At 35.5% G+C, this 72,089-nt stretch overlaps 4 protein-coding genes and 1 pseudogene across 7 annotated transcripts; all 5 read right to left on the bottom strand.

The window, feature by feature from the left end:
• Positions 1-2,407: 2,407 nt before the first annotated feature.
• LOC109003375 (probable E3 ubiquitin-protein ligase RHG1A) lies at positions 2,408-9,074 on the bottom strand. 3 transcript variants are annotated; one of them, XM_035685844.1, is made up of 7 exons: positions 8,793-9,074; positions 5,278-7,054; positions 4,450-4,500; positions 4,163-4,261; positions 3,931-4,071; positions 3,694-3,828; positions 2,408-2,938 (listed from the first exon to the last, which is right to left on the bottom strand). In XM_035685844.1, exons 2-6 carry the CDS (start codon positions 6,763-6,765, stop codon positions 3,697-3,699), a joined length of 1,911 nt encoding a protein of 636 aa, XP_035541737.1. In that variant the 5' UTR covers positions 6,766-7,054; positions 8,793-9,074; the 3' UTR covers positions 2,408-2,938; positions 3,694-3,696. The 3 variants fall into 3 exon arrangements, with proteins under 3 accessions (XP_035541737.1, XP_035541736.1, XP_035541735.1); XM_035685843.1 differs by lacking the exon at positions 2,408-2,938 and adding an exon at positions 3,397-3,611; XM_035685842.1 differs by lacking the exon at positions 2,408-2,938 and having other exon boundaries at positions 3,397-3,828; positions 4,450-4,503.
• Positions 9,075-12,966: 3,892 nt separating this feature from the next.
• Positions 12,967-17,043, bottom strand: LOC108990382 (protein CUP-SHAPED COTYLEDON 3-like). Of its 2 annotated transcripts, XM_018964324.2 has the most exons (4): positions 16,474-17,040; positions 14,963-15,190; positions 13,660-13,981; positions 12,967-13,397 (listed from the first exon to the last, which is right to left on the bottom strand). In XM_018964324.2, exons 1-3 carry the CDS (start codon positions 16,948-16,950, stop codon positions 13,865-13,867), a joined length of 822 nt encoding a protein of 273 aa, XP_018819869.1. In that variant the 5' UTR covers positions 16,951-17,040; the 3' UTR covers positions 12,967-13,397; positions 13,660-13,864. The 2 variants fall into 2 exon arrangements, with proteins under 2 accessions (XP_018819869.1, XP_018819868.1); XM_018964323.2 differs by lacking the exons at positions 12,967-13,397; positions 13,660-13,981 and adding an exon at positions 14,262-14,839 and having other exon boundaries at positions 16,474-17,043.
• A 10,115-nt stretch (positions 17,044-27,158) lies between these two features.
• LOC108990381 (uncharacterized acetyltransferase At3g50280-like) lies at positions 27,159-28,710 on the bottom strand. Its single transcript, XM_018964322.2, has one exon. The coding sequence runs from the start codon at positions 28,656-28,658 to the stop codon at positions 27,288-27,290; it is 1,371 nt and encodes a 456-aa protein (XP_018819867.1). The 5' UTR covers positions 28,659-28,710; the 3' UTR covers positions 27,159-27,287.
• Positions 28,711-44,075: 15,365 nt separating this feature from the next.
• On the bottom strand, positions 44,076-45,669 carry LOC108990380 (annotated as a pseudogene).
• Positions 45,670-52,767: 7,098 nt separating this feature from the next.
• LOC108990379 (polyadenylate-binding protein 2-like) lies at positions 52,768-64,255 on the bottom strand. Its single transcript, XM_018964320.2, has 9 exons — positions 63,611-64,255; positions 62,623-62,741; positions 61,271-61,927; positions 61,099-61,176; positions 60,941-61,030; positions 56,041-56,178; positions 53,703-53,879; positions 53,414-53,617; positions 52,768-53,283 (listed from the first exon to the last, which is right to left on the bottom strand). Exons 1-9 carry the CDS (start codon positions 63,858-63,860, stop codon positions 53,041-53,043), a joined length of 1,956 nt encoding a protein of 651 aa, XP_018819865.1. The 5' UTR covers positions 63,861-64,255; the 3' UTR covers positions 52,768-53,040.
• Positions 64,256-72,089: the final 7,834 nt, after the last annotated feature.

The following is a 72,089-nucleotide window of genomic DNA, read 5'->3' as shown; positions in this document are numbered from 1 at the left end:
AACTGCTTGATTTTTTGCCACTTAAAGTTATTTTTAAGCCCTTTGATAGAGGAAGGGAAATAACTCCCGTGGAAATGAATTGTGATGGCCAGGACGCTATTAAGATTCTGATAAACTCCTCATATGAGGTGCAAGTGGCATCACCTTGTGATTATTTAGCATTCACTCCTCTACTACCCAATATTACACATAGTACAAAGTGTCATTTTGCTATTGTTGGTGGTGGCCCAACTAGCCTGGAGTTTTCTACAAATCTTCATGCAGAGTTTGTTTCAGTTCACATTAAAAATATGAGCATTGATGAGCATTCACTCAAAGCTTTCACATTCTTTGAAAAGGGGGATAACGAAACTTCCAAAGGCAGTATAGGGGCTTGCAAACTTGATGGGTTGCTTAATTATCGAGCATTTGTTATTGCTTGGGCAACTTACCAAGATGTCTCACTTGTCAGGTTAGATCAATATCTACTAGGGTATGTAGCAACACCCATTGACGGAGTTATTATTGTGAAACGTGAAGTGGCTGTTGGTATAAAGAAATTTTTTGTTTTTGACTCAGGTGGTGGGACAATCGTGACCGCACCTTGTGGACAAGCTGTTTCTATGGGGATCGGTTTGTCACAATCCAGGAACAGTATACATGGGCCATGGGCCCTATTACTTTACTTGTTGTTTTTCTTTATGTTATGTAAGGAAGTGGGTCATAGAGTAGCTGGGCCGTTAGCTTGTTATTACTTTTTATCCAGTCTGTTAGTTATTAGTTTTGGGTCATGTTTTATCAAGGCTGGGGCCTTTTCCAGATATTGGGCAAGATTCTAGCATATATGTTCACTGCAGCTACCAAATGACCTATCCAGAAAAGTTAATGCAAATGTTACTTCTCCTTCTCTTATCATCTTCTTCATTTCTTTAATGGAGATACTCTCCTCAAAGTGAGTAATTTTTTTATATTTTCTCGTATATTTTCTAGTCATCCAAACACCTACTATCAGGTGTGTTACACTGAGCAGAGGCTTCAACCATCAGGGCCTCCAACACCCTATTCAAGAAAAACCAAGAATTAAACCTAGACTCAAAAACAGAAAATCATAGAACAATCCCGACCAAAAATTGACTAGAACAAATTAACACATAAAAAAGGGAAAAAAAAACCAAGTCAAAGCTAGGCTTCTCTTGCCATGGACGGTGGAGAGAGAGAGAGAGAGAGAGATAACTACCGAAAGCACCGTTTCTAAGGCGTGGTGGAGGAGATCGAGAAGAGAAACGGCAGGTTTGGCTAGAAATCGCAAAGGTTGAGGTCAAGATGATGGAAACAGAGGGAGAGAGAGGCATTGGGGCTAGGTCTCACAGCTTCGGTAGTTTGGGTTTTAGCAAGATGAAGAGAAATCAAGGATCGCGAGGTAGAGAGAGGGAAAAGAGAGTGGGTCTGAGTTGAGAGAGAAAACTCGAGAGGGAGACGAAGCTGAGAATCAGAGATGGATTTGTGTGGTCTAAAATGCTTCTGGGGAAAATATCACTGACATAACGTCACACCACATGATGTAAAGATTAAAATACTCTCACAGGACAAAAAATGTGAAAACATAAGGATAAAAAAGATAAAATACACAAAAAAAGCTGGAAGAAGTGGGAGAAGCAATTAATGTTCTGAGGTTAAAAATGTAAAAAATGAATAAAGCAAAATCATGTGGGACCAAAAAAAACAACGTTGGGAGAGAAGCAAAATCGGAAATTAAAAGAACAGAGGGATACGAGAGGAAAACACCCAAATCAAAGGACAAAGCTGGAATAAAAATATTGTTGAAATTTCATTGTAAATTCTTGGATAGCCTCTTTTATTCATAGAATAGTCTATATATCTATTTGCCAATCAACTTCAGTCGAAATCTTCTGGATAGGTATATCCGAACTGAATTCTTTATGGATAAACAATATCTTTCTAGTTGCTCTAAAACAATTAAGAGATTTTTTTTAGAAGAAATAGGAGTTATGCTTGGGGCGGCAACATCCTATGGTGTAGTAGTCCCGCTTATGGGGTCAAATCAATACGTTTTAAAAAGAAATATTTGAATATAAATCTCATCGACCTCATAAGTATCATATAAAATCATATTAATCGAATCACTATTCAAGACCCGAGATTCTATTTTATTATCAATCTAATCAGCATTCACATTTTTTTTTCCTTATCAACGAATAAATTAGATGTCAAGTATTTCTGGAAAAAGTTTATTGTGTGGATTTCCTTTTGAAAAAACCCACAATTAATTCCCCCTTCGTTCTACTGAATCTCTGATGCAATCTACACACCAACGTTTTAGTGCCCAACCCAAAACTTCTGATTCTTGGATAGCAAAAAGGATAATTACTAAAACCAAAGAGTTGGGTAAAAAGGGTTCCCACTTCCATGTACGAAATGGTAATTTCAATGACATTTGAGAAGACCATTAGGCCCCCAAAATTGATGGATTTGTTCGATTGGCACAAGGATTGAACTGGATTTTTTCTCTAGACAATTTTCTCAAGAGAATACTAGAGCCGTAGTAGTTGGGGTCGAATCATCAACTGTTGACCCCAAGCATGGTACCTAAGGATCAGGAGTAGTGTCATTCGGCCCGAGGGCCCATTGGCTAAGTGACAACTATGATAGCATGAATATTGCCACATTTCGAAACCAGATTGGCAAATAGCAAAGGAAATCACAACTCCAAAATAGACTTATGTTATTTCTCTGGAAATTAAATTGCTTGGGACATGATGTTACCGACTTGAGCTGCCCTTGTTCATAGCTCCCAATATTGACTCACACTTTCCAACCCACTGTGTGAATCCTTTGTTGAAACAGAAGGAGAGCACTTTTGGAATACCCTTTTTCATGAGTGGCGTGTAGACTTTCTGCTTGACTCATTGATACTTGTTTTTTTGCTCAACTTCCCTTCCTATAATGGATTCAGACAGTTCACAATAAGGAGAAAAGGCATCATGGCAGCGAGGAACATTCTGAACTAGATTTCTAGAGCATAAACAGGCTTGTGAGGATTGAATCAATGATAGTTGAGAATAAATCCAATCATGGCCTAAGCTCTTAGCATCCTAAGTACCAAGTCACGATGGAAATTTTAACATGTTAATCATTTCCATAGCAGATGAGATTGCTAATCCATATCCCTACTAACTAGGGGTTATTTTTAATTTTCCATTCTAATTGGATTTGTTTGACAGCTTAAACATTCTCTTTCAGAAAACTCGCTGGTTTTAGACCCATTCCAGCTCTGTATATCCATCCCTGAGGATATCAAGAAATTTGACTGCAAGAACATTGCTATCTACTTTTTATATTGATCTGTACTAGAAAATAAAAAATAAAAACAAAAACAACATATCTGACATGATCATCTCCAATCTGTAATGCCAAAAGGCTGAATTTTTAATAAATATTGCAAGGTAATCATTTGTTGATAAATGGAAATTTCAAAACTAGTTATATTTTTTCTAATCGCACATCTGCCGCCTCTACTAGGACATGGCTGACTAGAATACAATCTCCAAAAATAGAAAATTTTACTCTGGCTCTTGGGTGAGTGGTGTCATGGTGAAGCAGACAATATGCATCTGTGTTTCAAATGGGCGACACAGTTTCACGGTTAGCCCTCTTTCCAATATGAGAACAAATATCCAGAAAGTGAATGTTCACCTCTCATTTCGTCAGGGCTGTTGTTTTACAAACGGGGCACAAATTCTTCTGCATCAGCCATTGTTTTATACAGTCAGCATGAAAATTATGGCCGCATTCCAGAGTTCCAAGATCATCTCCCTCATTGTATTCCTCCTACATATGAATAAACAATAATTCAGAAAGAGAGGAAAACTGGTCATTTGGGCAAAGAGAAGAAAACAAGCAGCGCAAACCCGAATCAGATACGTCATTTACCTGACAGATACAGCATGGTTCTGCATCAAGCTGAGACCCCACTGCAATTGAACATTTCCGTTGTCTCAATCGATTTAAAATTGTTTCTTCACTCAATCCCGTGCTAACATTACCAATGCGCTCTTCCAGAGCCAATAACTCCTATAATTCAAAATAAATGTTGTAGTACTTAAACAATGACTAACATAAACAGGTAAATAAAAAGTATAGTTCAATTTATTGTATACTTTACCTCATAAGACATGTTGTCAACATCTAGTCGCATATCCCTATACCGATCATGAATATCAGCCACCCCCAAAAACACAGACTGATCAAGGATCATAACATCCTGATAAAAAGGCGGAGTCACATGTCAGAAAAGCATCCATTTGCCACCATCAGTGGATCACAAATGAAATAAGAGTATATTCATGCAAGGCTGTTTAAGTCAGCAAAAATGTCTTTCTCCTAGGCTTTTCTAGCATTCTCTTGATAAGTGTGGTTGGTGAGTAGACACCGTTAAGGTAGAAACCCAACCTCAAGTCGCAAGCTCTCGCCCCTACGCATGAGACCCAAGACATTGCGAATCTGCTTCAAAAAATAACAAAGTTTCAGATGAACACTTGCTTGCCAAGATGACTTGAAAATTGAAATCAAAGAGTACTAATTTACATAAAACCAGTGTAACCGCTACAAATGTTGTAAAAAATAAAAGCTGAAATGGGAAAAAAATACTCCATTAGATTTTTCACTTCTACTTTTCAGCTTGAACAAACATCCAACCAACAAACTTAACTGAAGTAACTGCATGTGAGAACATTCAGAAAGCCAGACTGTTACTATTCACCAGAACAGTATGTCATAAAGTAGCAGTCAAGCTCAGGATTTTTTTTACTAGAAAAGTCTCCGTGTTTCTAGGATGAATATTGTCAAAGATCTGCTTGCTTGAATGCAACAGGAATTATTTATGAAATGCACTTTTGGAAATCAAAATAATGTAGCTATAGGAAAATTGAAATCACAATTTTTGCTAGAGATGAAGTTATTCAATGGTTGAGTTTATTGATGTAAAGCATAGATTCACCAGCCATCTAAACAACTCTCACAGTTATTAAAAGCATGCAAGACCCATATGACCGTAATTGATGAAACACAAATCCACATATTTGATGACTTTTGCTATAGTCACTTATCACGAGATGATGTGCCATCTCAACCATTTAATATAAAACAAACTTTTCTCTTATTACTTATCAAAACATAAAAAATAAAACTGGGTTTGACACTAGATGCTTCACATGAAAGAGTCCAAATATTTAAATTTAAACAGCAAACGTCATATGTAAAATGAGTTCTCAAACATACCTCAGATACAAGTCTGCTACTTCCTTCACTGGCTGCAGCAGATGTTCGCAATAAATAGGGGATTCCAAGACCACCATCACCTTGTCTCTCTACCCACAATGCTGACCTTGGGTGTGACTGAGCATGGCCTGGGTTACCAGGTCCAGATGAAAAACCAATTTCTTGTGACGGAACAGGACCCGAACCCAGTGGGGAATAATTACTCCTCTGGCCTCCAGATTCAGAGCCAGCAGAAGACATCAATGACCGGCGAACATATTCAGAAAATCTTCGTTGGAATTGTGGGGGACTATGTTGAGGAGCTAAAGTAGGAGCATATGATGGATGGACACCTGAACTGGGAACAGGTCGAGATGTAGAGGCAACATTTCCAGGAATACTCACATTTCCACTAGTTGAACCCCTATTTGCTGGGTTTCGAACCAAGTTTCTCAGTTCGATAGCAGGCATAAACACAGGATGTTCCGAAAGGTTTCTTGTCATGCTTCTTGAGCCCATTTCTTCATGTGGCACATAATCTCTATCTCCAGAAACCATAGAGCTTGTGATATTGCCAGCTCCCAAGCTAGGTCCTCCATTCCACCTGTAACCTTGCACGTTTCGTGGCAATGTAGGAACATGGACCAAAACCGGTTGACTTTGAGGAGTCATACGATCAGAAGCATGTGTTGACCGCAAGTCCAAAGAATAACCAACTGGAAGAAGTCTTGGTGACAGCAGGGAAGATGAAATACTAGAATGCCTAACAGCATTGTCTGTAGAGATTAAAGTAGGGGCAATAGACTCTTGTTGATTTGAAGGATTTATCCTTAAACGGGTATTTCTATGGAAGCTTCCTGCCGAACTTAGATCAGGAATGAAATCAGAAGCTACTTCCATTGTGCCTAGCCCGAATCTTGGGTTCACCTGTTCGGGTGTAGCAGATACACCTAAACTGCTGCTCAAATTAAAGCGAGCAGGCACAGCAGACCATGCACTATTTTCAGAAGGGTGAAAGTAGCTAGAACTTCCAGAAACAGAAGACTGTCCAGCATTTGCTTCAAGAGCTTTTCTTTTACAGGGGACACGGCGACCCTCCATTGAACAGCCTGGTCCACCATCATTCTCGGTCACTAAAACTCCACTGGGTCTGGAAGGAAGTACATGATGATCAGAACTACTTGCAGGTGGAATGCACCGATTTTCAGATCTGATAGACTTGTGTATGTTAGGGCATCCCATGGCTTGACTATTATCACCACCATGACCAATTGGATCTGTGTTTAAGTTGAGATTCTGAGTATGCACATTAGAATTGGAACTTTGTGCAAACAGAGGGTTTCCATTTGTATTAGATGGTTCACAGTTCCATTCTTCCAACCTCGGACCAGCTGCAGGACAAGCACTTCCTGAAGATGACCATCCAAATTCTGCTTTCCGCTCATCACACCTGACCTCATTCTGGGAATTGCTAGAACTAGGCTCACCCAAGCTCCATTCATTCGACATCTGCTGCTGACAGTTAGCAGAATTTAGGTATGCAACCTTAGTAAACCCAGGTGATGGTATATGGTCTGGTATTCAGTTTCCAGCAGGATCTCGCATATTATTCCAGCATATATGCTGATCTTTGGAAGCATTACTAGGAGTAGATCCACAATCAAATTTCCAAGGTTTTAGGAAAACCACCAAGTTTACCCCTCTGCCCTTGCATTAGGCTAATAACAACTTTGTTACAAGTAAAAATCTTGAAGAAATCTCCAACAGAGATGGTAAGCCAAGTACACTTTTGGTACACCTGATACAATACAGCAACAATTATCATTAGATTCGGAAGTCAGTAAACTCTAAACCAACTTATCAATAAAACACTAGGCAGTGGTGAAGGGAGTAGAAAATTATTATATGAATGTATTCCATTGGAAAGTGCAGCCAACTTGACCTAAAGGCAAAGTGCAGGTTAAGCTTAGATTCATGATCTTGCCATGAACAAGTCATATCTTGTTCCATTTCATTAAATTCTGGCAGGTTAAAGTGGAATGTGGGTAGAGTGATCATAGGGTTATGAAAATGCCCTTCATTCGGTCTTCATAAAAGTCTCATGCACTGGAGTCTTATGCATGGAGTAGTCAATTGGTCGGCATTGCCATTCAACAGAATCTTGGAACTCAATTCCTAGAATTTCTTTTGCACTAGTTATTTGTTGCTCCACTGCCCAGTGTATGTTGTAAATTAGAACCATTTAAAATCTGTAGAAGCACGATATTCTGAACTTGCAGTTGTTTTCACCCATTGTAGGCCCATCAGATGTAGTAACAGATTTTGAAGTATATAAAGTACTTCTAAGCCACCTATGAAAGGCTATGATTCTTTCGAGAATGTGAAAACTTTGTCTGCATTGGAAGACTTTCTTAAAACTGGAGTATACGAGAAGATCCCTATCTCTATTTAATACTAAACGAATAGAAATCCAGGACCCAGCTCTACATTCACCATGATGCTAGATTTAAAGGTGTCGTGAAGTTTCTCAGATACTTAGAAACTTCATGAATGAAGCAAGCCTTGTGCCACAGAAAATAGCCAAAATACACAAACATAAAGAAAGATTGAGAATTGACACTTTGTATTACTTGACTCATGAAGGGTGTTCGATCATCCAAACATCAGCTGCTATTCCATTGATCAACATAATATTATCAAAGCAACAGTAGTTGCATAGCAACAAGAAACAAAGTAACAGTTTGCAGAAGCAGAACGCAATGGCCAATGAAGCCACCAGTGGCGGAATAAAATAGCCCGCTTAATCTTTTACAATATTGCAGCCACGAATAAGCATTAAACTCAATGGGCAAAAAGAAGTTAGATCAACCAGGCATCATTAGCTTCAGGACTCGTAAGATATACATGCAGTTCCGAAAATCACAATCCCAACTACCCCAAAGCCTCTACTTGTAGGGTAAATAATCATGAAACAGCCAAACTGGACAACATTTCAACAAATAAATTCATTAGTCACGTATAACCCTGCACCCACCAGGGCAAAGATCTAGTCCAGCAAAGCAATCATGCGAAAGTTGGACGATTTTAAACAGGCAGCAACAACAAAACAAGCACCAAAAAAAAAAAAACTATTCTTAATATGCTTAAGTTTCTACCTTTTTCCGTGGAACTTACCACGGAATCAATATCCTGCAAAGAAAATCAATACAGAGGGGGAGGGAGTTATAAAAAAAAGACAGTCAAATTGGGATTGAGAGGCTATGAGCGCTAATATCTTCGCTAATAGCTCTATCAAAATGATTTTTAAAAAATCAAAAACAGATATATACAAAACCCAGCTCCGTATGGAGTTCAAATAGCAGAAAACAAACTAACCCACAATTTCCAAAAGAATTTAGCTTCACGAATAAAACTCAAAAGAAAAGGAAAGAGATACGACGGAAATTTCTAACAGAATAATCAAAATCCGATCTTATCGCCAACCGATCAATCAAAAAAGGTCAACTAAAAAAGAAGATAAATCCAGAGAAACTTACCGAGAAGATGGATCTATACGAGAAACCTGAGCCAGGAAACAAAGAACTAGCCCAGACAAGGTGATCAAAGAAAGCTGTATTTATGTTCACGTTTTCAGGAGAGAAAATAAAGAAACCAAGAAAGAAAGAGAAGAGGCGAGGCGAGAAAACCAAACCCAAGATGATGCAGAAATGGGAGGAAGAGAGAGAGCCTTTGGTGAAGGATTTGAGAGGAAGAAATAAAAATGAATGGAAACAGAAAGAGAGAGAGAGAGATTAAAGACGACAATAATCTTCAATGTACGAAACAACACAAGAAAGAGAAAGAAGAGTAGTAGTAATATTGGTCCTAAATAGAGCAATTTCCCATTCTAGAATTGCATAAAATATCAAAAATAAAAATTTTAAAAAATAAAATAAAAGCAAATGAACAATTGGCAGAAGTAAAAAAAAATTAATATTTTCACCACTGTTTGGCTGTTTCAACAATAATTTGCTCTTAAACAAGAAACTACTTGAACTAATTTATGATAAATTCAATCCGAATCCTTTCTAATTTCTTGACAAAATGAGATGGTTTCGGACAAGAAAGAGAAATTAATATAGCATTAAATATTAATATTCATGTAAAATTCATTGTCCTAAAATCCTTTACAGCACGTTATAAGGTTATATATACTATAATTCTATCATACAATTAAAAAGGATCTCAATTCCATCAAACTAGATTTTAGAGTTCCTTTGGTATATAATATTTGTCCGTCCAGTTATTTTATTCTTAAACTGATGTAGAGTATACTACACACATAACTTAAATAGTAAAATTTAATTTGTAAAATTTAAATTTCAAATTTTTTTAATTATTATTCATTATTTTACAGAATATCTGAGATCACCTTATTATCTTAACGCAACCTAAGTATGATATCCACACCCGCTTATAAATAGAATATATCTTGTATGCATCATAGACAAAAATAAAAGAAAATAAAAGAACTGCCTCCCAATGCCAGCCCCCACCTTGTCTTTAACTCAACGTGTTAGATGTTGCTATTTGTTGTTGTCAAGTGTTCATTTTTTGTTTCCATCTTCTTCACGCCAAGCATCTGTCCCTCCCTCCTCCTCTTCCCTGCCTTCCAACCTCCTCAGTCCCCATCACATGCCTCCCCTCTTTCCTCTCCCTTGCCTTCCTCCTTCGCTCAACTGACTTTGAGCTGTGACCAAAACCAAACGCATCACACAGATAATATATAGATCGGACCTCCTAATTGTTCTTCACCCAAATCAGGAAAATTTTCAGATTTTTGAAGTGTGAACTCAAAATGGTGCATGGTGTAGTTTTTGATTGACCACACATTAGAGAAGGCTTTGGTTGCAATCAGTGGTTGGAAAAATTAAAACCTTTTGACTATTATGTAGGGTATGGTTTTCAGGGGTTGGATTATCAAAAGTTTTGGGTAAGGTTGGTGACTTGGTGCTCATGTTTTTTATGCTTGCAGTCTGGCACAAAAAGCTGCTGACATTGTCTAACTTTGCTTAAGACAGGTGTGAATACATAGACCTAGTGAGTATTTGTTAAGGTTTTGCCCCCCCTAACTTTATTTTGTCATATTTGTCTCTTTCTTTTTTCCATTTTTTCATGGAAAAAGAAAAAGTAAAATAAAAATATAAAAAACACCTCCTCATCCTCCCAATGTGGGTTTGGTTAGATAAACCATTTCCTAAATGCTTATTTTAAGCTAATAAAAGTAGCATAAGATAAGGGTTGATTAGTGGTGATTATTCCCCACCAATAGAGAATATGAGCTCCATGCTTTTGACAAAATGAAGAAGGAATACCAAACAACATAAAAAAAAAAAGGTTTTATTAGCCCATAAAATAATAACATTTTAGGAGCTAATCATGTACAAAGTTGAAAACAAATTGCCCATTTGTAGTACGAGAAAAAAAAAAGTGCTACAATTATAAAGAGATTGTATAAAAGTAAACTCACAAACTAACTTGATTTCATATGATACGTTAAATTACTTTACAATAAAATTAATTTAATTTTTTAATATATCATATCAAATTACGTTAATTTGTAAATTTATTTTTATAGAACTACTTTATATTTAAAATATTTTTTGAAAAAAAAATATATACCGTGCTAGCCACGAGTAAACATTACAACTTGACAAATAGTAAAGGCTCAAAAACAATTGTGGGGTGGCTGCCAATTATGGTACCCAACATCTTTAAAATCCTCTCTTTTTTTTTCAAAAGTTGGGTGGCGTAGCTAGTGAGTGAATGAATGAATGAATGAATTTATTCCAAAGAAGCAAAAGTCATGACCCCTGACCTGGACTGCATGGAATGGAATGACCCACTACAAATGGGGAAAGAGGGTGGAGGTTTTGTATATCTATGATAATAATCATTCACATGACAAGTGGCCTTTTTTATTGGAAAAATTAAATTAATAAAATTAAAGTATAAAAACAAGACATGGGAAATTGGGATAAATTACAAAATAAACATTAAAGCGCAGAAAATAAAAACAAAACAAGAAATTGCTTTTTAGTTATTTTTACAGATAAGATGATATAAGATAAGATAAATTTAAATAAAAGTTAAAAATTTAAATAAAATATTATTAAAATATTTTTTTTAATATTATTTTTATTTTGACATTTGAAAAAATTAAATTTTTTATTTTATTTTATACAGAAATTTAAAAAAATTGTAATTATTAAATGAGAATGACTGTAAAAAAAAACGTAGCCGAAATCTAACATTCCAGAAATTAGAGATGGAAATGATAAAAACTTTGGAGGGGTCAAAAAGAGTGCCTTCTACCCACCACCACCAGTGGGTATCACAACCTTGTTTCACTCAAGATTCTGTCTTGACTTCAAATAGCAAAATAATGATTTAACAAAAGCAGTCTTGATCTCTCAAATGAGCATAATGTGGGGAAATAGGCTCCCTAGGCTTTAAATAAGATGAGTTCAAGAGGGATGAGAAAGTCATGACCCACAACCCAACCTAGATCTGAGCCACTCAACTTAAAAAATAAATCTAGACACTAAGTAACAATCTAGATCGTTCAAGTAAATTAAACCCTATAATATTTATTATTTATTTATTACTATCCAAAATATTTATACAGACAATAATAAATACTATAAGATTCACTTCATGTGTCTCTCCCACTTGAAACCCTCAAGTTCAAACAAGAATTTTATCCCTAAGTTGAGATCTTTTCTCGCCCCAGTATAGAATGTCTCTGATTTTCAGCTGGGACATATCGAGCATCGAAAAGATAAGACCAATTGCTCCTTGGTTCTCAAAGGATGATGAACTCTTGGAGAGTAGACCAATTGCCCAAAACTAGATGATTTGTTGGCTTCCAAAATGTTTGATATTTGATGACATTTCAAGTGTGATATAACATATAGAAATGGTTAATCCCATTTTTTCCCAAATGGTACTCCAATTTTCAGCAAAATAATAAAAAAATGGCAATCCCACTTTTCCCAAATAATCCAAAATCAACAATTTAATACTTCAAACTACTAATTTCTTTCAATTTACACCCTCCATCCATTTGACCCATAATTTTTTTTTTAATTTAAGCAAGGAAATTTTAGACAATTCACTAAGATTCCATCATGCTTGATGGGTCAATCGAAATGGGTGTAAATTGAAAAAAAAAAAAAACATTGATAGTTGTATATCAAATTGTTGAACTAGATCATCTAACCTGCAATTTGAAAGAATGGAACAAACTTAGGACATAGAATGGAATTTCTGCAATAAAGAATGTCCTCGGAGTTCCAAAATGACCACAACAAGTGATGCCTGGAAATGACACACCAAACTACGACTTCAACCATACGAGAAGCCTAATCTTAATGAACATGCTTCTTACGTGTAAATAGGTTAATGAGGCTTTTGAACTCCACCCAAAGAAACTCCAAAATATGCTATCAAAAACGAAAATACCAACCTCAGTGAAGAGGTTTAGAAATTCCTTTCATATAAAATACCAACCTCAGTAAAGTTCTATCAACAGCACTAAGAGACAAAACCAACATAATATTCAAACCAAGGCAATGCATCAAAAAGATTATATTATACCCAACTGCACTCTCCTACTAAAGATAGTGCCACTCAACCATCACATAATTCTACCATTTAACTCTTGTCAGCTTAGAAACAATAAGCCAGATCATAAAAGCTGGTGTTATTCCAAGCTATATATATTCAGTTATGCAATCAGGAATGAGATAATTACACATTTATCATGTCCACATGATTATATATCACTGGCACCATATCAACATATATAAGAAAATCAGCATATATGATAGCTCCATCTCTTTAACAATTTTTGTTTCATTACAGAAAGAAGGTGGCTAAAGGAAAAGAGGTCTTTCTAAGGAAGCTTCTGATCAAGAGGTGGTGGAAAATAGATGTAAATGAGGAAGAAGAACCTCTACCATCAATGCATCAACTGCAGCTTTATCAAGTCAGGTGAAGCAGCTGACACTCATATAACTTAATTTACCATTGTCAATCATAATAATCTCTCTCAGCGTGCCGTTGGGATAAATTGCCTTCTATCAGGCATGAGAACAAATCTGCAAGCCCAGACCAAAAGAAAATTGCTAAATATATACTTAAAGAGAAATGATATTTGCAATCCTAGGGAATGCAAGCCATGCGCACTCATTTTGAAAAAAATTGGGTAAATCTAGGATCCACATGAAAAAATTATTTTTTTAATGGATCCCAATTTTTTTCAAAGAAAGTATGCGGAACTTGCACACCTAGGACTGTATATAGCATTACTCATACTTCAATGGGATTGAAACAGAATAACAAATAATAACATATAACTACCTTATAAGGCCAAGTCATCCTTCCATAACATATCTCAATATTGTTTAAAAATTTCACAAAAGGTTGTTTAAGATTTATCCCTTCGCATCTGTTGTTGAGTATCTAAATCAAATCCTGAAACAGTAATTTCCAGTAACAGCCAGAGCATTCCAATGAGTATTCATATATCTTTATAATCAACTGCTTCAAAGTCTCTGATGAATAGTTACTGCACAAGATCGTCCAACTCAATGTAATCTTCCTCTAAAATGGAAAGTGCTTGCTGGTCAGTCAGACCTTCAAAAATCTTTGCACTACTTCCTGGAAGCACAGACAAGCTCTTCTGCACACCGGCAACAGCACAAACAGGAATGTAACTAACTTAAAAAGAAACACACTTGTAGTTATACCTGAATGCGGACAACACATGCCAAAAAACAAAACTGAATAGATATCATATATACTTACAGTAGGGCTCGTTTGGATTGTGAGATGAAATGAGATGAGTTTAGATGAGTTGAATAAAATATTGTTAGAATATTATTTTCTAATATTATTATTATTTTTTAATTTGAAAAAATTGAATTATTTATTATATTTTGTATAGAAATTTAAGAAAGTTGTAATAATGAGATGAGATGGGTTGAGAGTATTTATGTATCCAAACGGGACTATTCTTCATTACTTAATAGACATCTCAGATAACCATTGAAGTATCTGTTTTGCTCACTCTAGACAGTAAGATTCAATAGAAAATCTTGACGGTAAAATGTGCAAAGGAAACAAAGGCAGACTGAGGAAAAAGATTAAACTTTCCAAAAGCAAATAAAGTTCGAATGCCGCATCAAAATTAGAAAAAGTAAAAAAACTACAGTTGACTAAACTTTGATTTTCTCCTGTAAGCATCCCCCACATCAGCAGAGTACATGGTGGTACAGAAAGTTAGGCCTATCATCATGTTAAAAGTAGCTAATAATAGTATTACGGGTTTTTAGGCAAAACTTTAAGCAACTTAAAACTGCATGTTACTTCTATTTCTGAACAAACTTGCAGATTGTTGCTGATGCGGTAACTTGTAATGGTGTGAGGAAAAAGTAGAGGTTGTAAAAGAATATTTCGACACCATGCAAGAAACATGGCTGATCATAAATAACATAATGTTAGAGCGTGAGGTCAATGTGTTGCAGATGAACATATAACCCTGCATCACATACCAAACCCACGTGAAAATATGTACATAAAAATATAATATAATGACACAAATTGAAGATGTGTTCTGGCAGTAAAAATTATATAGAGTATTGAGGACGTTTTGAAATGTTACCGGCTCCCGAGGCTGCATGCCTAACTGATGCAGAATGCTGGCACCAGAAACAGAATTGTCCTCGTGCATTTTAACTTCAAGAATATCAGGTGTAAGGCATCCATTGTGCTGAATGCCAATGTGACGCACTGCAGAAACAGCTTCCTCAGCACAAGAACTTAAGCCATTATCCAATATGCTATTTCCACTACAAGATTTGAAGAACACTCGACAAAGGACAAAAGAAGCCTGCAGATGGATAAATAGTTAAGGTGTTTTCATAGAAACATAAGATAAAACCCAATAACACTGACCAAGCCTCTGCCTCCCTTAACTTTTCAAAACCTGGCCTAAAAAAGGCAAAAAGCACCATCATCTGAACCACTAAAATTTATCATGAGAATGAATGCTAATCGAATCACTTTATAGCAAACATGAAAGAAACTGTCTCGTCAATTGGCATAAAGCATGGGTGAGTTGATTGGCAAAAGATGCAATACTTCATGACATCTTGTTAGAAACCATATGTTGATCAAGACGTATCCAGATGGGCCAATCAATAAATTAGAAATGCTGCTTCTTGGTCCGTCCATGAAAAACATCTCTTGTGTTCAGATTTTGTACTTGCTAGCTTTAGGGACTTCTATGCATGACTTGGCTCAGCAGATTTCATATTCGAAGTGAGCAGAGAGAGAGAGAGAGAGAGAGAACCAAAAAAGGGAAAAGGACGCAATCCATTGATCGCCAACCACTTCTCTCCCATTGATGTCTAATTAATTGTCCAAACTATCCACAGGGTAACCATCTAACAGGAACGCTACTTTTTATGAATAATTCGGAAGCAAATAGCCTGTAAATAAATCAACTAACGGTATGTATCTGGTACTATACAAGTACAGCTTTCTTTGATTAATAACGAAAAATTGATATTTATTTAACGCAGACCAATAACTATTTTTGCATCTTTTTTGTCTGGCCCAATACACAAAGAATGTCACAACGTGCAAACAACCACGTGGGCTTTCGACAAGGCACTTCTATTGAGCTGAAACTGATGGAATAAACATCTGATATTTCACACAAGATTACTAGAAATGGAAACAAGCACTCAATCATCGTACACTGAGAATCATACACCAGAAGCAAACTGCAGAAAAAATTAGTTCAACGCTTGTGACCTTTCCAGAATCGACCAGTATGAGATACACATTCGATTATAAACTTGAGTCACGCATATTCATCATGCCAGACCAGAATCATAGAAGGAAACGTAAATTTATCCATCCTTGATCTTTTCGAATCAAAAAGTACCGACTATTAATGAACAAGCAATAACCAAATTCCATTTTTTCAGAAGAATTTTGTTATTCCCAACACAAGCCTAAAAGTTCAAAACTCAAATGCATACTTAGCCAAGAAGAAAGATAAACAAAAACTATTCGCGCATTTGTACCGAATTCCTCCCCCCAAAGCACGGAAAATAAAAATGAATTTAATACCCAGAAAGAAATGAGTAATGTTTCTCAAAGTACCTTGAGATGATCAGGCAGCGCATACTCATGCATAACCCAATCAGTAATCCTGGCCGCGGTCCTGGACGAATTCTTCTGATAAAACACGAAGCTTGACCTTGTCCCCAACAACACCTTCCCTCCTCCTCTAGGGTCCATAACGTCCCTCACCTTTCCCCACTTCCTCCTCCAGTACCCAGTCTTAGTCCTCCTCCTTCCCGCCTCGCTCTCCTTTGCATTTCGAGCCGCGTAACAGTACCAGTGCCTCTTACCGGCGCCATAACCGTATGAAAAGCATGCCCCGTCCGGTAACTCGAAGGGGTCATAGTGGTAGAGGTCCAACTCTCCAATCAAATCGCAACCATCGGAACCCTCACCGTCGACGTTGTTCTTCTTAGTCAAGTAGTACGAGAGGAGCTGTTGCTGGGAAGGGTGGAAACCGCAACCCGGGGGGGTCGAAAACGACTTCGCTCCGGGGTCGTCGTGAGCATCTCCCATTGGATACAAGGGTCCCAAACCAGAGCAGGGTTACAATGGGGGTGGGGGGAGTGGATTTGTAATGCAAGGAAGCGTGCATATGAAGCTACCCAGAGTGTATGCGTTCACCTTAACACAATGGTATGGCACGTGGTAAAATGTCGGAGGGACAGCGCAGGAAAGATGTCATGTTTTTATTGGCAGGTGACAGGAAGTGAGTGACGGCGTCAGATGCTTCGGAACGGGGAGGATGTTTGGCCAATAATTATGTCATGTTTTTAAAGCCCTTCAGCGTTTCTACCTGAACACTTGGACTTTGACCGTTAATGATTTGTAAACCATAATAAATGTACAATAAATTTATAAATTGATACGTAATTTATTAATTTATAAAATTATTTTTAATATAAATTAAATATATTATATAAAATTATGTTAATTTATAAATTTATTTTTATGAAATTTTTTTATAACTGTAACAATTATTTTTTTTTATAAAAATAAAAAATATATATTTCAAATTAAACAAGACTTTGCACAAATATTTTTTTTAATTAGATTCTATTACAAAAGATATATAATTTTTTAATGATAAGACTTATACACTTCAAATTTATTTATAGTATTATTAAAATTATAATATTATTTATTTATAAAATGCCTAGCTCAATATTTTTATAATAACTTTTATAATGACAATTTCACGGATTTGTAATGATTTGTTAATAATGGGATTAATTTAATCAAAGTTAAAAGCTTGGTAACTATATAAAGATAAAAATTAAAGTTTATTGTATTTAAAGAGCAAATTAGTGGGATTGAAATGGTATTTAACCTTTTCATTTTAATATCTTTTCTCACAATTCGCGACACGTGGGGTAGAAAAGATTTTGCCATACTAATCAATAATTAGTAAGGAAGAAGACGGTGGAGTTTACATCTGGTCTTACTTCTAATAGTAAGGAATAAGAGTCTCCTAGTTTGCGTATATAAGTAGAGTGAGAAGGATGAAAGGAGAATCTTCAGATTACTGTGAATCACAATCAGATTGGCAGGTCATATGAAATCTAAGGGTTCTTGGATCTATCAACATTTTATAAGAAAGACAGCTCATAAAATTCTCCCATCTAGAAGTAATTTATTTCAGGCTGCGTTTGGTTTTTAAATTCAGTCGAATTTAGGCTTCGTTTGGAACCTAAACTCATTTTAACTTATCTCAACTCATTATTATAATTTTTTCAAATCTCAACACAAAATCTAATAAATAATTCAACTTTTTCAAATCCCAAAATAATAATAATAATAATAATAAACAATAATATTCTAACAATATTTTATCATTTCAACTCAATTTAAGTCAACTCAGTTCAACATCTAAACGCATTCATCTAACTTTAAACTAAGTTTAATATCTAAACGCTCAACTCTCAAATTACTAAACTCATCCTAACTTAAAACTTTTTTACACGTGAGACTCACAATTTTTTTCAACTTAAAACATATTTATCTGTGAGATCCATAATAGTTTTCAATTTTTCATAAAAAGTACTAAACTCATCTTAATATTCAAACACACTTTAAACTCAGTTTAGATGGGTCCTACATAACTCTCTCTACTACTCAACTCACTATTATTCATAAAGAACTCAACTCAACTAAGCTCAACTCAACATCCAAACACAACCTTAGAAAAGGATTATAGGCACAAGCTTATGCCCCATCTATAAAAGAGAAGAAAAAACCATAGTCCATGCACTTTGGAGTTGTTCTGTTGCAATTTCTTGTTTGGATTGAAGCAATAGACTACAAGAAATCATAGTTTTTCCGGCCCTTAAAATCGTCGCAAAAACTCTATATAATTACTACATTTGTATATTTTCAAAGATTTTTATTTCGCTACATTTTTTACTAAATTAGTTCTTTACTTTTGAGTTAATCTAGCAATAGGCAAAAATCGTCACAAATTTCTGACTTGTCTATCAAGTTCTGAAATTATCAAGTGTTGAGATAAACTTTATGGATCAGTGGAAAAAGTTAATTGAAAGCTAAAACCTGAAGATCTTGAACTGGTGGCCTGTATCTAGAAGAGGTTATGGCTAAGAAGAAATCTCTACTTTATGAGAATAAATTTGAGAGTCCTAGACAGCTGTATAGATCTGCAAAACAAAGCTTTACTAGACTACCAATCAGCTCATGAGTGTCAGTGCAAGATGATCATCAACAAAAGGCTATAGTGAGATAATAGGTTAGATGGTTGAAACCAAGAGGCATATATGCAAAAGCTAACTTTGATGCTGCGGTTGACAGTAAAGAAAAAAAGCTTGGAATTGGGATTATCATCATAGATCATGCAGTGGAGATATTTTGGTAACTTTATGTTCACCTATAAACTACTGCATGAGGGTACGTAGCAACTGCAGAAGCCTTGGCTTTGAGAAGAACAATGATATTATGCATTGAGGTGGGGCTGTCACGTACATGTGATCCTGGAAGGAGATGCCTAGTTAATTATTAAAGCTACGACCCGTTATGATGACATCTGTACTGACTATGGTGTATTGATTGAAGATATGAGAAGGACGTTGGGTGAAAGACAAAGCTGAAAACTCCAATTCACATATAGAGAGATAAATTCTATAGTTCATAATCTTTCTAAGTTAGCTATAAATATTGTTAGAATAAACCGGTTATCAAAGGTTTAATTTGAAGTATCGCAGTAGAAATAAACAAAAGAAAAATAACAACAATCACACACAGAGCACCAAATTTTAAGTGATTCGATTCAATGTGAGTCTACGTCCATTGACGGGATCGGTCTTAATGAATTTACTATCAACAAAAATGCAGTACAGGAGATTTAATCACAAAAATTATTTACAAAGAATTTCTCTCTCTCTCAAATGTTGCTGCCTAAAAAATGAAGTAAATTCTAAAAAATTAAACGTCGTTTTCTATTTATACTGAAACGATTGACACTAACTTTCGAGCATTCGCTTGAGCGAGTATCGAGCAAATGTTAGGGTTGGCATTCTACTTGAGCAGACTCTCGAGCGAATGTCGAGTGAACTCACGGGTTGGCCTCCTACTCAAGCAGACTATTGAGCGAGTGTCCAATGAACTCTTTGTCTGAAGCTTCACTTGAGTGGACTGTCGAGCAAAGTGTTGAGCTAAGGTTGCTTGAGTCAGGGTCGAGTCACGATTGAGCCAAGGTCAAGCAACAGTCAAGTCAAGCCTCAAGAATAGCATTTACAGTAGGAAATCAAGCCAAACTCAACAAATACGTTGGAAGAAAGAGTTTGGATTGAGGATTTTCCTAGATAAATCCTAAGCTCGGTGATGAAAGAGAAACATTGTAATGAACATTACATTGAATCAGTTGAATAAAGCTATAAGCAATGTTCTGATTTAAAAAAATTTATATTCTCAGTATGGAATGGTTATCATATTGTAAAACCTAATAAATGTATTATTAAATAATTTAGTGAAAACGCATTTAAAATTATCACTTCTTTTCTCATAGGGTGTACTTCTAAGAAATTTAACTACTATCATCATTAATCGTCAACCATCAATGTTAAATCAAATTGAGAAAATTATTAATTTTATATTTATTTTTAACTTAATTTGAATTTTCTATTGCCGATGATTAAAACCTAGATGTAGAAGAAGAATTGTGTTAAATGTGTTTACAATTTTACGTACAAGATTCATTTTATTATTATTATTTTTTTAAATTTCAATTTTAAGTTTCAAATTTTATAGTTTTTAGTATATCAATAGCTGATGTGGCGCCCTCGACCCTCACGTGTTATTTTAGTGAAGTTCTTGACACCGGAATGATGACCACACGGATCACGCACCCCATCGACTAGTGCTCAGAGTATGTACAACATGCAATAAGTATACAAAATAATATTCGCAGTGGAGAAATAAAAAGTCTTTCTTTATTAAGTACCAGAATTTGTTCAAAAAACAGTAAAATAACTTTACAAGAATTATACAGTCATCCGACAGATAAATTAAAGACATGAAATATCATAAGGAAAATAAATCCCAAAATGCTGAACAACAAATCAGTAACTTATACATCTGGCAAAGTCGGCCCCTCAGGTTCAAACTCGGGCTCTGCGTCAGACTCTACGGTACCATAAAACGGAACCGTAGGGTAAAACACCACAATGAGATTATGACATCTCAGGAAGTAATTAACCAAAATAACATCCAAGATATATATATAAAAATCACGCGTCCCCATACAGACATAATCTATATAAAACAACAGCACATGTTCTTTTTTCCAAAATATCATTTTTAAACCACTCATGCCAAAATCCCATTTTAGTCCAATCATAACCATTATTTTATTAAGCATGCGCCACAGTCTTCCCTATGGACCGTCCGCACGACCTGGCTCTCTTCGTCACATCATGGGTAACGTCCGTGCATGAGACTTCGTAATGAGCGATGCCCAGTTCCGCGCTCAGCGCGTATATGGCCAAGCATCCTCTAACCTCGACAGTCAAAGGTCACGGAATCGGTACGAGAGCGTTACCGTCTTGTCCGTTCCCGTCGTCGCCCTGCGATAACTCAGGGGACGTCACGTCAGTTTGTTACGCTCCCGAGTGACCAGAGGAGCTCCACCAAGATAATGTCTCATCTCGGCTTGGGGTCATGAAACACACGCACCCACGCAACAGTATCAATTTCTAACAAACAACATGACATCACTGCACAATTTAATAAAATGATAAATATTCAATTCACCAATTAATTGGAATAATTAATTAAATCCAATAAATACAGAAGCACAGTTGTATATTTACATGCGTAACCCGTCCTCCAATCCGGCCCAAGGCCCAACATCAAATCCGACCATAAACACAATCCAACATTATAATGGCCCAAGGTCCAATTTCCAACACACCAACAGTTACAACCCAACACTTCAACGGCCCATGGCCCAAATCCAACAGATTAATACAATCAACAGTTCAACAGAAACCACAGTTTATAAAAATACAATTACAACAATTTTATTAATAAAACTGAGAAATTACATACACACGATGAAATGGGAAATAATCTGAAAGATCGCTCGAAAACTCGTTGGTCAAGGTGGCGGCACACAACAAAACAGTCCCCAAAATCTTGGGGTTCAACACACGGCAACAACCACAACCCGAGTGAAATTTTCCACAATTTTAGAACAAACACTACGCACGGCAACAACTCTTAACTCTCGGATCTAGCACTCAAAAACGCACAATTTACAATCCAAAACTTTACCATGAATCTGAGCAAAAATCCAAGATTTTTGAAACAACAATAAGCTCGGCAAAAACCACAACCACTCACGGTTTTACAAATCAAAAATACAGAAATTAAACAACCCCAAAGCTCAAGAGAAGGATGATCTCGGATCCCTTAATAATGGAGATGCCGTGGCCTATTTATAGGCCAAAGTGGCGGTGGAAGGCGTTGTGCGTGGCATACGGGTAGACGAAGAGAAGACGGCAGCACAAGCCGTGGATGAGAGGAAGTATTTCGCGTGGACACGTGGTGCGGCGACAAGGACAACACCACCCGAAAATCACCATTGACGTACACGGAGCTGCTTCACGATGGGTGGAGGTGGCCGCGTGGGGTAGGAGTTGGACAGCCAGCACTCGGGGTACATGCCGAACGACACGAGACTAAGAGGAAAGGTGGAGGTGGAAGAATGAGGTGGAATAAGGGGAGGGGACAGTTGCTGCGTGCTGCACAAAGGGAGAAGCAAAAAGAAGAAAGAAGAAGAAGAAGAAGGAAGAAGAAGAAGATGGGGTGTGCAGCGCATGAAGGGAAACACATGAAACCCTAAGGGTTTCTTTTCCAAACGGAGTCATTCGACTTAAGGGGAGGGCTGGGCTTCACGGCACGGGATGGGCTTCACTTGGCGCACGGGATGGGCTGGGGCTTCGGGCTGGGCCGGGTCGCACGGTTGGGTTCACTCACAACACACAAACGGGCTAGGTCATTTTAAACACACACACACGGCCCAAACACAACAATTTAAAACAACAAAAATAATAAGCTCATAACAAAAACACAAGTCCAAATAAAATAACACTTTAAAATAAAATTAACATAAATAAAATAACATGGAATTAGAAACACAATTAAATTAATAATAAGGAAATAGAAACCCAACATAATAACATACCAAAATAAATAATAAAATAACACTTAAAAATAAAATATCAAGAGTATAAACAACATAATTAAAATAACACAAATAAAATAACACTATTTAAGTAAAAATAAGGATTTAAAACATAAGTAAAAATTGAGATCTCACAGCTGACACAGAATTTTTATAAAAATTTTTAAATACAGTTAATATTTTTCTTTAGAAGAAGGAGATGGATCGCCCATTACACTCTTGAATGGGGGGAGCTTCATAATTTATTATCAAGCTATACTCAAATGGGCTTAATAGATCTTAATGGATTGTCCAATAATAGATCAATGAACTTCTTTCATTTCTTCAGAAATGGTAAGTGGGCCAAGAACTCACTAAAGGTGGGCCCGGAAAAAAGTTCTCTTTTCTTGTCCGTTAGGTTAGATTTCTATAAATAAATAATTAATTTTTCTCATTAATTACTATTCAATACCCTACACCTTGTATCTTATAAAAAATATTTTCATACTATAAAAAAAACTGTAAATATAGAATATAAGAATAAATAGGGCTGAAGTATAGCGTTCTTCTAAAAAAAAAAAACAAAGGAGTTGCTAACTTCCTATCTATACATAACTATCACTTTCTCTCTTATAATAAACTCGTTTGTTCACATTATTAAAAATATATATATTTAATAATAAAATAAAATAAAATTTTGAAAATTATAACCATATTGAGCTAAATAAGTTGAGCGAAAATCAAGTTGGTTTTTAGCTCTAAAGTCTTTGGTGGAGCATATATAAATAAAGTCTCGAATACTCTGATTCGAATATAGTATATTATGCAATTAAAATTAATACTTACTTAAACACTTTTAGTGACATGACATTTTAAATAAAATGAAAGTATTAAAAAATACATACTTAAAGAATATCTAATGATTTTCCATCAATTACCATGAGAAAAATGAAACTACATAAATCATGGGGTATCTTATCAAATAGTCAAATGAATAGAACACATCTGAAGAATGAAAACTACAAACAATACTTAAGAAAAATTTATAAAAAATTTATTTATCCACATATCAATTATTGATATACTAAAAATCATGAAATTTAAAATTTAAATTTAAAGAAAAATAATAAAATAAAACTTACACGTAAAATTATAAATATATATAACACTACTGCTGAAAAATTTAAAAGTATCGTTGACGACACAAGTGCTTGAATGGCTATAGGACAAAGGTTGTGTATAGTTGCAACTCTCTTTTTTTTTTCCCCTGAAGACTAATCAATTCTCATTTATAGGTTGAAAAAGAGGGCAAAATGAAGACAAAATGCATGTCTTCGTTATGTCCATCTCAGTAATGGACACCCATCTTTCTTTAAAGTTAGTAATAGTATACCTTCTATCTGTATACATCTCTGCTACGCCCTTTAGCAACATCTTTTGCAGAGAAAGCTTCTATCATATTAGAGCATTAGTAGTGGTCTAATCATTCTTTAGCCAAAATTTAATTAAAAAATTCATTTTTTATAATTTAACTAACCACTTTTCAACAACGTCAAATAATAAATTCTCTAAATCTATCACTATTCTATTAAAATATTAATTTTAATTTTTTAATTTATTTTAATTCTAATGATAATTAGAATATTTATTCGTTATTAAAAATTACACATTAATTATCTAACGTTCATATTATTCTAACGGATATAATTTTTAACGGTCTCTTTTTCACAACAGTCATATTTTTTCTACGGATATATTCTTTTAACGGTTATATTTTTCCAACGATTATATTCTTCTACTATAAAATATAATATTTTTTTAATAATTTTATTCACTTCAACTCAACTTGTTTAAGAACTCAAATGAATTCAATCCAACAAAGATTTAGAGAAAATAAAAGAGCAGGAAAAAAAGAAAAAACCCTCAATTAAATGACACGATTTCAAATGCAACGGCCTCCCGAGCTTTATGATTCTTCGTTGCCGCAAACCACATACAGAGATGCAATAGCACTATGGCCTCAATAAAGTTAAATTTTAGTCAAAGAATAGTTAAAATGCAAATTAAAATGTAATAATGGGGTCAATAAATGAACAGTCGTTTTAACTTTAAATTATATCATTTGCTAAATTTGTTAAGTTAAAGGAGTTGGTCAAATATTATTTTTAGACTAAAATATTATGTTTCTGCTGCTTACTTCTCTCCCGTGCAAGTAAAAATGTATTATTTTCTGCTGCTTGCTTCTCTCCCAGGCTACCGTGATGACTTTTTGAATATAAACTTTCAAGATAATTTATCTCTCTATATATATATTAAAATTTTAACCACGATTCCTAGTTTAAATTTATAAGTAAAATAAATAAAGAATATTTACTAGAATTAAAATAAAAAAATTTACAAGAATAAATTAAAATAAATAAATAGTTAAAAATTAATATTTTAATAGAATAGTAAAATATTTGTTGAGCTTGTTATTTAATATTTTTAAAAATTGGTTAGCTACATTTATAAAAATAATTTTCTTAGACAAATTTTGACCAAAGTTTATTAAGCCAACTACTAGTGTTCAGCATTAGTAGTGGGCTAGCTAAAATCAAATTTTAGCCAAAGAAAAGTGTAAAATAAATTGTAGTAATGAGCTAGCTAAATGCACAGTAATTTTAGCTTTGGATAAATGGGCTGACTAAATTTATTGAGCCAAATGAGGCTAGTCAAATATTATTTTTAATTAAAATATTCATTCCCGCTGCTTATCTCTCCCGTGCAGTAGAAGAAAAAGAGAAAAGAATTTCGGACAACTCTCTTCCAAAAACGTAGCTTGAAGAAAACCCAAGATTGCATAAAAAAAAAAAAAAAGGCTTGACACAGTAGCAAGACGTCTTCAATCTTCAACCCAACCTAATCTTCAACCCAGGTAAGCAAGGAAAAAGTTGTTTTTGGAAAAATAATCTATTGCCTTTAATCTTCAACCCAATCTTCAACGTTTCTAAACTTTATTTCAGTTTTTTTATTTCAGTATTCATCGAAGATTATTTTTTTCCATAGCCAAGATGCAGTACTGCATTTTTTACTCATCCAAGAATTTTTTATTTCTGTTCTTTCGCATGTGCCTTCTATGTGTTTGTGAAAATGCTCCATAGTTTCAAATATGTGGGAAACTTCTTCTAGAGTAGACTTCTTCTAGAGTAGACTTTGATATACCCTATTATTCTATTTATTGATAGATATACCCTGTTCTTCTATTTATTGATAAACTTTTCATCAATAAATGTTACGGGTCATTAAAATCAGAATTTAGTTTCACGGGCCCTAAGAATCTCTCCAAATAACAATGGAAAAAACAAAAACAATGACAAAGAGACTATATAGTTAGTTTACTTTAGATTTTTGTTTTCCTTTTGGGCTTCTAGCCCCTTCGTCGTCCCTTCCTTATATTGGTAGTTTTTCTTATCTAGATATATTCTATCATTTAGAGAGAGTTAGCCGCAATATGAGGACACTTTCTTTTATTTTTATAGCATTCTTCCCACTTCATCAAGTCTTGTTATGAGTCGGCTGGCAGCATTTTTCAGCATTTTCATTTTATAAGACATTTTCATTGTAAATTTTATCAATAGCCGTTAAAAAATTTAAACGTTGGAGAAATTCAAATTACAATTAGAATTAAAATAAATGAAAAGTTCAAAATCAATATTTTAATAAAATAGTGAAAGATTTGTTGAGCCTGTTATTTGATGTTGTTGAAAAGTGACTAGCTAAATTTGTAAAAGTAGATTTCTTAGTCAAATTTTGACTAAAGTTTGTTGAGTCCACTACTAGTGCTCAAGAGGTGGACTGGCTGCTAAATGAAAGTTAAAATTACTGTAGATATATTGAGTTTGATGATGATACATTTTCAGCAAGCTAGCCAAATCTTGGCTAAATTTTAACTATGCCTAATTCACTACTAATGCTCACAGTTCAGACTTCTTGTTTTGTACTAATGACAAGTAAATTGAGGGTCTAGGTTTTATAAGAGTGGATCATTAATCTTCAGTATGGTAGATCAGCGTGCTATATATTGTTCACTCAAAACACATGAAATTATTATTTATTGTCCTTTGAACCATCGTTCTTCATCATTACCACTTGACGCGACTTCAGATGATAAATATTAGTGCAGGGAAAAGCTTTGCAAATATTAGTGCAGCCGATTGGAAAGAGTGACAGCATCCATGAATTCCTCATCAGATTCCAGAGCTCTCATTGAATCTGGTGGAAGGCAAAACTCCAAATCTACGCTTCCTCCTCCCTCATATCCCGGGTATGCTGAAACTTTCCCATCAAACTTGTTTGCATATCCACTGCGAAGTGCCACTGCTTTCCCCATTCCAAATTCATTCCCGTACATGTTGAATCTGGGTGAACTCCCCATCATCACGCTGTAACGGTCAAATAGCCGATTAAGTTGATAAACAGTCGGAGACTGCAGCCAGGCGTCGAGCCATCCACGCACAATCTTGTCAGAGTGGTTAACCACGGCCTGGTTCAACTGCCATGCCGCCCACCCAAGACTCTGCTCAAGCAATTCCCCGGCTGTGGCTACTCCAGCCACCACATGAATCGAGTTCCCAAAGTAGTCAGGAGAAAAGGGTGGATCGATTCTTGTTCTGTTATTGGTGGCCATCCTGCAATGGGTTGTCTGGTGGTGTGGAAGACGGCGTGCACGAGTTATGCACCTCCAGACAAGTGCCGACAAGGATTGGAAGGATGAGATTTTGTTTGTGTTGCTCTCTCCATTGGCCTTGGCTTTGAGTTTGGCTATGGATTCTGATGAGAAATGGAACATTCTCTCTCTGAGTTCGGGTGCTTCATACCTGCTTGTGAACTCATCTGGGTGTGTGTAAGGGAGGTTCATGATTGGACCATATCCATCAGGAAACCATCGTTTATGGATAGGTGGACGCGAAAGGGAAACATTATTTCCATCTGCCTGAAAGATCTCAGACCAGGAGTTAAAGAAATGCCAATAAGATGTTCCATCTGCAATTGAATGGTTGATGGAACAGCCTATAAAAATGCCATCTTTGAGCTCCGTCATTTGAATGGAAAGCAGAGCCATTGTATGCCCATCATGATTGATCGCTCTGTCATGATCAAATAACGATTGAGCAACAGATGGGACATCAATCGGTGAAAGGATGTCTGCTATTTTTATGTCTAGCGCTGTGTGTATAAATTTAGCTCCAGGACTGTTATTGCAGTCAACGAAAACCAAGCAGGAAGGTGGGTTTTCATTTTTTTGCGTCACAAGGCGGCCGGAAAGTGGATAGAAATGGACAAGGGCGAGGGCGAGGGAGCTCTTCAACCGGTCCAAGAGAGTCTTGACGAAGGCTTGATCTTGGTCATCTGATGCGGGAGGCTTGTTGTAAAAAAGGCCCTTTTGGATGTAGTTCACAGAGAGCATGGCAAGATCCCATGGCGTCAGGTATAAGGGTTGCTTCGACTCTTCCGATGCATATTCTGGTTTGATAAAGCATTCTGAGATGTGTCGAACTCGAGGATTCGACATGAGAATTGTAAGGGGAAGATGCGGGTTTTTGTAGGAAAGTGAGAGTCTTCAACCTCCCCAAGTACCTTTTGGTTGAATACCCTTCTCTGGCCTGGCTTTATATAGCTAAATATAAAGTAAAACATGTTGACTGCAGCTGTTCCATATTCTTCAGAGCACCCATCAGTTACATACGCCACAATAAAGCAAAGGTGCCCACTGGTGCAAGAGATTATCACAGCACCCTACCCTGACGTGCTCGTAAGGGACAATTTGTCAAACATGTGGGGTCTGAATTTGATTGGTTTGAAGGAATGAGCATTCGAAATGAAAAATCTTACCACTTGTTTACCTCCGCGAGGGCATCCTCGAAGTCATGCGACATAAAACCACGGGAAAATTTGGGTATGGGTGGCACTACAGCCACCGCTCCCAGCGGCAGCTACGTGAGGCATAATTTATCTTTTTTATTTTATTTTATATCTTTTTTTTTAATATTTTTTAATATTTTTTAAAAAAATAAAAATTTATAATATTATTAATAAAATACTTTCCTAATTATTAAGTGAAAAAAATTAAAAAATTCCAACAATAATACCTAGTAGTAAAAATCAATGGTGATAGTATTATTTTCCTTAAAAGATTACAGGGAAATAAGGCACTACAGCCACTGCTGATAGCTTCCTGGGAGCTGCCGTTAGTTATTTTGGTTTTTTTTTTTTTATATGTAATTTTTTAATATTTTTTTTAAAAAATTATAATATTATTAAAAATTATTTCTTTAATCGTGAAGTAAAAAAAAAAAAAAAAGAGGAACGGTGGGGGCGGATTGACCCCAGCGGGGCCCCGCCCCCGCCCTCCTCCTATTTTTAATGTAAAAATTTATAATTTATAATATTTATATAAATAATTTATATAAATATATTGTATATAAATATATACAATTTGTTAAAAATTTGAATTTAACTTCAAGTTAATGGATTATCTTGGTACATTAAGTCCCATATTGCTTAACTATTACTATTGTATTGCATTGGTCTCCTATATAATGGTCGGCCTAGGAGGCCAAGACAATCCAAAATATAACTCTAATAAGTTTATATTTTTTTCATATATAAATTTCAATTTATACTTTAAATTATATTATAATTTGAGTATAAAAACATTTTTAGACTAAAAAAAAAAAAATTTAAACAATGGGTTGAGCGGGGTGCGGTTTCTACCCCACCCCCCGGTAGCGAGGAGGGGGGCCCCGCCCCATCCTCCTAGGGGTGGGGTATGAAACCCCTCCACCCGTATGGTGCGGAGCGGGGGCACCCATGCGGGTAGCACCCCTAGGAGCGATGTCAATTATCCATTTCGAAAACCCCACCCTGAGAACATTAGTATTGGATTATGCATATGCAAATGTAAAATTTGTATAATATGACATGATTTTGTATTTGATTATTCCACTCAAAACTTATTCCCATATTGGATTATCCATCTATTAGTTAAAATAATAATAAAATATTCTAAATTTAATAATATTTTTTTCTCAATTTTTTTTTCTATTAATTTTTTTTTTAAATTAAGGGCTACATGAAAATATTAATGTTTTACAATATTAATTTTTTTGTTCTGTGTCGATACTTGTTCATTTACTAGGCTTGATGCATTTTGTATAGAGGCTAGATTGGAATAACAACTAATTCACATTGGAAAAATCGAGGGAAGAGAGAGAGGAAGAAAATAATAAACAAACATTTAGTTGAGCTACAACATCAAGTCAAATATGACAGAAGGAGTTGAATCATTGTAGCTAAAAGCCATTTGATTTTACACTTGCATAATCTAAATGCAGCCCCTTTTTATGTTTTATTAACCATTTGAGCTTTTGCATTTGCATTTGGATATTCTGATGCTAATGCTCTCAGGCAATCAAAATCGCAGTGAATGATCCTTTGATCTGTAGTACGTACAAGATAGAGACAACTAAGATCGTAGGTGTACGTTCTGATATCACAGATTTAAAATGTTATGAATAATGAGAAAAAATACTTACAACCGTGAATTGCGTAACCGCCGCGTAATCGCTTTGAAAAAAATGAAAAAAACATGGGACCCACATGAAAAAAATTAATTTTTTAATAGTGGACCCCACTCTTTTTCAAAATGATTACGCGGCGGTTACGCACTTCACGGTTGTATGTAGAATTACTCATGAATAATATTATAAGCTGTTTGATCCTATGTCTCAAAATACCTGTGGAGGGTTTGAAATATGTTATGAATAATAATAAAATAGTTTAATTTAAGATATTTTATTAGAATTAAAAAAATTAAATTAACATATTATAAAATTAAAATTTCTTTAAATATTATTTTATTTTAAAATATGAAAAATTATATTATTTTTTATATTTTATTTGAAAGTTTGAAAAAATTATAATAAATAAAAGAAAAAAATTGAAAGTTTGAAATTTAGAAATGTTTTGCGTTTGAGTGATGTTTGTAAAGAAATTTGTTGAGAATATTTAAGAATACATAAGAACAATTATGTACCCAAACATGCTCTTAGTCTATGTTTTGCGTTTGGATACTTAGAGTGCATTTGAATGTTAAATTGAGTTGAGTTGAGATGATAAAATATTATTTTTTAATATTATTATTATTTTAAAATTTTAAAAAGTTAAATTGTTTATTATATTTTGTATTGAGATTTGAAAAAGTTATAATGATAAGTTAAAATGAATTTTCTTACCAAACGAAACCTAATATCTCAAAATATCTATGAGTTGCAGTGAAATAGTTTGTGAATAATTAGTTTAAGAAGTAATTTGAGAATATCTTAAAATAATTGTATTTCCAAATAGACTCTAATCTATATGCCAAAATGATATATGAATTATTTTGCAATGAAAGCCCTACCTTAATGTCTTTTCTGTTTAAACTTTCTAAGTGGTATTAAAGTAAAGACTTTAATTCTTTAATTATATGCAGTGGTTCGTTCAATGGTGCAAATGTTAGGTGGAAGATTGACTTTGACTGCTTCCAACTTCCAATATTACTTTGTATTTTGTTTGAAAAAAACTCTCGCAAATTTTTATTTTTCCACTCCTTCCTTTATTACATACCCAGTCTTTGTTTGTGTACCTTATCTCAATCTGCCTTTATATGTATATATTAAAGTAATTCGGTCATGGCCTGGCTCTGCTTCCTCGAACGTATCTTTTGCCTTATTTTTTTGTCACTTTGTAAAGATCGATTTTGAAAGGGGACAAATGATATTATAGGTATGAGTCAGCAGTAATGCAAGAGAAAAATGCTACTCTAGCTAACAGTTGGGTCTCCATAATTTTTTTTTTTTAGTAATTAAAAAAATATTTTTAATAATTTTGTGAATTTTTTTTTAAATAATTATTTAAAGGTATAAAAAAATAATGAAAACAAATTAAAAAAAAAAACTCTTTTACCCTTATCGGGATCCGTCTCGTGATGCAAGATGGCTGAACGTGTGGCAACTTGGGTTTTGAAAACCTTTGGTGTAATCAATTGGTTTATATTTTTTAAAAATAATAAAAATAATAATAAGTTAAGTAGATGGTTAATAAATATATTATTTAGAAAATTAATACAAATAAAAAATTATTAAGTTATGATTGAATATGAATGACATGATGCTCTCATGTTATCAAAATATATCGTATAAAAAATTTTAATTAATGTCATTTTGAATAGGATGAGAGTACAATGTGTCTACGACTCCATCTTCTATATGACCACAACTCTTTGTATATATATATATATTTATATATATATATATATATAGAGAGAGAGAGAGAGAGAGAGAGAGAGAGAGAGAGAGAGAGAGAGAGAGAGAGAGAGAGAGATGGAGTGTCTATAGGATAGAGATGTGTGCAATACATTTTTTTTTTTTTACTTTGTTAATAAAGATATATAATTGTATTAACTCTGACCTAGTCAAATATGGGTCTATGTTGGACTTTGTAATCAATGAATAAATGAAACCACTCCAAGCTTTATTAGAGATTAAATTTCTCTTGTTTCCTAGAGTCTAGACAATTGGTGAGACTACTCCATTTTCACCCATTGGTGAAGTAAAGAGAGACTCTTTCAATAGATAAAATTACTTGTGCACATATTTTAGGATTCTTTTGTCAATCTCTTAAAAGTAGTATTTATTACATCATAACTCAAGATCTATTAATTCAATTACAAATATTGTTCTTTATTTAATAATTTAAAAATAAACCGATGCAAGTACTCTACTAATTGCCACTAATTATATTATTGGAATATCAATTTTTTTTTTAATTTCTTTTTAATAATGAAATTCTTTTAATAACTATATTAAATCTTGTAACAGAAGAAGTTTGATACTCCAAGAATAATGATTCCGAATTTTAAAATTTTGAGTCTCGATTTTAAAAAGTGAAAATAAATGGGTGTCATCATCATAAATTCCCAAAATCGAAAAAGACATGCATTTTGTGCCAAACGTCTTGCATCGTAGTGATTGGTGATGAGGACAAACGCAAGCAAATTTTCTTTGTTTTTCTTCCTTGGTCCTTTTGAGCGCAAGGAAATTTCGAGGGATGTTGAGATGTGTTGAAGAAAATTGTGTTAATACAATAATTTGAAAAATAAATACGATTTTAGGTGTGTTGATCGCTATCTTTAAGGTGGTAATTGTTCCCACTCAAAAGAGTTTGCTATCGAGTTACAAATAATTCACCTTCAGGATACAACAAAGTCACTAATTGCAGATAGTAATTCTGAAGTTTTTCTTTCAGAATTTCTCTACAAAATTGTGCAAGTGACTGAAAATATGAGAGAATGGAATAATGAAATTCGTGAGTCTCATCCCCTATTTATAGAGAATGAAGTGGTACCTTGTGAAAGATCACAACACTTAACTTGAGATTTTTCAACTGGCAGTTACTGGTTTAAAGGTTATGATGTTTCATTTAAAGACTGAAGGGTATGGCCTAAACTAGTGGTCAGCAAGTGCCTCACTTGGGAAAGGGATGGCATTGGTTCGAGTCTCTAGAAGTGCCTTTTCAATTTAATTGATTTTTGAAACATTGCACCCTATCAAAGTGCATATTCGATCCATGTGCAAACACCCAAATGTTGTGACTCTTTAGCCCACGTGCAAGGCTTGGTTGGTCCAAGTATTGTGTCTGTCCAAGTCCAACACTTCACAAAATTATAAATCAAATTACACTTGTGGAGTTTCGAACTCCTACCCTTTCATTTGAAACAACACATCATAAGGTAGGTATTACAGGAAATACATATCAGTATTATGGTCTATGGCCTTTCTTCTATAAGGCATATCATGGATAAATCAAAATACCGCTTCAGCAATTTGGCTATTAGAGAATAATCATAGGAAGGGTACAACAGGTGTGGCCTTGCCCACAGTATTGGTATGCAATATGTGGGGGGTCTAAATCAGCATGATATCAAAGCTTTTGGGAATGTTACAATTCCAATCTTCAAGTTTTGGCCTTTTTTCCCTAGATTTCATCTCTTCACCCTTTGTTCACTCGAATTTTATCTTCTGGTGTTCTGATAATGTTACAAATTTCAGGAAATTGACTTTGATTTTCTACATTGATGGTCTTTTTATGCTCCCTGTGCATCAAGGCTCTAGCCTTCATGCCTTTTCTTTCTTTGTTGGGAAATAAGTTTTAACATATATATATATATATATATATATATATTTAGATAAGAGGCCATCCAGACCGGACGTGGTGCAAAAATAGGATTTACACCCCCCAATGGGAGGGTAACATGTATACAGCATAACATACACACCCTCTCTCTCTCTCTCTCTCTCCCCTCAAGCCGCTGAGATAATTCTCCCTCAAGCCTGTCAACAGATCTGATATGGGGAAAAACCTTTCAATATTTTTTAGATTTTCAGGTGGAATTTTAGGGGGAACCCAGCAATCTTTGTAGATGGATTGCTAGTAGATGATGTGGGATGTTCATGACTAGTTCTTGAATCCAACATTTGGGTGCGCTGTTTTCATGTTTAGGATAAGGAGTGGGTTGGAGTTGTTGGACAGCAGGATGTGGTTGGAGGAAAAGAATTGGGAATAGAAGGAACAAGAGAAAGTAGGATTTTCTTGCTGATATGTGCTTGTAAAAGCCCTGACTTGATTCTGAGCCATAAACTTTTTTCTTTTAGTTATGCTCAGTGAACAAGAAAATAATAGAAACAGTACACAGAGAGAGAAAAAAAACTAATTTCTTAGTTATTGCAATGATTTTAACATATGGAAGGTAGATGATTAATCTTTTAGGCCCCGTTTCAATAGTGAAATGAGATGAGCTGGTTTTAGATTAAAGTTGAAAGTTGAATAAAATATTATTAAATTGTTTTGAGATTTGAAAATGTTGAATTGCTTATTATATTTTATATGAAAATTTAGAAAAATTGTAATGAAGAGATGAGATAAAACCATTTCCATATCCAAACGAGGCCTTAGTTTTTGGAAAATTCTCCTTTCGTTGGAATGGGAAGAATTGTGATGTTATGTTTAATTGTTCTCAATTGTATAGATTGAGATCGACTTGGTGAGAGAAACGGATTCACAAGCGAGGGCTTGAAGTAGGGGTGCTACCCACCCCTTACGGGGTGCGGCCACCCCCTCCCTGTCCCCTGCCCCCGCATGGGCAGGGGTAGGGATTTTTTTCCCGTAATCTGCCTCCGTCCATGCGAGAGCGAGGTACCCCGTTCTTTGCACAGGGTGCGGGGGTGGACCTCCATCAGTCCTCCCCTTGCTCCCCTCTCCTCCCTTCCTCGGCTCCCCCAATCAATTACAGCAAACCCAAACTCAAGAGAGATTCATCTCCGTGTCTTTTACAACAATGAACAAACCCAAGAGAGATTCATCTACCTCGGCGTCTGTTACATTCATGGCAAACGAAATCAATTCCTCTCAGTCTTAGTGCGTCTGTTACAACAAACCCAATCGAGTCCTCTCTGCCGGCATCTATTACTTCCATGGCAAACGAGATCGAGAGAGATTGAGAGAGTTCGAGAAAGAGAAAGAGAAATTGAGGAATCAGGGGGGTTTGCTTCAGCCTTAGACATGCGTGAGTGGGGCGGGGGATTTACGGAGCGAGGTTGAGCCCCCTCCATCCCCCGCCTCCGCAATGCCCCTTTCATACGGGCGGGGGGGCTCGCCCCCCATCTGTGCTGAGGGAATCCCCCGCCCCACCCAGGCGGGGGTGGAGCGAACGGGGTGGTGCAGCGGGTGGCGGGCACCCGCTGCCCACCCCTACTTGAGAGAAAGGGAAGAGAGAGAAATTGACTCACAAAGAAAAAAATAGTTTGTAATTTGTAGGTAGATCTACTGTAAGAGTAACAGACTAATGATGTGTCATCCTCTCATTGGAGGGTGTAAAATGCACAAAAACACCCAGTCCGGTTTGAAGATATTCTCTCTCTCTCTCTCTCTCTCTCTCTCTCTATATATATATATAGAGAGAGAGAGAGAGATAATACTTTAAAGACAACATTTTTACTTCTTTATCTTGCTATTCACCAATAAATTAAGAAAAAGGTTATAAACAAAAATTAGCTTATTCCGCAGCATTAAAGTTTTATATTATCTCTCTCAACTATAGAACACATAATTGAGTGAAACCAGACTTGTTAAAGTAACGCAATAGAAGGTCAAAACCACATGACCTATACTTCAAAATGACTAGTTAATAATACAATTAGAGTCCCATTGAAACCTCATAACGAGCAAGAATTTCTCATTCCCAAGTAATGTGGAATCTCATACACCACCTACCCTCACTTATCATATGGGGTATCACAATCTCCTCCCCTTTAAGTTCTTGATGTCCTCGTTGGACCCGTACATCGTAGGTGGCACGGCTCAAGTTCCACATTCTAGTTATAATATACTCTAGTACCATTTGTAACAATCTAATAGAAAACTCAAATCACATGACCTACACTCCAAAAGGACTAGTCAATGATACAATTGGAGTCCTATTGAAACATTATAAAGAGCAAAAACTTTTCATTCCCAAGCAATGTGGAATCTCATACATCACTTATCCTCACTTATCATATGGGGCATCACAACTAACCTACAACTTAAAGGCCCCAAAGAAGAGACTCTAGCCATTATTAGTCGGTAAGTGGCTGCTAACCAGTATGGGATGAACAATTAAAGAACTTTAAATATGCGCGCGCACAACTTTGAACCATTGTTTTTTCTTTTTTGGGGATTGGCACCAGGTGTCCGAGAATAGTGTCCAAACTAATCCTGGGAGTGCACAAGCTCGAGGCAAGAAATTTCTTACAAGTGCATCTCGTGTAATTCAAGGAAAAAATCACCCAGTCTGGTGGCCCCTAGAGATTGTTTGCATCCAAGGAAATTTGAACCTTAGACCTGGGGGAGCATACCCTCAAGCCCAAGGTCTTTACCACTTAAACCATTGTTTCAATTACATCTATTAGACTACTTCTCAATGTCTCGAAAAGGGAACTACAAAACCAAATGTCATCAACACTTTTGTAGACCAGTAAAGAATATGGGACAACAGATTGTGTCAGACACAAAAAAACTAAATAAAAGAGAAAATATTCATCATAAGCAAGATCTGAAGAAGAATAGCCAGTATTAAATTAATACATCTCATATTCACAATAAATTTGCATGTGCACAAAATAAACCTTACAAAATCAAGAGTTAATCATGAGTTTTTTCATACTATCTCATTTTGGTATAAGAACAATCTTACCAACAGAAAATTATTAGATACTCCTGGAGTACGAATGATGTGGTAGTCCTTTCCTATCCCAATATGTCATGCCATTAAAATTGAAAATAATAAAAAGTTAGTACCTTGGTTTCTAAGTTTTTGCAATTCAAGGTCTCAGTTTCTAACTTTTACAAAATTGATACCTGAATTTCAAGAAACTCAAAATTCAGTGCCTTCGTTAATTTGACTGTTAGAAAATTAACGGCGTGGCACCCATACACCATGTGTAAGTCACTGATAAACTAATGTGGATATTGATGCCACATGTCAGTCAATTAGAGACGGACACGTGACCTTCTGTCAATTTTCTAACAGAGGTACCTTTTTTTTTTTTTTTTTTATATGTCGGGGAACCTTTCCAAGGTAGAGCCTTTCTGACCCACCCCTGCAAAGTAAATCCCGGTCCCGTGCACCGCATCCTCGGAAGTTTTTCTACACGGAATTGGTTAAAGCGCTAGCTTTTTATCTAGGAGTGTGGTCCCAAATGATTGTTTACACCCATGAGGTATTGAACCTTGGACCTTGAATAGAATGATACTCCAAGGCCAAGGTCTTCACCACTTGGGCCAACCCCTTAGGGTTATGAAAACTGAGGCATCAAATTGCAAAAACGTGAAAACTGAATTTTTTAGCAAAGGTACCTATTTGAGAGTGTCTTGAATTTTAGGTATCAGTTTTGCAAAAATTGAAAACTAAGGCATCGAATTGCAAAAAAATGAAAACTCATGTACTGATTTTGCAATTAACTCTTAAAATTGCCTATGTAAACACTAATTTTTAATGATAAAGCACGAAGTTTGACCTTGTCCCCAACAACACCTTCCCTCCTCCTCTAGGGTCCATAACGTCCCTCACCTTTCCCCTCTTCCTCCTCCAGTACTCAGTCTTCGTCCTCCTCCTTTCCACCTCGCTCTCCTTTGCATTTCAAGCTGCGTAACAATACCAATGCCTCTTTCTGGTGCCGTAACCGTACGAAAAGCACGCCTCGTCCGGTAACTCGAAGGGGTCATAGTGGTAGAGGTCCAACTCTCCAATCAAATCCCAATCATCATAACCCTCACCATCGACGTTGTTCTTCTTAGTCAACTAGTATGAGAGGAGCTGTTGTTGAAAAGGGTGGAAATCACAACTCGGGGGGGTCAAAAACGACTTCGCTCCAGGGTTGTCGTGAGGATCTCCCATTGGATACAAGGGTCCCAAACCAGAGCAGAGCTACAATGGGGGTGGGGGGAGTGGTTTTGCAATGCAAGGAAGCGTGCATCTAAAGCTACCCGGAGTGTATGCGTTCCCATTAACACAACGGTATGACACATGGTAAAATGTCGGTGTGACAGCGCAAGGAAGATGTCATGTTTTTATTTATAGGTGACAGGAAGTGAGTGATGGCGTTAGATGCTTCGGAACGGGGAGGCCAATGTTTGGCCAATAATTATGTCCCAAGAGAGTTTTATCTTTTAAAGCCCTTCAACGTTTCTACCTGAACACTTGGACTTTGACTGTTAATGATTTGTAAACTATAAATGTACAGTAAATTTATAAATTCATACGTAATTTATTAAATTGAAAAATTATTTTTATTATAAATTAAATTAATTAAATATATTATATAAAATTATGTCGATTTATAAAATTTTTTTATAACTGCAGTATTTATTTTTTAACAAATATAAAAATATATATTTTAAATTAAACAAGACTTTGTGCAATTTTTTTTTTAATTAGAATCTATTATAAAAGATATATATAGTTTTAATGATTTTTTTTTTTTTTTTTTTTTTTTATAAAAGACGATAATAAGACTTATACACTTAAAATTTATTTATAGTATTATTCAAATTATAATATAATTTATTTATAAAATACCTAGCTCAATATTTTTATAATAACTTTTATAATGACATTTTCACGGATTTGCAATGATTTGTTAATAAAGGGATTAATTTAATCAAAGTTAAAAGTTTGGAAACAATAAAGTTAAAAATTAAAGTTTATTCTATTTAAAGAGCAAAGTGGGATTGAAATAGTATTTAACCTTTTCATTTTAATATCTTTTCTTCTCACCTCTCAATTCGCGACACGTGGGATAGAAAAGATTTTGTCATTCTAATCAATAATTAGTAAGGAAGAAGATGGTGGAGTTTACATCTGCTCTTACGTCTAATGGCCCCCAAAGTTTGAAAAAATAAATTATATTAATCTTTTTATGATTTAATAGGATTATATTATCTCATATTGTGTTGATTTTTTCTCTAAAATATTATCTTAACTTCCTCTATAAAATTATTTTGATATTATAAATTATTTTGACTCAAAAATAGAATAAAAAATATTTTATTATAATTTTAGTTTTGCTCGGCCCCCTATAACAAATTTCTAGTTCCGCCACTGCCTCTAATAGTAAGGAAGAAGAGTCTCATACAGTTTGCGTATAAGTAGAGTGAGAAGGATGAAAGGAGAATCTTCAGATTACTATGAATCACAATCAGATTGGCAGGTCATATGAAATCTAAAGGGTTCTTGAATTTGTCAACATTTTATAAGAAAGGCAGCTTATAACATTCTCCCATTTAGAAGTAATTTATTTAAGAAGAGAATTATAGACACAAGCTTATGCCCCATCTATAAAAGAGAAGAAAAAACTATAGTCCATGCACTTTGGAGTTGTTCTGTTGCAATATCTTGTTTGGATTGAAGCAGATACACTACAAGAAATCAGAACTTTTCTAGCGTTCAAAATCGTCGCAAAAACTCTATATAATTGCTACATTTGTACATTTTCGAAGATTTTTAGTTCGTTACATTTTTGACTAAATTAATTCTTCACTTTTGAGTCAACCCAGCAATAGACAAAAATCGTCACAAATTTCTAACTTGTCTATCAAGTTCTGAAATTAGAAGTGTTGAGATAAACTTGATGGATTTGTGGAAAAAGTTAATTGAAAGCTAAAAGCTGAAGATCTTGAACTGGTGGCTGGTATCATGAAGAGGTTATGGCTAAGAAGAAATCTCTACTTTATGAGAATAAATTTGAGAGTCCTAGACAGCTGTATAGATCTGCAAAACAAAGCTTTACTAGACTACCAATCAGCTCATGAGTGTCAGTGCAAGATGATCATCAACAAAATGCCATAGTGAGATAATAGATTAGATGGTTGAAACCAAGAGGCATATATCCAAAAGCTAACTTTGATGCTGCGGTTGACAGTAAAGAAAAAAAGCTTGGAATTGGGATTATCATCATATAGATGCAGTGGAGATATTTTGGTATCTTTATGTTCACCTATAAACTCCTGCATGAGGGTACGTAGCAACTGCAGAAGCCTTGGCTTTGAGAAGAACAATGATATTATGCATTGAGGTGGGGCTGTCACGTACATGTGATCCTGGAAGAAGATGCCCAGATGATTATTAAAGCTACAACCAGTTATGATGAAATCTGTACTGACTATGATGTATTGATTGAAGATACAGAAGGATGCTGGGTGAAAGACAAAGCTGAAAACTCCAATTCACATATAGAGAGATAAATTCTATAGTTCATAATCTTGCTAATTCACTACAACAGTAACAGCCTTTTGCTTCCTAAATCTTTCTGTCGACGCTTAAATTGACATTAAAAAATATCATTTGCAGTAAAATTAAACTCGACGCTAAATTTCGTCGCAAATGGTGCTATACGGTGATTCCAATAGCATATATTTTTATTAAATATATATTTTCAGTATGGAATGGTTATCATATTGTAAAACCTAATAAATGTATCATTAAATAATTTAGTGAAAACGAATTTAAAATTATCACTTCTTTTGTCATAGGGTTCTTAGCCTACTACTTCTAAGAAATTTAACTACTATCATCATTAATCGTCAACCATAAATATTAAATCAAATTGAGAAAATTATTTATTTTTAACTTAATTTGAATTTTCTATTGCTAATGATTAAAACCTAAATTTAGAAGAAAAATAGTATTATATGTACTTACAATTTTACGTAAGTCAATTTTTTTTTAAAATTCAAATATTAATTTTTAAATTTTATAATTTTCAGCATATCAATAGTTGGCGGAAGCAAGATTTTTTTTTATAATTTTTTTTTATTTTTTCTTTTGAAGAAAGACTGAGGTGGATCGCCCATTACACTCTAAAATGGGGGGAGCTTCATAATTTATTATTTAGCTATGCTCAAATGGGCTTAATAGATGTTAATGGATAGTCCAATAATGGATCAATGAACTTCTTTCATTTCTTGAGAAATGGTAAGTGGGCCAAAAACTCACTAACGGTAGGCCCGGAAAAAAGTTCTCTCTTCTTGTCTATATTAGGGTTATTAAAAAATTTTTATTTAATATTAAAATAAAAAAAAATTGAGAAAAAAATTGAAAATTATCACTATATTGAACTAAATAAGTTGAGCGAAAATGAAGATGGTTTTTAACTCTAAAGTCTTTGGTGGAGCATATATATATATATAAATAAATAAAGTCTCGAATATGTTATGCAATTAAAATTAATACTTACATAAGCACTTTTAGTGACATGAAAATTTAAATAAAATGAAAGTATTAAAAAATACATACTTAAAGAATATCTAATGATTTTCCATCAATTACCATGAGAAAAATGAAACTAGATAAATCATGGGATATCTTATCAAATAGTCAAATGAATAGAACACATCTAAAGAATGAAAAATGTTAACGGTACTTAAAAAAAATTATAAAAAATTTATTTATGCACGTATAAATTATTGATATGTTGAAAATTATGAAATTTAAAATTTAAAATTTAAGTTTAAAAAAAATAATTGATAAAATGAAACTTATACATAAAATTATAAATACATGTAATTATAGTAGCAACTTTTTTTTTCCATCAAAGACTATTCAATTCTCATTTATCAGCTGAAAAAGAGGGCATGTGCAACAGTGCAAGGCCAGTACAAAATGCATGTCCCCATTATGCCCATCTCAATAATGGACACCTGTCTTTCTTCAGAGTTAGCATTCCTTCTTTGACCTTCTCACTAATGGAACTTCCATCTCTATACATCTTTGCTACACCCTTTAGTAACATCTTTTGGATATAAATCTTAAATCATATTAGAGTATTAGTAGTGGTCTTTTAATTAAAATTTGACTAGAAAAATCTTTTTTTTTTTAATTTAGCTAGTCACTTTTCAACAATACTAAATAATAAACTCTTTAAATCTATCGTTATTCTATTAAGCTATAGATTAATTTTTTAATAGTGAATTCTACATTTTTTCAAAACGATTACGCAACGCTTACGCACTTCAGATTGTGTGTAAAATTACTCTTAAAATATTGATTTCGGATTTTTCATTTATTTTAATTCTAATGGTGATTGGAAAATTTATTCATTATTAAAAAAGTACACATTAATTATCTAACGTTCATATTATTCCAACGGATATATATATTCCAACAATTATATTTTTCCAACATATATATTTTTTTAATAGTTCTATTTTTTCAACATTTATATTCTTTTATTATAAAACAAAATATTTCTTCATCAATTTTATTGGAAAAAATCTTATTGTAAGCGATCCTGCACACTAATAAGCACACTCATTCAATATGATTGGTCAAAAAGTAGATATAATTGAAAACAGTGCTAATTTGAATTTAGAATATGAAAGAGAAATTATATTTGCAATCCCCACTTGGGGACTGCATGTGCAAATCCTTTATTAAATGAAACAAAACATCATTTTAAGAGGGATAGTTTTGTAATTTTAAAAAATTTTAAAGCTAAAATTACCTAAGCTTGCATTGCAGTCCCCAAAATAGAGACTATACCTAGCAATGTTCGAGAAATTCTATTTGCAGTCCTCAAGTGGGGACTGCATGTGCAAGCACATTATTAAATGAGAGAAAACATAATTTTAGGAGGGATAATTTTATAATTTTAAAAAATTTTAAAGTTAAAATAATCTAGGTTTGCATTGCAGTCCCTATTTAGGAATTGTACCTAGCATTGCTCAGTAATATTTTATGAAGGTAACAATATTAATACACAGATTGATACGTAAATTTGCTTGTGCATAGCAAAACTCATTTTATTGTTGTGTACAAACTCAAATGAATTCAATCCAACAAAAATTTAGAGAAAATAAAAGAGCATAAAAAAATACCTCAACCATTTCAAATGCAGAGGCCTCCAAGCTTTACGATTCTTCGTTACCGCAAACAAACGAGACAGAGATAGAGGGAGAGATGTAAGTGTCCAAGAAGATCATTAGACCGAATTTGGATATACAAAATTATCTCATCTTATCATTATAATTTTTTTCATATTTTTATATAAAATATAATAAATAATTTAATTTTAAATATCTCAAAATAAAAATTATATTCTAATAATATTTTATTTAATTTTCAAAAAAATATATCATTTCATCTTAAACCGCATAACGGACTGCCTTTAATCTTTAGTATGATACATCATACGTGCTATATATTGTTCACTTAAAACACATGAAATTATTAAATAGTCCTTTTAACCATCTTTCTTGCATCAGTTCCGCTTGACGTGACTCCAAATGACAAATAGATAATTGAAAAATTAAATAAAAAATTTCAAGTATTGATGCATATTAGGACTAACATTACTCTAACATCATATGTCACTGTTAATATTACAAATCGTGCAACTAACATAACTGTTTAATTCCTAAGAACCATGGCACTGTTTTGGCACCCTACAGACATGCTATTGCTTGCTTTTCTTGCACTTCATACATTTGGAAAGGTCAGATGCCAGGAAAAAGCTTTGCAAATATTAGTGTAGCCGATTGGAAAGAGTGACAGCATCCATGAATTCCTCATCAGATTCCAGAGCTGTCATTGAATCTGGTGGAAGGCAAAGCTCCAAATCTACGCTTCCTCCTCCCTCATATCCCGGGTATGCTGAAACTTTCCCATCAAACTTGTTTGCATATCCACTGCGAAGTGCCACTGCTTTCCCCATTCCAAATTCATTCCCGTACATGTTGAATCTGGGTGAACTCCCCATCATCACGCTGTAACGGTCAAATAGCCGATTAGGTTGATAAACAGTCGGAGACTGCAGCCAGGCGTCGAGCAATCCACGCACAATCTTGTCAGAGTGGTTAACCACGGCCTGGTTCAACTGCCATGCCGCCCACCCAAGACTCTGCTCAAGCAATTCCCCGGCTGTGGCTACTCCTGCCACCACCTGAGCCAAGTTCCCAAAGTACTCAGGAGAAAAGGGTGGATCGATTCTTGTTCTGTTATTGGTCGCCAACCTGCAATTGGTTGTCTGGTCGTGTGGAAGACGGCGTGCACGAGTTATGCACCTCCAGACAAGTGCCGACAAGGATTGGAAGGATGAGATTCTGTTTGTGTTGTTCTCTGCATTGGCCTTGGCTTTGAGTTTGGCTATGGATTCTGATGAGAAATGGAACATTCTCTCTCTGAGTTCGGGTGCTTCATACCTGCTTGTGAACTCATCTGGGTGTGTGAAAGGGAGGTTGATGATTGGGCCATATCCATCAGGAAACCATCGTTTATGGATAGGTGGACGCGAAAGGGAAACATTATTTCCATCTGCCTGAAAGATCTCAGACCAGGAGTTAAAGAAATGCCAATAAGATGTTCCATCTGCAATTGAATGGTTGATGGAACAGCCTATAAAAATGCCATCTTTGAGCTCTGTCATTTGAATGGAAAGCAGAGCCATTGTATGCCCATCATGATTGATCGCTCTATCATGATCAAATAACGATTGAACGACAGATGGGACATCAACCGGTGAAAGGATGTCTGCTATTTCCATGTCTAGCGCTGCGTGGATAAATTTAGCTCCAGGACTGTTATTGCAGTCAACGAAAACCAAGCAGGAAGGTGGGTTTTCATTCTTTTGTGTCACAAGGCGGCCGGAAAGTGGATAGAAATGGACAATGGCGAGGGCGAGGGAGCTCTTCAACCGGTCCAAGAGAGTCTTGACGAAGGCTTGATCTTGTTCATCTGATGCGGGAGGCTTGTTGTAAAAAGGCCCTTTTGGATGTAGTTCGCAGAGAGCATGATAAGATCCCATGGCGTCAGGTAGAAGGGTTGCTTCGACTCTTCCGATGCATATTCTGGTTTGATAAAGCATTCTGAGATGTGTCGAACTCTGGGAGGATTCGACATGAGAATTGTAAGGGGAAGATGCGGGTTTTTGTAGGAAAGTGAGAGTCTTCAACCTCCCCAAGTACCTTCTGGTTGAATACCCTTCTCTGGCCTGGCTTTATATAGCTAAAGATAAAGTAAAACATGTTGACTGCAGCTGTTCCATATTTTCTTAATCATTATGTAAAAATAAAAATTACAAAAATAAAATAAAAAATTCCAACATTAACACTTAACCATAAAAATTAGTGATGGGAGTATATTTTTTTTAAAAGATTATAGAAAAATAAAGCACTACAGCTGTCAGTCACCACTGATTTCCGGGAACTATCACCAGTTATTTTGTTGTGGTTTTTTTATATGTATTTTTTAAATATTTTTAAATATATATTTTTAATTTATAAAAAAAATTTAAAAAAAAAAAAAAAAAAAAAAAAAGCGAACGGTGGTAGCGATGTGAATTATTCATTTCGAAAACCCCACAAGATAGAGACAACTTTGTACTTTGTAGCAGGCAAATTTTACGTGGAAGATTGACTTTGACTGGTTCCAACTTCCAATTATTTTGTTTGAAGAAAAACATTACTTTGCCTCTTATTTTCACAGTTCAAAGTAATCACTTGACTTTTTTTTTATTTTTTAGGGATTAAAAAAATAATTTTAAATATATTAATATATTTTTTTTTATTTTTTAAAAATATTTAAATATATTAAAAAAATATGAAAAAAAAATTATCAATCAAAATGACAACTCTGAACGACAATTCTAAACGGCAGAATAATCCGATTCCAATTTGAAACAAGCTCTCGGAAATTTTTATTTTTCCACTCCTTTATTACGTACCCAATCTTTGTTTGTGTACCTGATCTCAATCTGCCTTTATATATATATATATATATATATATATTAAAGTAATTCGGTCATGGCCTGGCTCTGCTTCCTCGAAGGTATCTTTTGCCTTTTTTTTGTTTCGCTTTTTCTTGTGTTTGCAATTTTTTTTGTCACTTTGTAAACAAAGATTTTGAAAGGTACAAATATATTATTTAGAAATAATAAATATAGAAATGGGTTAAGTAGATGGCTAATAAATATATTATTTAGCAAATTAATACAAATAAAAAATTATTAGGTTATGTTTGAATACGAATGACATGATACTCTCATTCTACTATAATATATCGTATAATTAAAATTGTTTATGCAAATAAAAATTTTAATTAATATATCATTTTGAATAAGATGAGAGTATAATGTCTCTTAGACTCTCCATCTTCTCTATGATCACAACTCTTTATATATATATATATATATATAGAGAGAGAGAGAGAGAGAGAGAGAGAGAGAGAGAGAGAGAGAGAGAGAGAGAGAGAGATGGAGTCTCTATAGGATAGATGTGTGCAATGCATTTTTTTACTTTGTTAATAAAGATATATATTTTTTATTCAAACCCTCTATGTTGGACTTTGCAATCAATGAATAAATGAAACTACTCCAAGCTTTATTAGAGATTAAATTTCTCTTGTTTCCTAGAGTCTAGACAATTGGTGAGACTACTCCATTTTCACCCATTGGTGAAGTAAAGAGAGATTCTTTCAATAGATAGAATTACTTGTGCACATATTTTATGGATTCTTTTGTCAATCTCTTAAAAGTTATATTTATTACATCATAACTCAAGATCTATTAATTCAATTACAAATATTTTAAATAAACCAATGCAAGTACTCTACTAATTCCCATTAATTATTATTGGAGTATCAATGTTTTTTAATCTCTTTTTAATAATGGAATTCTTTTAATTACTCTAATAACTATACTAAATCTTGTAACGGAAGTTTGATACTGTCACACGCGCATGCTGAGGCTAAGAGAGGATCTGCGCTGGACGTGGGCTAGGTACACGGAAGACTTGGATTGGGCTCAACATACATGGGATGGGCCTAGTTTATTGCTTTGACACTTTAAGCCTTATACGGCTCATTTACTATTTTAATTCAATGTACTTCTTTATGCTTATTTTACTCTTAGTTTGTTATGAATCCTGCCATGTGATTGGAGGATGCACTGCTAGCTGTTAGTGGGAATTTGTTGGTATAAGGCCTGTGGGAACGACGAAACAATCATCAAAGAATATTATTTGGTAATTGAATACAGTTTCTATCAATTGCATTTCTTTTCCTCTCCATTGTTCTGGAGGCTTCTTACCTTCCAAGTGAGTCAATTCCATTTTCTTCCCTAATTTCTTGGCTAAGTGTTACAATCTGGTATCAGAGATTTCGATCTCATTGTGCTTACAATGGCAGATGGTACAAGAATGAGTCAATTACAAGAGGGATTGATGAATCTGAACAAATCTACAGAGTCTCAATTTAAAATAGTGGAAACCGAAATGTTAGCATTAACCCACGGGATGGCTTTATAAGGCCAACCATCTCTTTAATTTTTACAATAAACTTACACAAAAAAAATTGAGGTTGACATCCTTTCATATGGAGGGTCAAACCCTCATTTGATTCCAAGACCTAGAAGAAATTGGTGGTGTGGACCATTAGGAAGGTTTCACTCAAGTCTTGTTAACTAGGTTTGGACCTAGCTCATATGATGACCCCATGGAGTTGTTAACCCATTTGAAGCAAGTGGGGACTGTGGAGGATTATAAATCCAGTTTTGAGGCCTTGTTGAATAGGCTAGGAGGCTTATCTAAATCTTACAAACTCAGTTGTTTTTTGAGTGGTCTGAGTGATGATATAAGGTTACCTGTGAAAATGTTCAAACTAGAAAAACTACTTACTGCCTATAGCCTAGCAAGGATACAAGAGAAATTATTGGGAGCAATAGGGAGAAGTTCTAAGGGAATATTGCCCATACCTGAAACCACAAATACCAGAAAACCTTATTACAAACCAACCACCGCACCCAAAGGACTTCCCAAAGCCCTAGTTCTAATGCAAAAAATAAATCAAGCCTAAATGAAAGATCGCAGGGATAAATGATTATGTTATTACTGCGATTCAAAATGGAACCCAAACCACAAATGTTCCAACCCAAAATTATTTCTTATTGAGGAGGTAGAAGAGGACTTTGGGGAGGAAAGTGGGGAAGAAGAAACCTTAGCCCAACACTCAACACCCAACCATAAATCTCCTTACATGCCTTGTTAGGTTCCCAAAATCGCAAGACCATGAGATTGAGGGGCAGAGTGGGGGACCAGTAAGTGGTCATACTAGTTGACTCAGGAAATACCCATAATTTCTTAGATCCCTTAGTGGTAAGAAAGGGAAATCTGGAAGTGAAGGGGGAGGACAAGGTGAATGTGAAGGTGGCTAATGGTGAGCTACTCACTAGTGAATGAAGTTGTCTTAAATTAAAGTTTAGAGTAGAGAGAAATAACTTTTCTACAGAAGTTCATGTGCTGGTTTTAGCCGGCTGTGACATAGTGTTAGGGGTAAAATGACTGAGGGAATTGGGGCCAATACTTGGAATTTTTCAGATCTGACCCTGGAGTTCTAGCAGGGTGGAAGTTCCATTAAGTTGAAGGGTTTAAGCCCTACAACCAAAATTGAGTTTGAGGGACTCAATAAAAACCATAAACTGGAAAAAAAGGGTTTATTGCTGCATTTAATGGAGGCTGATAAAATTTTTGAGCGTAACAGGTGCCTGTGCACATAAAGCACCTATTAGATCAATTTGTTGATATTTTTGGGGAACCTCAAGGGCTGCCACCTAACAAGGCACATGATCACTCCATCAACTTAGAACCCAACACACTGCCTGTGTCTGTGAGACCCTACAAGTACCCTTACTTCTAGAAGGATGAGATTGAAAAAATCATCAAAGAACTGCTGTCAACTGGGGTAATTCAGCCCAATCAAAGTCCATTTTCCTCACCCTTGCTATTGGTGAGAAAGGCTGACGGGTCTTGGAGGATGTGTGTGGACTATGGGGCCCTTAATAAGGCCACTATCAAAGACAAATACCCCATACCAGTAGTGGAGGAGCTGCTTGATGAACTCAATGGGGTTAAATTGTTTTCAAAGCTGGACTTACGTTCGGGTTAGCACCAAATAAGGGTAAGGGAGGAAGATATCCCTAAGACGGCCTTTAGAACACATGAGGGCCACTGTGAGTTCCTAGTTATGCCATTTAGGCTAACTAACGTCCCCTTAACCTTCCAAAACTTAATGAATAAAATATTTAAGCCATACTTAAGAAGAATTATTCTGATTTTCTTTGACGACATCCTAGTCTATAGCAAAAATTTGGAGGATCATGGGCAGCATTTAAAACTGACCTTGGAGACTCTAAGGGCACACAGCTTACTAGCTAATCCCTCGAAATGCAGGTTTGCTTGAGCTGAGGTGTCTTAATTGGGGCATTTAATATCTGCTGGTGGGGTGAGAGCAGATTCAGAAAAAATTAGAGCTATGGAGGAATGACCTTTCCCGATCACACTAAAGGCTCTTAGGGACTTCTTGGATCTCACGAGATACTACATGAGGTTTATAAGGGGTTATGGGGGCATTGCAAGGCCTTTAACCAGCATGTTAAAGTAGAACCAGTTCAGTTGGACCCCTGAGACTAGAGAGGCTTTTATCAAATTTAAGGAAGCAGTCACTAATCCCCCTGTCCTAGCCTTACCAGACTTCACATTCCCTTTCATCATAGAGTGTGATGCCTCAGGGAAAGCCATTAGGGCTATACTAATGCAAAAAATTAGGCTCATTGCCTATTTTAGACAGGCCTTAAAGGGAAGGGTGCTGGCCTGGTCTACTTATGAGAAGGAATTGTTCGCTTTAGTGGCTGCCATCCAAAAATGGAGACCTTACTTGATTGGGCAGATTTTTACAGTAAGAACAGACCATCAAAGTCTTAAATTCCTATTGGAATAGAAGGTTGGCACTCCCATGCAAAAAAAAAATGGGTGTCTAAACTATTGGGATATGACTTGAGGGTTGAGTATAAGAAGGGTACTGAGAATAAAGTGGCTAATGCCCTTTCTTGAAGGGATGAAGGTGGGAAGGAGGAGGTGGAAGTAAGCATTTCTGCTTTGTCATCACCTACCACTAACTGGTGGGAAGAATTAAAAAAGGGGGAAAGGGGGGGTTCCACGCAAGACCCCTATACCTCCAAGCTGATCACTCAATGGGAAAAAGACCAGCTTCCTCAGAAATTCACAGTGAAATATGGGTTGATTTACTACAAACAAAGGCTATGTGTGCCCAATCATGGTGATTCTAGACTCAAGGTGTTACAGACCCTCCATAATGGGCCTTTAGGGGGCCACTCAGGGTATGACAAGACCTTACATTGTGTAAAAAGAGAATTTCATTGGCCTGGCATGAGGTCAGATTTAAAGAAATTTATAAGAGAATGTGAAGTATGTCAGGAGATGAAATCTGACTAGTCTAAGCCTGGGGAACTACCTATGGTGCTTTGTGGGCGATCAGCCTAAGTCCTGGGCTCACTGGGTTTCCTTAGCCGAGTGGTGGTACAACACTAACTACCACTCATCGACCCGAACCATCCCATTTAAGGCCATATACGGATACGAGCATCCAAAGTTACTACCCTATGTTTCAGGGACCACTAAAGTCGAAGTTGTGGAAGAGAACCTCAAAATCATAGACCACATAATGCAATTGTTGAAACATAATCTACACAAAGCCCAACAATGCATGAAGAGATGAAAATTTGAAGAGAAAGGATGAAACTTTTGAAGTTAGAGAGTGGGTTTACCTCAAGTTACAGCCATATAGGCAGATGACAGTGGCTCGAAGACAAAGCTTGAAACTTTCACCCCGTTATTACGGGCCTTTTCAGGTGACACAACAGATCGGGAAGGTGGTTTATCGGCTTGAACTGCCACCTACGACATCCATCCACCCGGTATTTCACGTATCGCAGCTGAAGAGGAAGCTAGGGCATAGGACTTCAACACTTCCAACTCTACCTCCAGTCAACACCAAAGGGGTGATTAAACCCGAACTCGAGGAGATTGTGTCCCATAGGATGAGGAAATGCAAGAATCAAGCCCACGACACAACAGATCAGGAAGGTGGCTTATCGGCTTGAACTGCCACCTACGACGTCCATCCACCCTGTATTTCACGTATCGCAGCTGAAGAGGAAGCTAGGGCACGAGACTTCAACACTTCCAACTCTGCCTCCAGTCAACACCGAAGGGGTGATTAAACCCGAACCCGAGGAGATTGTGGCCCATAGGATGCGGAAATGCAAGAATCAAGCCCTCATGGAGCTCCTAGTTTGTTGGCAAGGGCAGCGTAGGGAAGATGCGACATGGGAGCCATATTCGAATTTGAGAGAAACCTAGACACACCTTGTGGGCAAGGTTTTCTGAAGAGGAGGGATATTTGTCGCACATGCATGCTAGGGCTAAGAGAGGATCTGGGCTGGACGTGGGCTAGGGACACGGAAGACGTGGATTGGGCTCAACAAACTGATATGCGACTATGGGTTGGGCCCAATTTATTGCTTTGACACTTTAAGCCTTATATGGCTCGTTTACTATTTTAATTCACCGTATTTCTCTATGCTTATTTTACCCTTAGTTTGTTATGAATCCTGCCATGTGATTGGAGGATGCACTACTAGCTGTTAGTGGGAATCTGTTGGTATAAGGCCTGCGGGAACAACGGCCTGTGGGAACAACGGAACAATCATCAAAGAATATTATTTGGTTATTAAATACAGTTTCTATCAATTGCCTTTCTTTTCCTCTCCATTGTTCTGGAGGCTTCACCCTCTAAGTGAGTAAATTCCATTTTCTTTCCAAATTTCTTAGTTGAGTGTTACAAATACTCGAAGAATTTGAAATTTTTGAGTCTCGATTTAAAAAAGTGAAAATAAATGGGTGTCTTGATAAATTCCCAAAATCGAAAAAACCATGCAGTTTGTGCCAAACGACTTGCATCGTAATGATTGGTGATGAGGACAAACGCAAGCAAATTTTCTCTGCGTTTCTTTTGTCCTTTTGAGTGCTAGGAAATTTTGAGGGATGTTGAGATGTACGTGGGGACAAGTTAAAAAAAGTGCATGCAATGAAAGACAGGTTCCCAAGTCAGGTCACCTTGAAGAGGAAAAGAAGATTACATGAGACGAGAAGTAGTGATTTTTTCCCTCAATTACCACATCATTGAAGACGATAGAACGTAGCTAAAAACAGGGTTCAAGGAGACAGGAAAGGAAGGAGTTATAAGAAAATAACAATAGCCAAAAGTCGAGATCCTTTCCAGTTTTAGTTCACCAAAACACAGCTGGTGTAGCAAGACTACGAATCCTACACAATAGAGAAATAAAAAAGCATAGCTAAAATCCAACTTTAAACCTTGTCATCATCAACAAAGCCAGGGAACAAAGACATAAATTCAATCCAAATGGTTCAAACCACACAACATCAAATGCACCCCTTTCGATCGATCCCGCTCAATTGACAAGATTGTCATTCAGAGACAATCCAGCTAACTGATCAGCAGAGCTGTTAGCCTGCTGCTGTGCAACATTCCTCAGGACCTCCATGGCCTCTCCAACTTTTGCCTTCAAAGCATCTGGTGACTCGAGCAGATGCAGAACCTCAGTCTGGTCCATTTCCAGAAGCATACCAGTAACCTTGGCTGCTGACTCGTGCTCTAGCTGATCCACTAGAGGGTATAAGGCTTCACCCAGCATCTGACAACCCATGAGAATGAGAGAAAGAGGAATTAATATTCGGATCCTAGAAGTTCAGTATAAGGAATAATATCTATGCCAGCAGATGAACATAAAACTACAACCAAAAAGAAATAAGGGCTGGACGCACCGTTCTCTGTTGCTCGGGGGTAGCATTTGCAAGAGCAGTAGCCAGAGCCTGAATGGGCATAGGTTGTCCAAGCACAGCATCCCTCATTGGCCCACCACCAATGTCATAAGGAACTGACAGCATGCCTCCAGCCATACCTGGCATTGGAGCATCTGGCATGTTGCGACCAGGTGGGTAACGATAGAAACGTCCCCGAGGAAGCATCTTGGCAATGAAACAGAATTATTCAATACGGCACAATCAGCAACTTAAAACACAAATGAAATGCAAAATAAATTTTTCAATTGACCTGCTGCTGCATCATTGGTACAGGTTGTTGTGTTTGCTGCACAGGACCAGCTCCACGCCGGCCTCCTGGGCGCTGGCCTTGCTGACCCTGTTGGACCAGTGGAACATAAAAATTTGGCATTGGAGTTCCTCCAGGCCTCATTCCAGGAACTAGTTGCTGCTGGTAACCGAACCCAGCCTACAAAATATTTTTGCCAAGAGAATCATTACCACAACTCAGAATAGCTGATGCAAGACAATCAATAGATGGAATACCAATATGGAAATCATTTTTTTTTATCGGTTATACCAAAATGGAAATCATTAAAACCGATAGAAGCACTTTTTTTATAGGTACCGCAATGGATAGAACCATTCAAAAAATAGGTAAGACTTTTGGGGAAAAAATATAATGCTCCTGATCTAAAAGGTCAAATGAAGCACATTTACGACAAACCCCAATACACAAGATTTCTAACCACTTTAGTCTTCAAAATACGCACTCCTAAACAAAGATCCTTTTTTATTCCTTTTCTTGGGCATCATGCTCAATTATATACAAATCACATTTACTCCAAAGGCATTTCAAGAATCTGGCCACTTCTAACTGCAATCACTTGTGAGTGAAGTGCAATTACAGCTACATGCAGGTCACTTTGTAAACAAGCCCAGCAGAGTCCAATCAAATATTATGCTACTTGATATAAATTAAATAAGTTTGAAAATACAAAGAGATCAAAATCAAAATGGGATTAATTTCAGTTATATTTCAAAGTTAATCCAAGTTCAGATTAAAATTCAAACTTTAACCACAATCACACAATGTCATGGCATGCTTTTGAAAATTTTAGAATTAAAGAGATCAAAATTAAACTGAGCTTGATTCATTATGCACCAAGTGAGCCAAATAAAATCGACAAGGGTACAAATTAAGATTATTACTTATGACACTAACAACCCTACCAGACAATGTGACAACATGCTTTGAAGAATATTAATCGGTTCAAAACTGCTAACAATCTCAAACAGGTGTCAACTGACAATGAGTTACTACCCTTGGCCGCCTGTAAATTTCCAGATAACTCTTCTACAAAACTCATAAAAACAAGTTCTGCTTACGTAAATCTCCAACAAATAACTAGGCATTGAGAATATTTCTTAAGAAAGTAAAAACAGATCTAGATAATTAAAATTTACCTATTAAGGTGTCCCTAGATTCGTTCAAAACAAAGCACCATAATCAATTCCAAAAAAAAGTTATACTTTCACAACTACCATCATCTTTTGCACCCTAAATTACCAAATATGGAAATATACACTCTAAACTACCAAATTTTGGCAATTTGCACCCTCTGACATTTGAGATTGTGCTTAATGTCCTTTTATGACTTGGATGGTCATTAACCTAGTACGAATTGCAAAAATTTGATAGCTTAGAGCATTAGCATTGGCTTCATCATTTTCATCTTCAAAATTTGATGAAAAGTACATGTTTTTCATAAACCCAAAACCTCTCTATCCATAACCCTACATTGGATTAGCTATTGGATTCATCAAAATAATAATATAATATTATTTTGTTAATAATAATATTTTTAATTTATTTTTTTCATATTTTACAATTACACTAACTATATGTTAATTGATAATTTAATTTGATACTTACATTATTATTTCCCAACTTAAATATATTATGGCTCAAAATTAGGAAACGATGTACTGTAGCTAAAAGCTTGACATTTGAGTATATGGTGAATCCAATGCCAGGATTTTAAAGCTAAAATCATCAAATTTTGAGCATTGGACTCATTTGCTAGCACTCTTAGGGTGCAAGTTGCCTGCTTTAATAGTTTAGGATAAAAACTGGGAAAAAAATAATAATAAAATAGTGGTATTTCATGAGTACAAAATGTAATTTTCCAAAAGATAGAAAAGATTAGGGCAACGAATATAAAAAAGATTATATGAAACAAAATCTAATCTCCGAGCATTCATATACCACATCACATAATACTCCTAGTCTCAAAATAAAAACATTGATCCCAACTACTACAAAATTAAAAATACTAGACAGATGCTTCAAGCTTATCATGAAAAATTTAAATTGTCTTAAATAAAGAGGCCCACAAGTTGACATGATTTCAGAAGTCTTGAAATGCACCGTTTTAGAATCTAAGATTCCTTAAATTTTGAAGGGCGTGTGATATCAAACAATAGTAAACCCTAAATCCGTTATATTAACCAAATTGTTCTATCATATGACAATAATCTAACAATTATGAAAGGATGTAGATGGTCAAATTCAAGTATAAAATCTAGATGAACTACTATATATGTAACATATTATCAAGTGCAATTACCTGTGGAGGAATCATAGCCGAAGGTGCTTGCCCATATAAAAATTGTTGACCAAGACCGGGTGCACCAGGAGGGTAAATCGGCATACGTGGAGCAACAGAAGGTGCCATAGCAACTGGCCTCATCTGTGAAAACTGTGCCTGCATAAATGAAATAAAACATTCAATTACTCGAAAAGATGAGAGAGAGAGAGAGAGGAGCATAGAAATACATTGTGAACCGCAACCAAATTTATTATTGCCGTCCATTTGTCAGAAGGTAGGTATTACAGGAAATACTTATCAGTATTATGGTCTATGGCCTTTCTTCTGTAAGGCATATCATGGATAAATCAAAATACTGATTCAGCAATTGGGCTATTAGAGAAGAATCATAGGAAGAGTACAACAGGTGTGGCCTTGCCCACAGTACCAGTATGCAATATGTGGGGGGTCTAAATCAGCATGACATCAGAGCTTTTGGGAATGTTACAATTCCAATCTTCGAGTTTTGGCAGTTTTTTCCTAGATTTCATCTCTTCACCCTCTGTTCACTCGAATTTTATCTTCTGGTGTTTTGATAATGTTACACATTTCAGGCAATTGACTCTGATTTTCTACATTGATGGTCTTTTTATGCTCCCTATGCACCAAGGCTCTAGCCTCTAGCCTTCGTGCCTTTTCTTTCTTTGTTGGGAAATAAGTTTTAACATATATATATATATAAGAGGCCCTCCAGACTGGACGTGGTGCAAAAATAGGATTTACACCCCCCAATGGAATGGTAACACGTATACAGTATAGCATAGCATACACACCCTCTCTCTCTCTCTCTCTCTCAAGCCGCTGAGATAATTCTCCCTCAAGCCTGTCGACAGATCTGAGATGGGGAAAAACCTTTCAATATTTTTTGGATTTTCAGGTGGAATTTTAGGGGGAACCCAGCAATCTTTGTAGATGGATTGCTAGTAGATGATGTGGGATGTTCATGACTAGTTCTTGAATCCAACATCTGGTGCGCTGTTTTCATGTTTAGGATAAGGAGTGGGTTGGACAGCAGGCTGTGGTTGGAGGAAAAGAATTGGGAACAGAAGGAACAAGAGAAAGCTGGGATTTTCTTGCTGATATGTGCTTGTAAAAGCCCTGACTGTTTCTTAGTCAGAAACTTTTTCTTTTAGTTCTGCTCAGTGAACGAGAAAATAATAGAAACAGTACACAGAAAAAAAAACCTAATTTCTTAGTAATTGCAATGATTTTAACATCTGGAAGGTAGATGATTAATCTTTTAGGCCCCATTTGAATAGTGAAATGAGATGAGATGGTTTTAGATGAAAGTTGAATAAAATATTATTAGAATATTATTTTTGTTTTGGGATTTGAAAAAGTTGAATTGTTTTTTTTTATAAATAATAATATTATATATATATAATCAATAGGAGTAACTAAGTACACTGGACGTATACAAGAAAAACACCTAGCCCATACAAGAAAGCCCCTAATGACCCAAAATCCCATGAAAACCTACCCAAAATACACCAAGCCCGAATTGGAAAACTATCGATACACCTCCCCGACCCCATCCCCTACATCCCACAACGGGAACGTCTTCACAAAGCCCTCCTTCTAGCCTTCTCTCGACTTGAGCTAGCTCCCTTAGTATCGTAGTGGATTGCCCAAGAAAGATTCTTTAACTCCCTACTTTTCTTAAACTTATATTTGGTTTCAAGCGTGTGGCTCGCCTCAATTGCAGTGAGTAGTGCTTTATTATATTTTATGTGGGAATTTAGAAAAATTGTAATGATGAGATAAGATGAGACCGTTTCTATATCCAAACAGTGGCCTTAGTTATGTGAAAATTTTCCTTTCGTTGGAATGGGAAGAATTGTGATGTTATGTTTAATTGTTCTCAATTGTATAGACTGAGATCGACTTGGTGAGAGAAACGGACTCACAGGCAAGGGCTTGAGAGAAAGGGAAGAGAGAGAAATGGACTCACAAAGAAAAAAGAGATTTTGTAATTTGTAAGTAGATCTACGGTAAGAATAATAGATTAATGATGTGTCACCCTCTCATTAGAAAGTGTAAAATGCACAAAAACACCCAGTCTGGTTTGAAGATATTCTCTCTCTCTCTCTCTATATATATATATAGAGAGAGAAAGAGATAATACTCTAAAGACAACATTTTTACTTCTTTATCTTGCTATTCACTAATAAATTAAGAAAAAGGTTATGAACAACAATTAGCTTCTTTCCCAGTATAAAAGTTTTATATTATTTCTCTCAACTACAGAACACAGAATTGAGTGAAACCAGACTGGCTAACGTAATGCAATAGAAAGTAAAAGCCACATGGCATATACTCCAAAAGGACTAATTAATGATACAATTGGAACCCCATTGAAGACTTATAAAGAGCGATAATTTCTCCTTCCCAAGCAATGTAAAATCTCATACACCACCTACCCTCACTTATCATATGGGGTATCACAATCTCCCCCTCCCCCTAAATTCCCGACATCCTCATCGAGCCTGTCCATCGTAGGTGGCAGGCTCAAGTCCTACATTCTAATTGGAGTAGGCTCTGATACCATTTGTAACGCCCTAATGGAATGCCAAAACTACATGGCCTATACTTTAAAAGAACTAGATCAATGATAAAATTGGAACCTCATTGGAATCTTATAAAGAGTAAGAACTTCTCATTCCAAAGCAATGTGGGATCTCATATACCACCTACCCTTATCCTTATCATATGGGATATCAAAATCTACTCCCTTAAATTTTCGACGTCCTCGTCGGGTCAATCCATCGTAGGTGGCACAGTTTAAGTTCCACATTTCTTGTTAGGATATGCTCTGATACCATTTGTAACACTCCAATAGAAGACCCAAACCATATGACTTATACTCCAAAATGACTAGTCAATGATACAATTGGAGCCTCATTGAAACATTATAAAGAGCAAAAATTTCTCCTTTCCAAACAATGTGGAATCCCATACACCACCTATCCTCACTTATCATATAGGGTATCACAGCTAAACTACAACTTAAAAGGCCCCAAAGAAGAGACTAATGCCATTAGTAGTCGATAAGTAGCTCCTAACCAGTATGGGATGAACAATTAAAGAACTTTAAATATGCGCACGCACAACTTTGAACCATTGTGTTTTTTTTTTTTTTTTTTTTTGGGAGATTGGCACCAAGTGTCTGAGAACAGTGTCCCAAGTAATCTTGGGAGTGCACAAGCCTGAGGCAAGAAATTTCTCACAAGTGCACCTCGAGTAATTCAAGGGAGACTTGGGGAAAGCATACCCTCAAGCCCAAGGCCTTTACCACTTAAACCATTGTTTTAATTACATCTGTTAGACTACTTCTCAATGTCTCAAAAAGGGAACTACAAAACCAAATTTCATCAACACCTTTCTAGACCAATAAAGAATATGGGACATCAGATTGTGTCGGACACAAAAAAACTAAATAAAAGAGAGAATATTCATCATAAGGAAGATCTGAAGAAGACTACCAAGTACAAAATTAATACATCTCATATTCACAAAATAAACCTTAAAAAATCAAGAGTTAATCAAGAGTTTTTTCATACTACTTCATTTTAGTATAAGAACAATCTTACCAACAGAAAATTATTAGATACTCCTGGAGTATGAATGATGTGGTAGTCCTTTCCTATCCCAATATGTCATGCCATTAAAATCAAAATTAGTAAAAAGTTAGTACCTGGGTTTCCTTGTTTTTGCAATTCAAGGTCTTAGTTTTCAACTTTTACAAAATTAATACCTAAACTTCAAGAAACTAGCAATTCAGTGCCTCCGTTAATTTTACTGTTAGAAAATTAACGGCGTGGCACCCATACGCCATGTGTAATTCGTTGATTAACTAATGTGGATATTGATGCCACATGTCAGCCAATTAGAGACGGACACGTGGCCTTCTGTCAATTTTCTAACAAAGGTACCTTTTTTTTTTTTTTGTCTGGGAACCTCTCCAAGGTAGGGCCTTTCAGACCCACCCCTGCAGAGTAAACTCCGGTCCCGTGCACAGCACCCTCGGAAGTTTTCTTACACGGAATTGGTTAAATCGCTGGCGTTTCACCAAGGGGTATAGTCCCAAAAAATTGTTTGCACCCATGAGGTGTTGAACCTTGGACCTTGAAAGGAATGATACCCCAAGACCAAGGCCTTCGACACTTGGGCCAACCCCTTGGGGTTATGAAAACTGAGGCATCGAATTGCAAAAACGTGAAAATTGAAAACTGAATTTTCTAGCAGAGGTACCTATTTGAGAGTTTCTTGAATTTTAGGTATCAGTTTTGCAAAAATTGAAAACTAAGGCATCGAATTGCAAAAATGTGAAAACTCATGTACTGATTTTGCAATTAGCTCTTAAAATTGCTTATGTAAACACTAATTTTTAATGAAATTGAATACTATGATAGGATGGGAGTACTATGTGTCTGTACTTCTGAACTATCTAATAATTACTCCACACCGACCACCACACACAATTAGCAGCACATCAGGTATAGATCATTTGATATTAAATGAAAAACTGATCAGATCAACTTTCAATTCACACTGATGAAACCTACTTATAAATATATATATATATATATATATATATATATATTGATGAGACCAAAATAGTCCAAAACTTTCAATCTAAAAATAAATTCTACAAGCCCTTATTATTATGGGACTTGTTTTATCAATAAATTATGATGGGACTTCTAAAACACTACAACAGAAACAACACTTCAATTGTAATGATTGGAGAAATTGATAATCCTGAAACTTCAGTTGATTGAGGAATTTGATACTTACATTAAAAAAAAAAAAAAAAAAAGATGCAGCAGCAAGATGGTCTATCCAAGTTACATTCAAATATGCTCCTTGTTAATCATACCTGTAACCTTGCCCTCCTGTCTTCTTTCCGCTGTGCAAGTGCAACATAGAGAGGTTTGCTGACAACCATTTTACCATTCATTGCATCAAGCTGTAAATAAGCAATAACACATCAGTTTCAGATTTTATTTACAACACCACCATGAAGTCTAGACTTACAGCACGAGAAGCTTCTTCAGAAGTTGAGAAAGCAACAAATCCAGAGCCTCTACTGATTCCACTGGGATCGCGCATGACCTGTAAAGTGAGGGCAAAAACTTACTGCCAAGATAATAGGAGACAGAGAATTAGGATTTCAGGTTGACAGCATACAAATAAGCTATTTACGAACCTTGCACGAAGTGATTGTACCAAACTCCGAGAACATTTCCTTCAGCTTTTCATCATTAATACTATCATCTAAATTCTTAATATACAAATTCATTCCTTGATACTTGTCAACAGCTTCCTTCATACTCTGCTCAAATCTTCCTCTCAGTTCAAGCTCTCTTTCAGATTTTTTCTGGGCTTTCCCAACATACCACTCCTTGTCATCAACCACCTTCCCATTTAGTGCCTCAACAGCTTTAGCAGCATCATCTGCATTTTCATAGTTGACAAAACCAAAACACTTTGATTTTCCATCTGCATCCCTCATCACTACAGCACTAGTAATTGGTCCATATTCACCAAAACTTTTCTTCAAGTCTTCATCTGTTGTGGCTTCCGATAGATTTTTCACATAAACATTATTAAATTTTGTTTTATTTAAAGAACTTTCTCTTTCCTGCCTATGAAGAAAGTGTCCCACAAACACTTGTTTGTCATTGAGCAGCATTCCATTTAACTTGTCTATTGCATTCTGTGCAGACTCTTCGTTGTCAAATTGAACAAAACCATAGCCTTTGGACTGGCCATTGGCATCGGTAGCTATCTTGCATGAGAGAATATTTCCAAAAGAAGAAAATGTATCCTTTAATGCTTTGGGGTCAATTGCCTTGTCCAGATTCTGCACGCACCATATAACATGAAAAAAATAAAAATAAAAATAAAAACAGAAGCCAATAATTCAATCAAAGCATTATTAGCAAAACAACATAACAAATCACAAAATGGAAGAATCAGCCAACGCTATAAATTTTTTTAATGGCATCAGGTGTCTGAGAACAGCGTCTCGACTAATCCCGAGGGTGCACAAGCCTCAGCAAGGAGTTTCCGCAAGTGCACCTCAAGTATTTCAAGGGGAAAGTCCCTCAAGCCAATGGCTCTTAAGAATTGTTTGCACCCAAGAGGATTCGCTATAAAATTTTATACAGGTGGATGTTTAGTTCATGAATATTACTAGAATACATCCCTCAACTCCTAGAGTAAGACACAGAGGATAGAACAAATACGTAATGATCAATCCCTTTGCCTACACTATGTGTCTGATGGGAAGAGAAAGCGCGAGGGGGACCAAACCAGAAAAGAAGAAATATGCCAACCCAATTGAAGTGCAGGTCACCTAAAACCTGGCCCAACCTAAATACTATTTTCTGGAATGCACACAAGATATCCAACTTTGTACCAAAAAAATATCCCAACCAGCCAAACCACCACCAATACATTCTACAAAGTATGCATACAGTACTCATAGAGTACCAGAAACAGAAGGAGAAACATGGTTGAGGGGAGGGCACAAATGGGTCACCCAAATATGAATACCTTAATGAATATATTTGCAGTTCCACTCTTGCGAACGCTAGGGTCCCGTTGAGAATACATGACTCTGATGGGCTTGTTGTTCACTGGAGTGAAGTTCAGTACATTCAATGCCCTTGCCGCTACAGGTAAGAAGCAACTAATGAAAATACAGTCGAATGTTGGTGTACCAGATAAAGCCGTTACATGTTAATTTCACACCAAAATAACAAAGAATTACTGCTAGAAAATATTCAATATAACCATGAAGTAATCCTTTCTACACATTGCTAGAAAAAAGTATCACATGAAACATGATATACACAAACACTCGAACACTGAAAACAAAACATATGTAATTATTATGATTGATTGCAACATGTAAAGCTACAAGTAATTACATCCTTATGACAAAAGTTGAAGTATGCACTATTATTTATACGATGTTATTCCAACAAAAAAAAAAAAAAAAAGAAATCAAGTAAAATCGTTTAAGGTTGCGTTTGGATGTTGAAGTGAGTTAAATTGAGTTGAGTTGAGATGATAAAATATTATTTTTTAATATTATTATTATTTTAAAATTTGAAAAAATTGAATTATTTATTATATTTTATGTTGAGATTTGAAAAAGTTGTAATGATGAGTTGAGATGAGTTGAGAGATGTTTAAAAACCAAACGAAGCTTAAATCTTTTGTGGGCCTGATATAAAAATGCCCAATTTGATAGAATACAAAATCACATAGCCCCCTACCAAATCCGACTGATAGACTCTGCAAGGAAAAGACATGTACAGGAAACAAATTTGTTCACATTAAAACCTCGGTGAAAAATGCAAATCCTTGAATAGTACGCAGCCATTTGCAATCATTTGGGAAAGTCATGTTCTAACAAGTTATCCAGTTCAGAAAATCACAGCACAACAATCGACCAGGATGCAACAAAAAAAATCAATAAATAAGCCAAAGACAAAAATATATATAAATACACAATGAGCAAGATGCAGAGACTGACCATCCTGAGGGTTGCTATAGTTGACGTAACCGTAACCGAGAGATCTCCGGGTGCTCATGTCCCTGCAGACCCTCACCGACACGACCTGGCCGACCTGGTTGAACAGATCGTAGAGCTGCGAGTCCGTGACGTTAAAGTCAAGATCACCAACGTACAGCGACGTCGGCACGAACTGGTTCCCACCGGCGCCAGGAACGACACCGTTCGGACCTGACATGGGAGTCTGATGTTGAACCTGAATCTGCGCCATTTTTCACCGACAAAAGAAAAGTAAACACGAACTCTTTGTAGATCCTCCTTTTTTTCGAATTTTTCTTTCCCTCTCCTCTGCTTAATCGAGATTAGCCCTATAGAGATAGAAAAGCAGGCAGTCAGAACTCAGATTCTAGACTGAAATTTCAAGAAACCTAAGGACCCAGGAAGGAGATTTGAAAGTAAAATTTGGGGGATTTTTTTTTTATTTTGGGGTTTTTCGATAGAGGATAGGGGAGGAGAGTTGGGGATAAATCGACCGGATATACAATCCGGAGACTCGCCGGAAGCCGACGGAGAGAGAGAATTGGGTAATTTTTTTTAATTTTTTTTTTTTTTGGTGGGAGTGTGGGGGAGGGCAGAACGAACCGCACTGCACTGCACCGCACGTGTTCGGAGAAAACCGTGTTACATTATATATACGAGGTCGGTGGGTGGGTCTGGGAAACCCTAGTTTGAGGTGGCAGATGGAATCTGGACCGTCGGATGTACATTGAAAGCCGAAAAGCCAAAATGGTCAGATGACGAGGAGATGTGCGTGAGCAGTAGTATATACGTAACGTTTTGGCACATGTTTGTGTTTTTTTAAGGGTATATGTATTATATTTTATTTTTATTTTTATTTAGAAAAAATATATTTATAATTTTACATTGTACAATCTCTACATAATTATTTTAAAAAAATAAATAAAATATGAGATCAATATCAAAAAAATTAATTTTTTAATAGTGGATCACACTCTTTTTCAAAACAATTACGCGAAGTTTATGTATTTTGCGATTGTATATAAAATTATTTATTTATTTATAAGATTCATTCTATTAATTTTTTAAAAAAAATTTCAAATTTAAATTTCAAATTTTATAATTTTTAGTTTATTAGGAATTGATATGTAAATAAATAAATTTTTTATAATAAGCTTTTTATAAATTTTTTTTCAATACATTTAATATTTTACTTTTTCTTTATTCCTTTTGCTTTTCTAAAGAGCACGAAATATGTTACTGTTACAGCACTAAGGAGATTTCCTTTCGGAGAAGGAAGGAAAAAAAAAAAGATTTCAATTTTATTAATTTTGTTTTGAGAAATGATTTTTTTATCTTATTTTTCATCATTTTAAATGGTGGTGATATTTGATATAACACGCTTTTAATGGATTATACATTTAAGTAGCAATATATAAAATTACTTAAAATATATCACATTAATAAATAGAATTAGGAAAATAATAGTATGATTATTAAATATGTCCACTAAACATACTCACTCATATTTTTTTATTTTTTTAATAGTTAAGGAAGTGATTATTAGTGAATTTTTATTTTTTTTAATAGTTAAGGATGTTTAAAAAATGCTTAAAGAAAAATTAAAAAAAATAAAAAAACTCAATTATACTAGTATGCACATTTGATAGGCACATTTACTTTGTCCATATAATTATGAATAATAAAATTTAAAATAGAGTAATATTTAAAAAAAAAAAAAAAAAACCCTTCTATTCGTTCCTAAAAGTAATCTATTATTTGTCATTGAGGTTTGTCAATATTAATCATATTTATTTATTATATTTATTGACGTGACATATTTTAAATAGTTTATTTTAGAGTCGTGTAATTGAGAATGATTCATTGGAACTTTAGATAGTGAGTTGAGATAAAATAAAAGTTGAATAAAATATTATTAGAATATTATTTTTTAATATTATTTTTATTTTAAGATTTTTAAAAAAATTAAATTATTTATTATATTTTATTTAAGAATTTAAAAAAATTATAATAATTAGATGAGATGATATGAAATGAATAGAGATGCTTTTTAAATCCAAATATAACTTTATTCTTTAAAAATTCTTTCAAGTCCACCTATATTACGAGTTTTTTTTTTTAAGAAAAGCTTATATATTTGTCTAAAATTAATATATTTTTATTTTAAATCTTGTCAACTTCAATCATACTTGTTAATATAATATATTTTAGTTGTTGATAGTATATATTATATTATTATATAGAAATAAGAATGGAGCAATCATTGTACACGTTCTTATCTAGATTTTTTATATCATATCTAATCTCCTCTCGGCTTCTCTCTAGAGAGCAGTGGAGTTTCAAAGTTTTTATTGCTACGAACTTACAAGTATGGAATATAAAGATAAAGGGAAGGAGGATTTGGAAGAGTTATGGAGTAATTTGTTTGTGACAATTGAATTAAGTGGAGAAGATATGGAAGAATCACGTAAGAAGGGGGAAAGAAGCTTAATTGTTAAAATTTTTATGGATCGGCCTATAGGCAAAGGGGTAATTGCATCAACAATGTCAAAATTTTGGAAGGTGAGTAAACTGGCTGTATTCCAAGATGTAGGACCTAATATGTTTGTAGTAATTTTTACTGCCCACACTAACAAACAGAAAGTGATGGATGGGAGGCCATTGTTGTTTGACAGTAGATTGTTTGTTTTGAAAATGTTTGATGGTTTTACCCAACCAAATAAGATCTCTTTTGATCGTGAGACGTTCTGGGTCCAACTACATAACTTACCTTTGGTTTATATGAATCTTGAGAGTGGAGAGCAGATTGGAAGGTCATTGGGCAATATAATTGATGTGGATGTCCCTAACAATGAAATTGGTTGGGGTAAATTTCTTCGTGTTAAAGTTGAGATACAGTTGTCAAAGTCACTAGCAAGGGGTCGATCAATTAATGTTAATGGGAAGAAAATTTGGATTCCAATTAAGTATGACAAACTCTTGAGAATGTGTTTTGAATGTGGATGTGTTATACATGAAGAAGGAATCTACCATGACAGGAACAAACAGGGGACTCTTATGATTAAGAAGAATCAACAATTTGGCTCTTGGTTAGGTGATAATCCAATCTTTCATCGAATGAATCATCTCTGAATTGGAAGCCAAGAGAAAAAGAAGGAAGGAAGCAGTAATAAGCATATGGTGGAAGCAGAACAAGATGAGGGTAGCCGATCGGAAGAAAGCTCCAATTCGATAGGGATAGGCAATGGCGATTTGGTAATTGGCAAATCAAAGAATCTTGAAAATGCCAAGAAACATGGACTACTGGATATGGATGAAGAACTAAATGATATGGTGGCGGATGTTGTGGAACAAATAAGCAAACAATATAGTGGGACAGTTCAAAACCAAGATCAGTTAAATAATAGTAATCTGATGGTTGATGGAGTGGAAAGCGAAGGAGATCATTCAGGGAAGTGGGAGGGCAAAAAAGGGATAGATCTATTAATTCTTAAACAGCCCAAGCCTAAGCCTATAATATCGGAGTGGTGGATGCAATGGGCTTGGGCTCATACGGGCCGACCATTAAGGGGAAGAATGATATGTTGAAGGTGAATGGAAGGGAAATAAAAGACTTAAGAGTGATGAATACGTAAATAACAGGCACCGTATAACACCTAGGCCCAACACCAAGCTTAAGCCAAGCACGAGTACTATAAAATTTTTCTTTTGGGTTAATATGTATGAAAAGCCAATTTGAGTTTTAACGAGTAATTTTGGAATAGGCTACGAACCCAGAGTTTGGATTTTATCGAGCTTGATAATTAGGTTAAAATATTCTAAGAGGCCAAGTGGGAATTGACCTGAGAAATTTATGGGACAAGTGGATTATTTTAAAAGTGAGTCGAGGCCCATTAGGTTTGGTTAAATACTCAACTCAAAGTACGGTTAACCTAAAGAGATTATTTGGATTACGCTAACTTGCCCAACCCCTTTTTTCTTAGTCTTTACACCACCTAAAACATGAGCTCAAATATTTCAGAAGTGACTCAAAACCCAAGCCCATGAACCAGGCCCAGAATACAGGCACGTTTCCAGACCATGCAGTACACGTTTCTCCCTTCCCTTTTCTTCTCAAGGGTTTTCCAATCAACTATATTTATACACGTATAACCTCACATGCAAATAGAAGTCTCCCTCAACTAGGGTTGTCGCACATCCTAAATTTCTCCCGTTACATTCCCTATATCTCTCCCATGTACAAACATATCTGCCGCATTTATGTTTCGGGAACTTCCATGCACCAACCACGGAAGCCAAAAGCCAGCTCTTTCCATCCACAAACCACCGTTCACCAAGCTGCCAGCCTTCGCATGACTGTCCACCACCCTCATGCACAGCCATCAACAACATACAACACCGGACAACAAGCCCTCCAAGGGACCTCACCATGCACGGTTGCTCCTCCCAAGCCGCCCAACCTTTCTCGTCACCACAACCTTGCAGCGACCAGCACTAGTGAAGTCAATGAGCCACCCTTCCACACTGCTGCAACTATACCACCATCCTTATGACACAAAGAGCTGCTAACCACCGTAGCCCTCCTTTTCACCATTGAAACAGCCACAAGCAGAAACCACCCAAACTCCATATCCCTCGCAAGACAGAAGCCACCAGACTCACGGGGAGTGAGAACCTCAACCAGCAACCAGCAACCACCCAAGTGCTGCCCTAGCTCCGCCCTACACCGCCACCCAAGCTACCATCGCACGTCCAAGAGACCCTGTTTCCCACACCAAAAATAGAGCAATAAAACCACTTCCCCCCGTCTCAGTTTTGCAGCCCCATGACACTTCGGTTAAGCTTAGCAACCTCACCAGCCCTTCCACATCGTCTCTGCTTGAACAAAAGTGTCGTTGGGCACCTACGCCACCCCAAGCTATCGCTCTCTCTCTCTCTCTCTCTCTCTCTCTTCCTCACTGAGTAATGATTTCCTCTCTCTCCCTCTCCCAGTGCTCTATCGTCGCGCCTAACCACCTGGCCTCCGCTCGTTGCCTTACTCTCGTGGTGAGTTACCTTGCACGGTCCCTCCCTCACTACATCTCCTCTGAAGCCTTTTTTGTTTTCTTCAAAATTTTAGCCGTTGAGTTCTACCCACTTATTATATATAACGACCTAAATGCCCCTAAAATCACGTGATAGCTCCCGATGAAAAGTTCTAGCTTTCTAAGCCTTTTTTATGTTAATTACATCTTTGCCATTTGTTAGAAGTCATGGAATTTGTTTTATTTTATTTCAAGTGGGCCTAGGTCGGATATTGGGCCCGATTGTATTTGTTACAAAACACCTATAATATCTTGAGTGAGTTTGGGCCTTTTTTTAAATAGATTTGTGATCGAGGTGTAATTTTGTTAAATGGTTATTGATGAAATTCGGAAGTGATGTTATTTTAGAATTACAAGAATTTTAGATTTTTTAGAAAAAATATGTTATTAGTAATTCAGGCTTAAATACTAAAATGCATATTTAATTAGAGATTTAAGTAAGTTATATGTCTATCTTATAGGTGACGATTAATTTCGTTCAGCAATGTTGTGAAAAAATTCAAAAAAGATAAAAAAAATCCAGGTAAGTGGGGTTCCTATACTAGATTTTACATAAAAGAAATAAACTGAACTCGATTTTGGAAAATATGCATGTTTTGTTATGAAAAAAAAATTAAAACAATCTCAGCTATTTGTTCTGCATTACTCATGGAATCTGTATGAAAGAGAAGAATATTTTTTTTCTGTCATGACAGGTGTAGACATGAGCTTATTTTTTGGCATTATGTTACTGAACTGTACAAAAAGAGCGAATATAAAATTTGAAAATTTGTGCATGTGACGTGAAGATGTTATGAATCTGTTTTTGGAATAGGTGAAATGATCTGAATCTATTTGGTATTCTATTTTGATATGATGTGGCATAAAAAAAACCTTTGACATGACTTTCTGATTCTGTTTTCGGTTTTGTTCAGTTAAGGCCCCGCCACAGGTAATAATAGTGGTATACGGCCCTACCACAGGTGATAATAGTGGTATACGGCCCCACCACGGGTATAATGATGGTTTATAACCGTACCACGAGGTTAAACAATGTCTTTGTCCTGATGATGCTCTGATATGATATGAAGATGGTGTCTAAGATTATAATATGCCAAAAGATTTTATTTTTGAATAAGAATGTTTATGAAAGTTTCACTCTTATATTTTTTTCAACATGTTTTGATTACGCATTCTGAAAGCAAATATTCTGATTCTGCATTTTGGAAGTAAATGTTTTGTTCTAAATTCTGAACTCTGTCAATGTTCATGTTTACGTACTAATATTTGTTCTTTGCTTACTGTGTTGTTGATAACTCACCCCTTATCTTCACAAATATTTTTTAGATAATTTTGATATTTCAATTGAAAGTCAAGAGTAGGAGGTGTTAGCAAGGTTCATGATCGTAGAGGAATAAGTGTCAAATGGTACAAGTATCTAATGAAGAATCTTATTTAGTAGGTTTATGATTTTATGTTATTTTGGTATTTTAAGTCATGGATATTTCTGAGTCTTTGTGGAGTTTTTAAATTATTTCATTGATGTATTTCTTTGGTATCATGTTGGAGGAACATATATATCTGATTTGAATAAATGAATTTGTGTTTTATGGAAAATTTGGAGTATATAAATATTTTATGGGAGATGATTTTAGGTTATAGAAACTAATTATCCGGACCTTCGGAGACGGGGCATTACAGTTGGTATCAGTCTATCAGTGACATGTTCCAAATTCTGCAAACTTTATGGATTGAACTTTTGGAAATCTGAGGTTTTAGAGTTAGCATACGTTAAGAAAATGCCTTTCATGACTTTTGGGGTTTTAGATCCGGAAGGCTTACTTTGTGGACTATAAGGAAATCATTTTAATAAGATTTAAGGTTTAGATTTTTTTTTAAGGTGTACATAAGCATAATTGAAAGCCAGGTTTGAGGTTATACAGACATTAAGATATGAAGTTTTGGATTTCGCCAAACTTCAGGAAATAATTTTAGATTGATGTTTAGAAATCTATGGATTGCAAAAGATAATTTTGCTCATGTTTAAGGCTTTAGAATCTGCAGGCTTTAGGGAATATGTCATATGAGAAATTTGGAGTATATAAATATGTTATGGGAGATGGTTTTATGTTACAGGAGCTAACTCTTTGGACCTCCAGGGAAGGGACGTTACAAATGGTGGAACGGAGCTCTGATAAAAAAGCAAGGAAAAAAAAGATCTATCAAGAAGGGGGCAGATGGAAATGTAGAGCTAGAGATCAAGGTACACTTTTAATCTCTGAGCATACCAGCCCTACCTAGTAGCCTCCGCCAGGAGCCATGGAAACATTAATTAGGAACTGTCAGGGGTTTGGAAACTCCCGAACAATTGAAAAACTTCGCAGCATAGTGAAGGAAAAATAGCCCGTTTTAGTTTTCCTCATGGAAACTAAAATAATCTGTAGTATGTGGATGTTTCTTAAAATTAGACTAGGTTTTGGTGGATGTTTGTCAATGGATCCGATAGGTATAAGTGGGGGATTAGCCTTGTAATGGAGACAAAGGGTTAATATCACAATTCAAAGTTACTCTAGTAGACATATCACTTTTATTGTGAATGTAGAACCTGATGTAAAATAGTGGCAATTTAGTGGGTTTTATGGATACCCTGAAGTTTATAAAAGGCAGAAATCATGGGAGTTGCTAACTTACTTAAAACTAGTAGGTCAGATGGGTTGGTGTGTAGGTAGAGATTTAAATGAAATAACCTTCCAAGATGAGAAAGAAATGGGTAATTCTGATAGTAAAGCACAGATGACCTATTTTAGAAAAGCATTGGAAGATAGTGAGCTTTATGATTTGGGTTGGCAAGGTTCAAAATATACCTGGAGCAATAAACATAGTGATGGAACCTTTACAAAGGAAGGGCTAGATGGAGTGATAGCAAATTCTGTGTGGAATAGTATGCAAAATGAAGTGAAAGTGGAAGTGTTAGAGACCAAAAGCTCAGATCACATACCACTATTGTTGACCTGCAATAATAAAAATAATAAGAGGATGATATAACAAAAGTGTTTTAAATATGAGGCTAGTTGGGGCTTGGAGGAAGAATGTAGAAGATTGATTGGAGAGGACTGGAAGAAGAGTACTACAACCACAGATCCCATTAGCAATGTGCAAGAAAGTCTCAAATATTGTGGAAAAAGGTTAACTAGGGAGCAAAGGGGGGAACATAAGTGATTTGGTTATAAAGGAGAAGTCAAATCTCTTTAAAAGGCTACAAGATGATGAAGGAACACACAACATGGAGGAGATTAAGAAGATACAAAAGGAGTTGGGGGAACTATTAGAGAAGGAAGATATGAAGTGGAGGCAGTGGGCAAAGATGCATTGGTACCAGTTGGGAGATAAGACTACAA

The sequence above is a fragment of the Juglans regia genome, chromosome 15 (genome assembly GCF_001411555.2).
Source record: "Juglans regia cultivar Chandler chromosome 15, Walnut 2.0, whole genome shotgun sequence".
Lineage (NCBI taxonomy): Eukaryota > Viridiplantae > Streptophyta > Magnoliopsida > Fagales > Juglandaceae > Juglans > Juglans regia.
The sequence above is the reverse complement of the archived record's forward strand: the minus strand, read 5'-3'. Positions and strand labels throughout refer to the sequence as shown.

Excerpts from the sequence above, each read along its gene's own strand:
- LOC108990381 (XM_018964322.2), bottom strand. The coding sequence starts at position 28,658 with ATGTCGAATCCTCGAGTTCGACACATCTCAGAATGCTTTATCAAACCA.
- LOC109003375 (XM_035685842.1), bottom strand. The coding sequence starts at position 6,765 with ATGTCGAATGAATGGAGCTTGGGTGAGCCTAGTTCTAGCAATTCCCAG. Across the intron at positions 4,072-4,162 it reads TTGACAACATGTCTTATGAG|GAGTTATTGGCTCTGGAAGA; the intron begins GTAAAGTATACA and ends TTTGAATTATAG. Across the intron at positions 3,829-3,930 it reads AACCATGCTGTATCTGTCAG|GAGGAATACAATGAGGGAGA; the intron begins GTAAATGACGTA and ends ATTCATATGTAG.
- LOC108990382 (XM_018964323.2), bottom strand. The coding sequence starts at position 16,950 with ATGGGAGATGCTCACGACGACCCCGGAGCGAAGTCGTTTTCGACCCCC. Across the intron at positions 15,191-16,473 it reads CGCTGCCTGATCATCTCAAG|GCTTCTTTTGTCCTTTGTCG; the intron begins GTACTTTGAGAA and ends ATCCATCTGCAG. Across the intron at positions 14,840-14,962 it reads GCATGCAGCCTCGGGAGCCG|GGTTATATGTTCATCTGCAA; the intron begins GTAACATTTCAA and ends TATGTGATGCAG.
- LOC108990379 (XM_018964320.2), bottom strand. The coding sequence starts at position 63,860 with ATGGCGCAGATTCAGGTTCAACATCAGACTCCCATGTCAGGTCCGAAC. Across the intron at positions 62,742-63,610 it reads CTATAGCAACCCTCAGGATG|CGGCAAGGGCATTGAATGTA; the intron begins GTCAGTCTCTGC and ends TCTTACCTGTAG. Across the intron at positions 61,928-62,622 it reads CTGCAAATATATTCATTAAG|AATCTGGACAAGGCAATTGA; the intron begins GTATTCATATTT and ends TGGTGCGTGCAG.